Source organism: Vigna angularis, chromosome 7, assembly GCF_016808095.1.
Source record: "Vigna angularis cultivar LongXiaoDou No.4 chromosome 7, ASM1680809v1, whole genome shotgun sequence".
NCBI classification, from domain to species: Eukaryota; Viridiplantae; Streptophyta; class Magnoliopsida; order Fabales; family Fabaceae; genus Vigna; species Vigna angularis.
Window position 1 is genome coordinate 11,811,210 of NC_068976.1, and position 60,948 is coordinate 11,872,157.

The 60,948-nt window shown below is 32.4% G+C and overlaps 5 protein-coding genes across 7 annotated transcripts; 3 read left to right on the forward strand and 2 right to left on the reverse strand.

The window, feature by feature from the left end:
• The first annotated feature begins 10,742 nt into the window (after positions 1-10,742).
• LOC108336425 (uncharacterized) lies at positions 10,743-12,145 on the forward strand. Its single transcript, XM_017572874.2, has one exon. It carries the CDS (start codon positions 10,917-10,919, stop codon positions 11,925-11,927), a length of 1,011 nt encoding a protein of 336 aa, XP_017428363.1. The 5' UTR covers positions 10,743-10,916; the 3' UTR covers positions 11,928-12,145.
• An 8,537-nt stretch (positions 12,146-20,682) lies between these two features.
• On the reverse strand, positions 20,683-23,050 carry LOC108336317 (deSI-like protein At4g17486). The gene is made up of 3 exons (XM_017572730.2): positions 22,595-23,050; positions 21,785-22,072; positions 20,683-21,234 (listed from the first exon to the last, which is right to left on the reverse strand). Exons 1-3 carry the CDS (start codon positions 22,731-22,733, stop codon positions 21,014-21,016), a joined length of 648 nt encoding a protein of 215 aa, XP_017428219.1. The 5' UTR covers positions 22,734-23,050; the 3' UTR covers positions 20,683-21,013.
• A 6,373-nt stretch (positions 23,051-29,423) lies between these two features.
• Positions 29,424-35,121, forward strand: LOC108337317 (uncharacterized protein At2g39795, mitochondrial). 3 transcript variants are annotated; one of them, XM_017573814.2, is made up of 4 exons: positions 29,424-29,695; positions 29,804-30,132; positions 30,630-30,793; positions 34,791-35,121. In XM_017573814.2, the coding sequence occupies exons 1-3, from the start codon at positions 29,483-29,485 to the stop codon at positions 30,787-30,789; spliced, it is 702 nt and encodes a 233-aa protein (XP_017429303.1). In that variant the 5' UTR covers positions 29,424-29,482; the 3' UTR covers positions 30,790-30,793; positions 34,791-35,121. The 3 variants fall into 3 exon arrangements, with proteins under 3 accessions (XP_017429303.1, XP_017429302.1, XP_017429301.1); XM_017573813.2 differs by lacking the exon at positions 34,791-35,121 and adding an exon at positions 33,261-33,718; XM_017573812.2 differs by lacking the exon at positions 34,791-35,121 and adding an exon at positions 32,170-32,624 and having other exon boundaries at positions 29,425-29,695.
• An 8,523-nt stretch (positions 35,122-43,644) lies between these two features.
• On the forward strand, positions 43,645-44,825 carry LOC108336976 (uncharacterized). Its single transcript, XM_052880630.1, has 2 exons — positions 43,645-44,218; positions 44,653-44,825. The coding sequence occupies exons 1-2, from the start codon at positions 43,645-43,647 to the stop codon at positions 44,823-44,825; spliced, it is 747 nt and encodes a 248-aa protein (XP_052736590.1).
• Positions 44,826-58,835: 14,010 nt separating this feature from the next.
• Positions 58,836-60,291, reverse strand: LOC108337476 (zinc finger protein 1). The gene has a single exon (XM_017574008.2). The coding sequence runs from the start codon at positions 60,063-60,065 to the stop codon at positions 59,175-59,177; it is 891 nt and encodes a 296-aa protein (XP_017429497.1). The 5' UTR covers positions 60,066-60,291; the 3' UTR covers positions 58,836-59,174.
• Between the last annotated feature and the right edge of the window lie 657 nt (positions 60,292-60,948).

Consider the following 60,948-nt stretch of genomic DNA (forward strand, 5'->3'; position numbering starts at 1 on the left):
ATGTTATTATGTCTAATTATGTTAATTCTTTTATCTCTTATTTCTAATAAAAAATTAATTAACTAAAAAGTAACTTTTTGACTTCTAATCAAAGTTTAACCTTTAATCAAAGTAACTTCACAATTAAAATTAAAAACCATTAGATTCATAATATAATCTCTCCCAATATTATATTCTAAATAATCTAATATCTTCAAGATATAATTGATTGTTATGGAGATATAAAAATATTTAAGAAGATCTTGCTAGATTCAAAATGATTTGAGAAATATTATCTTTTGATATTTACTATTATAATTAAATGATATAATTATTTAAAAATATCAAACAAAATATATAAAGATATATTTTTCCCAAATTGTCTTTTATCATAAAAATTTATCAACCATCAAAACTCTTTTTGTAGAAAAAATTAAGAAAATCGAAAGGTCCAATTTTTGTTGCTCGACGTCTCTTCTTAACTTAGTCAAATTTCTTTACTTTTTCATATTTTTTCTTACCTTCTTCATGAAATACTTGGCTTGGATTTTTATGGTATGTACTATTTTCTATTCTTGTATTTATCTTTAAAGTTTCATGAATCTTTAATCAATTTATTTCTACACCTCCATGAGTTCAACTTAATTATAATTGCACTAAAATATCTTAAAATATTCAAATAACATTTATGCAACTAAAAAACTATTTTTAACATGATTTTATATCTCATGTTAAATAAACTCAATTATAAAAAATTCTAATTAAAATTAAAGCACAAAAACCAATTAACAATCAAAGATTAAAGACTAAATAAATACATAAATATGCACTCTTCTCCATGATATCATTTCATGTACCTACAAACCATTACACCAATGTATTTATCCATTTCTCATATAAGATCTCATCACATTCCACCATGACATATATTCACATGCATCTCATTAAAACACAAATGCACACACATAAAACATACACTATCACCATACTTCATCATAGATCAATAATAAAACACCAATATAAGAAGAAAAAGTCACAAAAAAATATTATGCTTAAGTGTTGTATCTTTTACCATTAAATGAAAGCTTATTGTTTGAGAAACTTCTTTCCACTTAAACGATATTAGTTCCAAAGTGGGAACGCCCAGGATTTTATATGACAAGGTTTGCCCAGTGACATGGGATAGGGCTTAGCGACAACCAAGTCAATAAGTTTTTTAACTTTGGAGTCGTCCAATGAGAATACTCTCGTCTAACAACCACCAAGTTAGTGAACTCCTTGACTTGGACGTCGCCCAACGACCCAACCGTCATCCAACGAGTTTGCATAATGTAAAAAATGAAACCCTATAATTTCATACCATTCCAACCATACAAAATCAATCCAATGCTTCATATTACAAAACAAACTAAATTTGTATTAAATAACATTAATTCAACTCAATTCAACATATTTGCAATACCATCATAAAACATTCAAACTTTCATCACATAGCCTAACATGCAAATAGAGATCCAACCTCTAAATTCATAGCTCAAACTCAATAATTCATCATAGTTATTCATACAATCTCAAAACCACATTTAATTATTGAGCAATTCAAAATAAAGTATCTAAAATTAGCTTCTCTTACCTTTTTTAACAATTATAATTATTCTAAATGTCAAAATACCTCTAATTCCGTAATATACTTTATCTACACATAAAAATATCACAATAATGATCCGACTATATCATTATGATAACTTATTAGTAGAGATTCAAATTGATGACTCTAAAGTCACGTGAAAATACAAAATACTCATATGCAAGAGGAAAATAGATTTGAAAAAAAAAATAAAAAAATAATTTACTCAAATAAAGAAAATGATCACTGATCCTGAAGAGTTTGCCCACAAAAATTATTCCAATAGTCTTAAATCTTCAAAAGATAATAAGAGAATAAGAAAACTTAAAAAAAAAAACTCTAGAAAAATAATTTTAAAAAATTAGTATATTTTGAAGTAATAAAACTTCTTTATAAAATTTTATTTATACTTAAATATTTTAATATTAAAACCAATCTACTTAAATATTTTAAAATTAAACTAATCGAATATTAATATTTTAAAGACCCTCTAAAATATCATTACGTAGGTTTTTTCCTTTCTTATTTTCAAACATCGTGAGGAATTGGGCAAGAGATGATGAGAATTGGAATCAGTGAGTTCAGAATAAAATAATATATCTTAAATTATGTATGCATATGTAATTGCTCCAAAATATGGAACCCATTGGATCGTACGTGAGCTGTATTTAATAAGGCACATATCCAGTGAGAAGAACTGACTGTTATTGTAAAAAATGGAATATTCAATTATAATTATTAGATTATAACAAACAACATAATTATAATTTTATATGAAGGCAAGATAAAAACAAATACTAAACTTTACTGGGTTCAAATTTTGATTCCCTCAATTCTTGAACTGTGATTCTGTTTTTTTTTTCATTTGTTTTGTTCGCAATTTTAAAATCTAAATTTTAAGAAAATCAGTAATTTTGGTTTAATCCTCAATTTTTTATGTTCCCCTCTTTTTTATATATATTATTTCTTAAGGTTAGCATAAATGACTTTTTTAGGTTTAAAATCAAAATAAAATGTGTAAACATTGAGGATTTGTGGTGTAATTTATTTATTTTAAATAAAGTATATATACTTAAAAATGTCATCATCAAGTATATATATATGGATCAATTAATACAATTTAAAAAGTAAGTCCTCAGAAAATTAGTTCGTGGAATAAAAATTGATGAAATTTTTTTTCACAATATGTTTACTTATTTCTTATTTCAATTAATATTCAGTTGATATAATTTTGAATTACTTTTCTACACACTATTATGAGAATATGATCTATTCTCTCTTTTTTTTCTAAATTATATTAATAATTATTGGGTCATTTATATATATATATATATATATATATATATATATATATATATATATATATATATATTAAATGTGTTAAAATTATTATTTTATTAATCTATTTGTTAAAGTAATTTAATTAAGATAAATATATAGTTAAGTACGTATATGTCATGAAAGTTAAATGTATAAAGATTATAAATAATATTTTAATTTGATAAGAGGCTAAATTATAAATATTAAAACTTAAGAAAAATTAACTGATAAAGATTAGGGCTATAGTCTTTATCTAAAAACACATACACATGTTCCTATTAGAGGAAACATAAGGTATTCTACATTTGGAAGATCAAATATACTTTGAACATTATTCTAAATCCTCAATCTACTTCCAATGTACTATTTTATGTGATAATGGGAATTGTTTATTAATTAAGGGTTTAATTGCATATTAATTATTGATATGATTTTGGAGCATAATCCAACTCAAGAATAAGAAATTGTGGCTTTTACTGTTGAATGCACACAAGAATTTAGGGTTTGAAACCCATGAGAGAGATGAAAAGAGATTGAGGTTTCAAAAGACAATTAAACCAAAACAAAATTAAATAAAATAATTTGGATTTTAGAATATAAATAAAAATATATTTTGGTTTTGGTATAAATAAATATTCAAATTTTGGTTCTTGTTTTATTGTTTTATATGATCTATTTGAATTAAGAAATACCAAAGTAAATCTTCTTTGTTCGGGTAGTTCATAAAAAAATTTAAATGTTTATCGTTATGTATATCCATGTCACGGTTGATTAGTCCAAAAAATCTACAATGATAACACGTGATAATTATAAGGTTTTGTTTGTCAATAATAAATCAATCCAAAGATAGGATTATTGTTAGATATGTTTTATTATCAGTGTTTGATTCTTACACTAAGATACTCCTAGCAATTAATATTAGTGTCCAAAGACTTGATATTGATGGTGCATTAGGTGTCTTGATATGAGTCAAACCATTATTTGAATTTATTTATTATTATTTTTATGATGTGAGCTTATTTATATTTCTTATGTTACAATAATTGCTTCAATATCTACTAATCTAAATCTGATTTCGGTCCTCAATGAAAAAAAAATTAAAGACTAGAAAGAGACTATGGAAATTATTCTTGGTTGCATGGATCTTGACCTTGCATTAAGGATTGAAAAACCTCTTCTTCTTAGAGACTCTAGTACCTCTAAAGAGAGGAAATATTAATTGCATGAGTTTGATGATTATTAAGCACGATATTCCAAAGGTCTTTAGGGGTGCTATATATGAAGAAATACCAAGTGCTAAGGAAAAAATAAGTGCACTTCTTCATAGCTTGATTTCCATGGAGTATCATGACAAATGAAATGTTAGAGAATACATCATGAGAATGTTAAACATTGCTTTAAAACTTAAGGCACTAAAGCTTGAGATGTTGGAAAACTTACTCAAACACTTAATTTTGATCTCTCTTCCTTCATAGTTTAGACAATTCAAGCTATCTTATAATCGTCAAAAGGAGAAATAGTCTCTTAATGAGCTCATTTTACATTATGTACAAGAATAAGAGACATTAAAGCAAGAAAAGACTAAAAGTGCTCATTTTGCGAGTACCTCTAAAGACAAAGGTAAGAGGAAGAAAATCATGAATCCCAAGAATGAAGTTTCTATCGGTTCACTATAAAAGAAACAAAAATAGGATGATAAATGTTTTTGTAATAAGGTTAGACATGTCAAGAAGAACTGTACAAAATATCACGCTTGGCGTGCAAAGAAAGATATAGTTATTACTTTGATTTAACCTGAGGTCAATTTAGCTTCAGTACCAAGAAACACTTAGTGGTTAGATTCAAGTGTCACTCATCAGTGTTTCAATTCAAGGTTGTCTAAGCTACCAAAAGCCAATTGATTATGAAAAATAGATATATGTTAGATATGGTAAATTAATGAATGAAAAGGTTATAGGGCATTTTATATTATTATTATGTATTGGTTTTTATTTGGATATGAAAGATACTTTCGTTCATTTAGGCTTAGTTTTGTTCCAATTTCTTATTTGGAAAAATTAGGATATTTTTGTTCATATGGAAATAATGAATTTAGATTATCTTTAAATTCAAATAGTGTTGGAACTAGTTTATTTTTGGCTCATGATAATATATATATATGCTTGATACGATGACTTCTTATAATGAATCCTTAAATACAAAATTGAATGGTATTAAGCATATAATTGACGATACTAACTCATGAGCATTGTGGCATAGATGTCTAGGTATGAACGTGTTCTGATATGGTATAAATAATTGGGATATTAGAAATATATTTAAGCAATCCAAGAATGGGTAATTGGAAAGTAGCAAAAAGAGTGATGAGGTATTTACAAAGAACAAAGGGTTATATGCTCACATACAAAAGGTTGGACCAACTGAAGATTATTGGGTATTCTTACTCAGATTTTGCAAGACGCCAAGATAATTTGATATCCACTTCAGGTTAACTTTTCATGTTAGCTGGTTGTGCAATTTATTGGCAGAGTGCAAAGCAAACCCTTATGGCTTCATCCATTATAGTTGTAGAATTTTTGACAAGTTATGAGGCATCAAATCAAGGAATGTGATTAAGGAATTTTGTCATAGGGATCTACATTGTGAAAGGAATTGAAAGATCACTTAAGCTTAATTGTTACAATAAATATGTTGTATTCTATTCTAACAAAATAAGAACTATAGCAAGTTAGAACACATTGACATCAAGTTTCTGGTTGTTAAAGAAAGGATACAGAGTATAATTTTTTTACATAAAACACCTGTGGACAAACTTCATCATAGCAAATCCTCTAAGGAAGTTCAACCTAAGGTCTTTCATGAGCATGTTGCTCATATGGATGTTTTATAGTTTGATGAATCTTTGGTTTAGTGGGAGTTTGTTACTTTTAGGTGTGTTCTTTTTATGTTCTATGTGTGATTTTATGTATGCATACATTATCTTTTAGACATATTTTGGTTTTATATATATGGTTTTTGTTATTCAGATATTATACATTGTATATTAAGATTCTTATATTGATCTCATTAAGATAAAACAACGACTAGTTGAAAATAGACATGTATAGGTTACCTTCACGAAATTTTCATGCTACACATTTCATGATAAATCCATGTTATTTAATTTTGTTAGCATTAGTGATCATTGACAAGTTTAGTTGCGATTAATGTAATGAAAATTGTTTTGGTTATATGTGTCAGAACCATTAAAAACACACTAAAAACCCCATTTGAATGGAAGATAAATATCGAGCAAGGGGAGCTGGAAATCAGAAAGTGGAAGACAGGTGTGAGCAGTCGAGTGGCCGTTCGCTTTTGGAGGGTAGAAGTAAAACTTAGTTTTTCAAAATTCACGCCACTCTCTACATGCAACCATCTTCTTCAATCTTCTGAAACTCCATTTTTCTCCTCCTTCTCTCTAAAAAGCTCTTACTTCTCTCTACAAAATCTCACTATTTTCTTCTTTCGATCATCAAACAGACCACACCTGAGCATTTCCGGCGTTGAGGACGTTCGTTTGAATCGATCAGTTTCGGGTTCTAAGTTGGTAAGTTCTCTCTTCATTCAGCCGGTTGGTTTCCTGGTACATGCAAACCTAGTTTATGGGTTGCATGAGTCAATCATCTTGTTCTGAGAGTTTCTGGATTTCTGTTTGGTTTAGTTTCTTAAGGCGTGACTGTAGAACGCTAAGGTCTCTGGTAAAGGTGAACCCGTATTCTGAATTGTGAACGTTCGGTCACGCTTAGAGGTAAGGGAAGCTTATATAATTTGATTAAGATTCTTGTTTTGAATGGATGTACGTTCGTTGATTTCTGAATGAATATGAAGTATGATTGTTGATATGTTTTGACTGTATGAAGTGTGAATATTTACTATGATATGGATGTATGAATGTATGAAGATAAATGTTGAGAAATGTATTGATAAGATTATGAATTCTAAGTCTAGAGTTTTATGTGAAAATTGATGTTCGTCACTGAAGATCTTTGACCGTTGGGTTTTCCTGTGGACTCGGTTGGAACTGGATTCTTTCATTTGGAAAGAATTTCAGTTGAGGACCGAGCGTCTTAGTTCTGTAATATATGTATATAAGCGTTCAACCAAGGATATTCGTTCCTTGGTGTTTGATGGTAAATTTAAGTATATCTATATGTATTCGTATATTTCGTTCGTTCGTGAACACTATTTAAATGGTATCTTATTATATTTATCAAGCCTTTCTTCTATAAGTTTAGTAGTGTTCGGTCTTACACCAAACGCTCGTACTAAGTAGTGTTCGATCTTACACCAAGCGCTCGTACTAAGTAAGTGTTCGGTCTTACACCAGGCGCTCGTTCTCGTTTCCGTAATCTATCTTTATAATAAGAGCGTTTGTCCAAACTCCATAGAGTTCGCTCTCTACAGTGCTCAGTCTTCAACTGACATTCGGTTTCCTTGAGGTTTAGCTCATTAAGAAGCTAAGTATTTATTGGCGATCGGTTTCTTCATATGATTCCGTCAAGTACTATTATTTGGTGTGCTACAGTACCTGTCTCAATTGGTTTCGGCCTAGAGTCCTAGTACTCGCCTAGGCTTTACGGTGTTCGGTTTGAACTCTCAAGAGTCAGTTCATTAAATTGGCTCACTTGGTAAACAACATTCGATTATATTAGTCTATGAGAAGTATTATTATATTCGGTCCTTTTCACAACTAGTGAGTAACTCTCTCAATTTGATTATGTTTAAGTTGAAGACATCTTGGTCTCACTCCAAGTGTTCGGTCTTGTTCTGGATTAAAAACTAACATGCATTATTTGGTATCCTAAGGGATCATTGTTCAAATTGGTTCAGTTGAGGTTTTAATAATGAAAGATGATAGAATACGATATGGATGAAATGACTTTGGTTATGGAAGAGTGTTCCGGGGAGGAATATCTCATGATTTGATATTGGAATGGTAAAGTATGAATGTGGGCACGCTAAGCTGGCGGTTCATCCTGATATTCCGTGATTACTCGTTTCTCACGTAGAGAAGGGTAAGTTATGTGTGGGAATGGTAGGAGGTCCTCGTCCTTATGGTTAATTTGGACGGAACAGAGTAACCTCGGGTGGCAGCTGTTGAGCGTATCCCAATTACTACATCACTCGGGTGCAAGAACGTCGTAGCTACACAAAATTCATACAGTCCGGACAGTCAGAGTCTAGTATTAGGCTTTGCATGAAAGAGTTAATGAGTTATCTTGTTTAAATTGATTGAGTGAGATATATGTTGATAATTGAATTAAATTACATAAACTTACCCTATTTCCTGTCTTGTCCGTTTTGTACATTCGGTGGTTGTCCTTCTGTTGCAATGATCATCCGTGTGGATGTGAGCAGAAGAAGAAGCTTTGCTGGAAGAGGCGCTGGAAGAAGAAAGTTTGGTCGAGGTAGAAGTTAAGACCGAACAGTAGAGCCGTTTGGTTAGTAGTTAGTTTCTTTGTGTGATAATCGTTCGGTCATTTGTTGTTTTCTTCTTTTGTATGACCGTTCGGTACAGATTGTATATTTGTACAATTTTAATTTCCTCGTTATCTTGTAAGACCGTTCGGCCATAAGCGTACGTCTCATCTTTTGTAAGACTGATGTGAAATATTATTAATATGTGATTATTCTCTTATATAATTTTTATACTATATTTTTGGAATGTTACAATATGTATTGATGTAATTAGTAGTTTTTTAAATTAAATAATTTTAGTTAATTTTTAATTGATTTTTTTATTTTATATTTTAGAAAAATTAACAAAATTTAAGAGAAAATAGGTCTCTACATACTTGAAATATTCACTAAATTTTATTTATACAAATTGGGTTTACTAAATAAATCATCATTGTTATAAGTAAAAATTAAACAATTATAATATAAAATTATATTTACTTTACTGTGTAAAAAGAAAAAGTCTTCGCAAGATATTTTTCAATTATTTTAATTAATGTCTACTTTATTTCTGCCTACCAAAATTTAATTATTTATCATTAATATTCCAATTTACATCATATTATTTATTTTTATATTCTACACAATTTGAAGGCATTCTTTCAAAAGTACATTATTTTGTCTTCAATCTCAATTCTTTAAAAGTAATTATTTAAAAAGCTCAAAAGTCAATTATTATTTTTTAATCATTTTTATGAATTTCAAGTTACACTTTAACCTTTTCTCCCAAAATCAATGTTTCTTTAAATCCCTTCCACTTTTCAGATTTTATAATTTAATTTTTACATACATTTAAAAAGTCTCTTTAACTAAACAAAATACTATACTATACACTCGATAGAGTATACCCAATAACTAATTTACCCATTTAATTAATATCCAAATTGGTTTAGTTGTCACAATAGTAGTTTTCAATGAATTTGTCACTCTCTTTCATCCTTTTTGGCACAAAATCCATTGCAGTGACTAGACAATAGAGGAAGGTGCTTGTAAATTGATATTTTGATTTCCTTAGTCAAATTTTTTATTCATTTGGCAATACATAACAATGGTGGGGACTCCATTTTTTTCTTTTTTGTGGTCCTTTCAACTCAATTTCACATTTTCCCTCATTCAACCATCTTAATAATCCCTTTCAATGTTGGCAAGGGTCAGAGTCAAACTTCACAAGTCCTACTATTTTGTCATCTTTCACACCAATTTTTCACCTATTGTTTTTAATTCATCTTTTATTAAACCGTGTCTTTTGTTTTATACCAAGCTCTTTTAGATATTCCAACTTTTATATATTCGATAAATTCAAAAGAACAAATAAAAACAAAATGCACAGAACAATAATTTATTTTCAAGATTCTCAACCTCACATTTAGAATAATACTTCACTTAAAGATAACCCTACAAAAATTATATCCTTCAAACTACTTTTGTTATGCAAAAAATTATACCGTACCATGTTATGTTGATATATATATTTATTACTAGTTTACCTAAATTATATGTTATTCATAGTTACTATCATAAAAAAAATATTATGATATTTTAGTAAACAATAGAGTATGCTACATCAATTACTAGCTTAGCTAATGTATAATATGTACGTATATATTCATTAACATATCAACTTATGTGATACACGACAAACTAATATAATCCTCAACACATTTTTCTTCACTTTTAGTTATAGTTTTACTTTTCTTATTAGTATTCCTAATGTTTTTCCCTTTGTCTCCTTATTCCTCTTATATCTTAGATTTTGTTTATATGTTTATAAGATTATTTTTTAATCTTTTTTTATATCAAAATAGTATTATCTCTGTTCCAATAAATTCTTTGACTAATTCATAAGGATGAAAAAAAATCTTTACTTTAATTAATAACATTAATTTTTGTAACTACATATTATTATTTAAAAAAAATTGTCAGCCGAGACAATTAAAAAATCACATGAAATTATTCTCTAATTGAATGAATTTTAGTCCAATGAACTAAAGAAAACCCCTAACAATCACATATATATGTTTTGACTTTTTTGTATTCCAAATTAATTGACACTTTAGAAATTAAAAATTGTAATGCAATAATATTTTAGATTAAAATTAAATATTCTATATAAGATTTAATATACATTGTCCTTAAAATCTATATAGATGAGAAAAAAAATATTGATTTAAAAGATTTAACGGTGAATGACTATAAAAAAAATTGTAAGAACTTTTGATTAAAACAATTAATTAAAAAACGAATTTATATTAAAAAAGACAAACATTTAAAAGGAAAAGAAAAAGGATCTATATATAGTGACATAATATTGTTAAGATTCTTCTCCCCCAAACAACCGAACCAAGCTCCTTAGAAACCCAATTAACTCCCTTTCATACTGCAACCACACACTTTCAAATCACCAAAAACCTAACACCAAACGAATAAACAAAAAAACAAACTGAAAAAAACCTTAAAAACAAAAACACAAACTCAAACCATACTTTCTCATCAAATGTTCTTCTCTTCCCTCTCTTCCTGCTTCCTCTCTTCCAAACCCACCACCCTCCACGACGCCACGCTCTCCACCATCCTCACCACCTTCATCTACCAAACCCAAAACGGCTCCATTTCGCTCACATGGTCACGCTCCATGTTGGGTCGCTCCCTTCACGTCCACCTCCACAACCACTCCTCCTTCCACCTCCACCTCAAACCCTGGAACAAAACCGGTTCCAAGAAACTCTCCCACAACACCCTCTTCCTCTGGAACCTAACCAAAGCCAGGTTCGCCTCCGGACCCGAACCTCTCTCCCGATTCTACCTCGCCCTCCTTGTTGACCAAACCAACCTCACCCTCCTCGTCGGAGACCTCACCCCAAAAACCAAACCCCACAAACCTAACATCAAGACGCAACAAGTTCTCCTTCTCAAACGGGACCACGTCCACGCGGCGTCACACCGCAGCAGGGTGTACCAGACCAAGACCATACTCGGAGGTAAGGTAAGGGAAATCCAAATAGACTGCGACGCTTGCAGTAGCGATGAGGAGAGTCTGAGGTTGGTTTTCTGTGTGGATGAGGAGAAGGTCCTGGAAGTGACGCGGTTGAAGTGGAAGTTCAGAGGGAGCGAGCGTGTGGAGGTGGATGGTGCCCACGTGCAGATCTCGTGGGACGTGCATGATTGGCTTTTCGAAAAGGATAAGGATCACGGTTATAGTAATTACAGCAGTGATGTGAGTGGCAACAGTGATGGTGGTAATGGTAAAAACGAGGGACATGCGGTTTTCATGTTTAAGTTTGAGAATGACGAGGTAGGAGGCGGGAGTGGGAAGGAGGTGGATGTTGGGTGGTCGAGTGGGGAGTGGAAGAATGGAAAGAGTTGGTCGTCTTCTTCGCTGTCGGTTTCTTCTTCTGCTGGGTCTTTTGGAGGGAGTTCCTCTGTCATGGAATGGTCGAGCGTGGAGGAGAACGAATTGGTCGTTCCTTTTGGTTTCTCTTTGGTGGTTTATGCTTGGAGAAAGTAATGGGTTTGATGTTTTTTTCCTTCCTGAGAAAAGGTTCAGGAAAAAAAATATAGAAATTTTATCTTATGAGAGTGTATAGAAGAATATATATGTTGTTTAAATTGGTCATTAAATTTTGAGTTTTTTTTTTATTATTATTATTTGAACTGGTATGAACTATACAAATCTCTCTGCATTAGTGGAAAACTGAGATAAAAAATAAAAAGAGTCTGTATGCATGGAAGAGCATCTGTTGAGAGAGATCGGAGATAAGCTCTTTAGTCAAGAGTTTTATCCTCTAGTTTGGAAAGGTAAATCTGTTGGTAGAGATCAACTCTTTATTTGAGAGTTTGAAGAAAAATCAGTTTTTTTTTACCTCAATAAATTTCAGTACCCGATGAAGATTACTAGTCTGTGATTTTCAGTGGAAAGATGGAAGGTACTCTGAATGTCCAAAGAAGCTCTTGAAGCTATAATGGAAGATGGAAAAAAGGTTGCTGACATGCTAGCGAAACGTTATCGACTGAAATTTATTGCGGTTGCTATTTGACATATTTAACCAAAGATTAGAGTTGTTGGATGAAGGTTTGACACTTTCATTTTTTGAATGTGTTTGAAGTTTGAGTACTAATGACTAACTAGTTAGAAGTTAGAATTTAGGATGTGGGGTTGTCTTTGCACACTAACACATTTGTTTGGTGGATATATAACAAGGGAATGGGAATCTATTGGTGGGTTTGTGTACGTGGTGTAGATCTAACATATTTGTTTAGAGGAAGGACTTGTTATGTTATTATTATGTGGGTGGGTATATGTGTTTGTGATGGAAGCTTTTACTCGTGATGTGCACGCCAAATGTTCGACCAAATGACGGCATGTGAGTTAGGAAATTTTCTTTCTTTGTAGGTGCGTTTGCATTTGGCAGCTCAACAGCGTGTTGCCTAAAGCGACTGGTACAAGCGGCCAATTTGGTTGACCCATTCCAACCAATAATCAATTATATGCAATCCAATGGTTCATATTTGGTTGACGGCACAGAAATTGTGTACTTTTCCTCAAGGGTTAGTATATATCTTTTTTTTTCTTCCTCTAAAGAGTAAAGCTTATGCTTTATATTGTTTTACCCTTTAAAAATTTAAGGCTATTTAAGTTCGTTGTAAAAAAGTAAAAAAATAATTACAAGATTTTACAAATAAGTAGAATATATAGATTCGTGCAAAATTAGATGTTTGATATTTTTAATTGTGTTGTTTTAATATTGTTTTCTACAATTTTTTGGTTGGATTAAAAAAAGGATAATTTAATACAAGAAAATAGAAGGAGAAAAAAATGAACGATCCTGAGAATAATTTTTGTCTAAAATATTAGTTAACTTTTAAAAACCGAATTGTATACATGCTAAAGTATTAAAAGAAAATATTGTTATGTGTGAAAAGTAATTAAAAGAATAGAAATATGAACCTGTTTATACAATAAAGAGTATAAGAAACATACATAATAAAAACATGCTTAGACTAATGAGGAAAATAAGTGAATAGTATTTCTCACTATTGAATTGAAAGGTCAGTTAGATCGTTTCACCATATAGTTCAGGTTTCAACAGACTAATGTTATGTTTCTTTTCAACTACGAAAACAGACGGATTTGCAATTAAAGTTGAAAATTCAATCACATAAAAAGAGACAAGTTTTCTTTTTTTAAAAAAAAAAACTTTCTTCGCACTTATGCAAAGATTTGCGGAGAAACAAGGTAAACGTAATAAAAGATTTACATTATATTTTTATAATAAAATAATATAACATAATAAAAAATGATAAAATAAATTATTATTATTATTATTAAAATAATAGTAATAAATAATAATTATAATTATCCAATTTCATCCCTTAAAATACTTTTTTAATTTATTAAACTCATCACATCACTTACTAGTTTTTGTAGATTTTTATTTTAAATTTCTTTATTTTTCACATTTTTTTCCTAAGTCTCTGTTTGTATTTGAAGATGAATTTCGGAGAATAAATTTGAGGAGAAATAGAATTGAAAGTGTAATTGCTTAGATATATATATATATATATATATATATATATATATATATATATATATATATATATTAAATATATTAAAAAAATATTATTACTTAAAGATAATTAAGTATTATATCTTAAAGATGTTATATAATAAATTATTATATCATAATATTTTGGAGATATTAAATAATAAATTATTATTATAATATCTTAGATATATAAGAAAATATAATAATAAATTATTATATTATAAGATATTAACTATAAATGGTTTAAAAATATTTCATAATATCTGGAAATTATATCATAATATTTTTTAGAGTGTGTACAACCTTAATAATATAGAAAATTAGCAAAAATAAATAATACTAACAAAGCATTTTAAGTTAGTATCTTGTTCCTTGAGTAATGTTCTATCCTACTCTAATTAAATTTATAACTTACCTTCTTCAGGAAAAACAAAAAAATAGACATCTTTGAAACGAAATAATTTAATATATAATTTCAAAAGATAGTACCATATTTAGTTTATATAATTTTAAGAAGGAAAATATGTGTGTTTTAATTCTGAAAAAGTTTTGTGACCCCCTCCCCAAAAATGGAAGTTTAGGTGAGAAAAAGATGAAAATGATAATTTTGAAAAACATGAAGAGAGGGGAACAAAAAGACAGTGCTTGGTAGGAAACAAGAAAAAAAGTGGCCCAATAAGCAAGAGGGTCTCTTGTTTCTACCTTACTGGCCCCAATATGGGCCACGTATCCCTTGCCAATTCAAAAAAAAAATACTTTTCTTTTTTATATCAAATAGTTACTTTATAATTTCTTTTGAAATTTATTTTTCAATATAATATGGTAATTAAAAAAACATAAGCAAGTAATAAAACAGGAAATATCAATTAACTTATAAATTTATTAGAAAATAATCAATCTTCGGAGTTTTGTTTTGATTATTAAAGAAAAAGAAATAAATATAATATACAAAATAAAATAAAAAGTTAAAGAAAGAAGCACCTTTTTAGACCCGAAATTTGATGATAGGATAAAGATGAATATCTATAGGGTTCACTGTTTTATTTTCATGAAAGGGTGAAAATGAGGGAACACTACATGTACATTAACATGTCTTATCGTTGAAAACAAAATAAAAAGATGATATAGTTTTCTTTACAAAATCACTGTCAAATTATATTACAAGATCTAACTTCTTAGATTCGCACCACTTAAAAATATGAAATATCCACATTATCGAAGAGAAACATTGAAACCAAGGAGACATGTAACATCTACATTTTATCGACTCATTAGAGGACAAAATTTTAAATATTATGTTCAAATAATTCTCTTCACCAAACACCATAAAATAAGATAAAATGCTCAATATTACTCATATATAAAAACATATATTCATTGGTTGAAATTAAGAGATATATATATATATATATATATATATATATATATATATATATATATATATATATATATATATATATATATATTATATTTATTAATATTACTTTTGGTTAAAATAAGTTAATTATTTAATTTATTGTTTGTATGAATTATTCTAAAAGAAATTGTACTTATTGTTTTAAAAAATAAACTTTAATTTTATAAAATAAATTGTAAAATAAAATTTTATTTCTATTTACTATCAATTGATTTTATCTCTAAGTCTACTCCATATAAGATTTCAATCACTTTTATATATTATTATTTATTGTGAAATGTTTTATATTTTAAAATCTAATAAATTTTTTTATAAAATGATATATTTTGATATTCACGTCTATGATAGTACATAAACCCTTTAAAAGATAAAAGAATAATACCTATAAAATTTTATCTTTCAGAATAATGTATATATATATATATATATATATATATATATATATATATATATATAATGCTTTGTTATAATTTTATAGAACAGAGTCGAATTATAGCTTCTAAATTTTAACTGAAGGCTGTATTAATAAATAATTCTATTGACCATAGCCTTTAAATTGATAACCACTTTTGGTATTCAAAAGTTTTGCTTTTTCATAAAGTTTTCAGAATGTGGGTTATTCTAATCATAAACTCAAAAGCTTCATAAAATAAATTACATTAACTAAAAAAATTATGGGTTAATTTGAACCACAAAAGTTTTTGTCTGACTTATTTAGATGGTCTAAATGGACTTAAGTTGGTTTGGTTCATAAACTAAGGAGTCAATTAATTTAAAAATAATAATAAAATAATATTATACTTATTTTAATTTTAGTTATATACACCAAAATATTCTATTAATCTAACTAAAAGAATCATGGCCTGTTTTAGGGACAGGATAATAAATTTCTTAGGTGACCCATACACTCTTGTTGTGTGTTACTTTACCATTACATGTGCACACATCATATGAGTGAATAACTTTAAAATAATTTCAGAAAAAGTAGCACAACACTTTTCTTTTTTTGTTGAGATATATTTTAAACCGACAATGTAAACTAGAAAATAACATAAAATTCCATATATTTTTTATTTGATTTGATTGTCGGCAAATGCGATGAGTAACACATGCGTGGTCGACAAGTACCTCTCAGTATCAACCTCAACACTAAAAAATAAAACACTCTTTTACTAACAAATTATGCACTTTGGAACATCCTAATGGATTTTTCCAACAATTCACCCAAACATAAATAAACAATAATTAAAAAGTTCAAGTTAAATAAAAAAGAAAGAGGATTAGTAAACTAATTGTCTTTAAGATTTTGAGTTAATATTGTATTTTTCTGATAATTACCTTTAAAAATTCATTAAAAAAAATTAGGTTACTTTTTCATTTTAAATTTTTTTTCTTATATATCGTTTAATATTTTTAATTTTATTCAATATTAAACTTAAAAGTAAACTTTTTGTTTGTGGAAAAGTTTCGAGTCAGCAGTTGACTGAAACTCGTTTTTGTAATTGATTACAACTATATCACTACAAATGGAGTCTTATCTTTTAATGACGAATGCAAACTGTTTCCAGATAACAAATTATTTAGGTATTTGACTAAAACAGTGCATTATGACATAGTTTTTGGATAAACATTATTGAATTTAGTTTATTTTCTTCTTATTTAGTGTCATGATTTATAGAATTATCAATTGATTTTATGGGTTACAACTTACAAATCTCTATCAAAGAATTTAACCACTTTAATGCATCTTTTATTATGTTCATTTATAAAACTTAAATTTGATAGCTTCACTCAAATCAATTGTTATTTATTTATAAGTTTGCATGTTAAATATTACTTCGAGTAAAACACTTAGTACAGAAAATAACTTTATCTTAGTTTTAGAATAAATAATAAATTTAGTATAACAAATATTGATATTTAGTTTTTAATTTACTAAAAAATTTTCATCAGGTGTATAACAAATGATTAAAAAATAATAAATTTAGTATTACAAATATAAATTTAGTATAACAAAAACCTTAATTCTTTTAATAATTAAAATATTAAATACATGTTTGATCTCTAATAATTATCATTATCAGGTGTACTTATCAGCATTAATATACAATTATCTTTAAAAGAGTCTTTGTTTTTTATTTTTATGAATTTAAAATATTTAGAGGTTTCTTCATAGATAATAATATAATAATATAAATTTCTTTTAATAAATACATGTAATAATTACCAAACTTTAAATACATATTTAATTATTAGTAAAATTCGAATAAAATTATTGAGATTAAAAATTTTGTACTTAAGTTATGATTTTTTTCTTTTATTATACTAAAAATATTGTTTTTATTACTAAACACTAAATATATATTTATAGTTATTGTAATGAAATATTTACCTTTCATTTTATAATATTGAGTTAATTCAATATCAAAATTTTAAGATAAATATTTTTAATAACTTTTTTCCGGAGTTATTCTAACCGTTCAGAGAGATTGAATCTACAAATTTTAAGCGTAATTATTGCAAAAGAGTGGACAAATTCTTATATCAGCAGATTAAAGTATATAATGAAAAATAACCCTTTTCCTTTGTTACGTTTTGATAAGTTAAATTAGAATCAAACCAATCATGATTAGGTTGCTTTTTGACATGATTATAAGTGCTACACCATTAGTTTTTACCATGTCAAATCATAATTCGAGTGAAAAACTTGTAATTTTTTATTTGGCCAAGTTTCAAAAGATCACATGACTTGGTTTTAATGATTAATCACATTAAAAAATAAAATTAAAAGTAAATATTTTATGAAAACTAAGCATGATTAATGTAATTATACAGTCATAACTTACTTCATAATAAATACTTCTTTTTTCTAAATCATAATTTCCTTGAAAGAACCAATAACTTGACATGAAATAAATCTTATGAGAAGCAATAACAAAAAAATTGTACTTGTTAATTGTTGTCGAAGTTAAGTGACGTGTCTAACCCTTTATACTTGTTTCTTGTATACTCTGTCTTCAGCCTCTAACCAATAGGTTCCTTAGTCTGTCCTCCTTAGCAAGGTATATGGGTGTGCATTGTGAGACACCAAAAACAATTTAGATAATACTTAAAAAAATTTACTTTCAAAATCTTTTAGTTGAAATAAGACAGGTTTTCTATAAAATAGTAAATAATTTATGTGTACAACTATAATTAACTATTAACTTGGAAGAAACTAAAATATGTCTGCTTTGATTTATCATCACAAAATCCCTAAACTCTTTCGTATGTGTTTATTGAAATACTTTACCAACATGGACCAAACGATCAAGTTCCTCTGTTATATTATAAATTATAAATTAAATCGTTAGAATTATGTTATAAATGAATATGAAAATATTTGAAAGAAGTTACACCAAACGAATAAGATGTTCATGCATTGATGAATCCCTGAGTAAACTCTCACCCTTTATTCAACAACTAATACTTTCTTTCTAAATCTTTGTCTATTACGCTTCATCATTACTTTTATATTGATTTCTTATGTGTATTTCCTGTCCAATTCATGCATAGAATCAAAATTAGGCAACTTAATGAAAAACTATTAATATGTTTGTTTAACATCAATAATATCCTAAACATAGAACCTTAATTTTGAAGCGTAATGGTTTATATGGCGATAAAGAAAGACAAAATAATTATGAGAACTTTGAGTATTTAAACGAGTGATTCTCTTAAAAATTAAAAAAAAAAAAAGACATAAATGCACAACTTATTCAATGATCCATTTATGTATCTCAAAGTCTCATTCAATTGTGTCTTATACCTATAGGAAGGAATCATGTAGGAGTAAAAAACGTGTGAAGTTTTACTTTTAACAAGGGAAAGAGTTACATATGCATGATGGGAAAGACTTTTAACAAGAAGCTATCAATTAGGGTTTCAACATTTCATGGACCAAATGGGATATTTAGAATATTTTACAAACGTGGATTAGAACTTAAAAACATTAAATCATGCTCTCACCTAATAGGTTTGCATAGTTGGATTCTTACTCGAGAAGAGTAAGAAAGGAATGAATAAAGAAGAAGGTGACATGTGAAGACATGATTTAGAAATGAAAAAGAAAGGAAAAAGGGTTGTTGCTTGTTATGCTTTCACGCAACGTTTAGCATATCATGTCATGCATGTCCAAACAAAGCATGGGAAACCGAATAATACGCTGCTTATCCTTTACACTACTGCCACACTCCCAAATACAACATGCTAATAAATATTCTAATACCTTTCCATTTTCTAGTTTTTCAAGATCATTTCTTGCAATCTTCATGTCAAGTTCTTCTCCCATTATTTTAAAATTCTAAACCCTAAATCCACGTACTCATGTAGCATGTTGGACACTTGAATACTTCTATATATACGAACTCCTTGTTCTTCATATAAATCCCCTTCGTTATGAAATTACTATAGAATCAAGTGTTTTTTTTTAGGATGATAAATGCTTTAATTTTTCATTCAGTGCTTTCTTCAATTAATATATAAGATTAGGAAGAGAATATAGCATTGCCCTTATGCAATCATAGAGAAGATCCAAACTCGTAATATATATAATGGGGTGCCCAACTCATTATTGGTAAGCCATTTATGTCATGCCAACTCATATGTGATTATTCGCAAACTGAACATCATCAAAAGCTAACAGGCACAGAAACCAACCTCAGAGATCATACACACACATCATCTATTTCTCCTCGGATGCCAAGACAAATCCAGCTTTCAAAAATTATACCTGGAACCTAACTTTTAGCTGCATCTATCTCTACTCACTTTTTAAAGGAAAATAGTGTTCTTCATCGGTATACTTTTGGTTAATCGTCATCAAATTTCTTGTACTTTTTTTTACACTTATGAACTTGACCCTCTTAGTGTTCAGAAACATTTGATTTTAGTTGCTAACTTTATAAAACATGATCACTTCATAGAAACACATGATTTTCAAAGTTTGATGACGAAATTTGCTGATGCAGAAGTATAGGGGAATTAACCAAGTTTAGCAGAAAATATAAGAACTAAAAAGACTTCTTTTTTGTCATTTTTGTGAAAAAGAAATTTTCTCACAACAATCGTACAAGTTAGAAGGTCCAATCCATGGCCTAATTTGGATTTGAGTGTTACCAGAAAGCAAAGTTATTATCATATTTCAAGCTATTTTTTGTCTCTTCAACACATATACATCACTGTTGAAAAACATGCAGATTGTGAACCCTGATTAGATTCAGCATCTAAAGCACAAGGTTGATAAATTTGGACTCTCTTAATGCTAGCAAGTGCCTCAAACACACAGCATCTCCTTTTCATTTACTGTATTTTACACATTGAACACATTTCTATGTTCTACTTCTACATCAGCAGTTAACGTAGATAAAATCTCAATAATACGTATCTCAAAAATCTAGATATGAAGACCCTTTTCTGTTCACTGAAGGAAGAATAGACAACGCAACCATTTCCCTTTTTTTTTCATTGCCACACAATTAAAGATATACAGCAGAACAGAAAGATGGAGCAGAAGAAAAAGTTGGTTCTCTGCTCATCTTTGGTTTCTAGCAGCCTATATTTCAGACATCGACGGAGGAACGTTTGGAAGCTTTACTTTACTGTTATGGTTGAGGACGGAGAAGCATTAATTACAGAAGATGGAGGAAGGCAGTGTCTTCGGCTACTAGACAATGGAGGTTTGGGTGAAGCCTCGTACCTGCTGGAATGTGTTCTCACTTTCTTCTTCTCTCCGTCTTGAACCCTGTCTAATGTAACTTGGCGAACCTTTGTTTCATTTAGGCTGGGTGGAAGAACACAGTTGCAGAGAAAACCTTCATATTCAGAAGAAAAACCTACCATTAGAAATCAAGAAAATGCTTCTTTTTCACAACATGCAGCATTGGAACATAAGACATTTGCATCCTCACTTTTGACAAAACAAGTACATACATACTTGCAGAAAAAAAACACTCCTCTCAATCAACTAAACTAAATTTTACATTTGAAGAAATGATCATCAACCCAAAAACAGAAATATAAAACAAACATTAATCTGAAACATAACACTCAAGTTTTAAGTCATAATCATGTATATCTACATGTTGGTTGGTGATGTTTGATATGTGAAAAGCAAAAGGCAAATCCTCTTGTCAAGAGCTTATATTACTTAAATTTTGAAAGAGGATGAAAAGGGTATGTGTCATTGTAGACTCTAGAGGTGAGGTAGCATACTGATCCCTCAAAGCAAGATCTTTTTCTGATAGCAAAAGAATTCAAGACTAAATCTGTGTCACAAATGTTAGAACATCTGGGAAACCTCATGAACACCTGAGTGAAGAATCAACTCATACAAACATGATGAAGAAAGCAAATATCCCTTACCAAGTCTAGCAAGTCGATTCACCCAGCGAGGGGTGGACTTCCCCGTTAGTTTGACACAAACATCATCACAGAAATGGTTGCAATTTTTCTGGATAAGGTGGTAGGTGTTCCCAGAATAGTCTTCAGCCATCCTCTCCATTAACTCACGAACATCTCTCGCTCCCATATCCGTCGATCCAATGAAAATCGATTTCCTGAAGGTGAATCCAGGACAGCGTCTAGGCTCCACTTCAAAAATCCCAGTCGTGTCACGTTCATGAGCTCCAAATCCATATTCAACCCCATGAACTACACAACAACCACAACAACAAAAATTGAAGTCACTAAACCACTCTCCAACTATCCGAAAACCATCACAACAACAGAAAACACACCACCACATGGTATCAGTACATTACAAAACAACAAAAAGAATGAACATTCATCATCAGTGTAGTTTCAGTATTTTCCCCAACTCAAAATCCAGCTGTATCCACCCTTCAATAACAAAATTAACAATTACACTAAAATTGCAGTAAAAGCAGAATTCAACCAACCCGACAAGCTATATATCCTTCGATTAATTTCTCAAAAAGATAGATAAGTTCATTTGCTTAAGATCCTTAATGCAGCTATGAACAATTTTCAAATTAACATTACGCAGCCCATGTTATATTCCATCGAAAAAAATTTAATTTGTATACCAACAAACCAATTCCACGGATCTGAATTAAAAATTGGCAATACCCAGAAACCGAAATTCCGTCCAATCCCTCTGATAGCAAAGGAAACTGAATTGAAAAAAAAAAAAAAGGTAACTGGGTCGGTTACCTTGAACGCCAGAATGGTAAACTCCGAGGCCAAGCCAATAAGCGTAACCGTTAATCGGTGTGAGATCGTAGACGTTAAGGTAAACCGGGTTCGAACCGGGTTTTTTCTTGCGCGGCACAGGAACGAGTTTACACAACATTGTGAATACGATGTTGTTGTTGTGGTTGTTGTTTTGTGTATGGTTATGGTGTGGGGTGGGATGGGAAATGCAGAGAAAAATCAAGGGCAAAATGGGAAGAGGAAAAAATAGTGGCCCTTGAAATTTTCTCTGGTTCTGGTGATCCTAAATGGTGTTGGTGCTTCTCGTTATCATGAGTGATTGTTTTCTTTTTCCCTTCGCTTTCGGAACACGAAGAAGGAGATGATGATGATGATGATGAAGAAGAAGAATGAGAAAAAGAGAATCTTGCAGTGTGTGATTTGGTTCTCTTTCTCCGCTTTTATTCATTTTCTCGTCGCATTATTTAATGTTTCAGAAAAAAGCTAATCATCACGAGTGAACCTTCTTGTTACAAGATTTCTTAGTAAACTATAATGAAATTTTATTCAAACACAATTATTTAAAGTTTCTTCTTTTATTTAAAAAGAAATGTATAAATACAAAATTAATTAAAAAATATTCAGAAATAAGAAAATAATTTGTGAAAAATACATCAATATTTTACTAATTTTAGAAAGGACATTTAAATAAATTTAAAAATCTGACAATTAAAATGAAGCCAAAAAAGTAGGGTTTTTTATTTAAGATATTTATTGTCTTAAGATTTATACGGGTATGTTTTGCTTTTTCACATGATGCATGAATCTTTCACTTTATTTGTGTAGTAATATCCCAGTTTAGTAAGCTAATTATTTTGAGTATTTAAGATTCAAGAACAGTACTGAATAGATTTTTCAAACTATCTAGCATTTAAAAATATATTTTTTTATTGACGAATTCTTTTTGCTTTTTTTCTTTTATGTGATGCATGAATCTTTCACGTGACTTATTTATTTGTGTTTGAGTTTAGTAACATTGTTATTTGGAGTATTTAATGTTCGAGAATTGTATTGGTTAAATCTTTGAAAATTTTGAAATTCGAAAAGGGAAAAAACATATTTTTAATCACCTTACAATATTTTAATTAATAGATAATAATGTTGCAAGTTCTTATTTGCTTATCTGAGCATGGGGTGAAATTGCTAACCATTATTATCTTGGTGTATATTTAGGAGGAAAAAGTTATATGATTATTTAACAAATTCAAAGATAATTTTTTTCTACCGAAAAAACAACTTATAAAATATATTTTTTAATAAATTTAATGTCACTATCTGAATGAATTATATTTCATTATTTTAAATTAGGTAAAATTATCTTACATATAAAATTATCAACATACAGTTTCTTCCAACAACAAAAATCACCAAAAATAATGTATATGACAGATAAATAGATTTTTTTTTAAAAAAAGTATATATATATACATATATATATATATATATATATATCAATAGTCTTAGTTTGAGAGGGACCATTCCTATATACTTTGAAATTTAATAAATATAAATATAAATATAAATATATATTATTAGTGCCAATTAATAAAAATATTAAAATAAACTTATATTTAATTAATATTTATTAACCTCTTTAATTATTATAAACATAATTTTTAATTAATATTTATTAACCTCTTTAAATTATTCTGAATAAATTAATAATTATTTTGAACATAATTAATTTGTATTATTTTTATAATTATGATAATTACTAATATTGATTGACCATATAGGTCATACATGGCCACAATATTTATAGAAAAATGGTGTACAGATTTGACTTGTTTTGACCATAAACAAAAGACATGATTGAGTGACGACACTCTCGCACGTTAAAGAAACATTTAGCCTCTCTTACAAATAATTATACTAATTTTTATTGTTCGGTTTTTATTTTTACGTTATCCTTACTTTGTTCCAGATAAATAATATTAATAATACTAATTGTTTTGGGTTTATTATATTATTAAATAATATATCCTTATAGATATTTATTATGTCATGGTAGTTAATATCACATAATCATTTTTATTACCATTTTCTTTTGGTTAAGTAATCTATTATATATCATTCACTGTTTATATAATTATCAACAGAGAATTTGATATTACCACTTAAAAAAATAATTAAATAGCAATTAAATTTAGAGACAAAAACAAATTAATTATTATATTGATTAACTTAATATTATTTTATAAACAAAAGAATATTTGTATTTAAAATAGTTTTTAATATTAATAAAATATTGTTATTGGTTTGTGAATTTGAATCTAAATTAGTTTATGATTTTAGTTATCAATGTTTTAGTTACTGAATATCAATAGTAAATAGCAATAAATTTGGTAGTTTATGAGACATATCAATTATAATTTTTTATTAATAATAGAGAATATAATAAATATTAATAATTTTTATTTTATAAAATTATGTCTATTTGTCAATATAATAATTAATTATATTTTAATTTTAGATTTGATTACTATTTAGTTATTATTATTTTTGTAATATAGCCTTTGATTCAATATATATGGTTAAGAATTGGACTATAATATACCTAGTATTAGTTACATCTAATAAAATCATGTCATTAATTATTCTATAACTTGCTGAAAATCCATTAAAACCTTCTCAACAATTTATATAGTGATAGATATTCATGAATACTGCAAGTATATTTTTTTTATTAAAGTTCTTATTTTTAAATAAATTTATTTTCTAAAACATAAATTTAAGAAAAGCTTTTGTCTTCAAAATATATTTAAAATGAAATTACATCTCAAAATACTAATACAAATGAAACTAGTCTCTACTAAATCTATATAAATTATACAGTAAAATATAAATTTAAATAAAATTAGTAGCCGGAAACAATTTTAATTTCACAAACCTAAATAATAAGAACACATATGTAAATTCCATTTTTAATAGTAAAATACTACTAAAATAAATATTACATATTACATATGATAATGGAACTATTATAAGAAAACAAACTTATAAAAGACAAGATCTACACCTGTAGAATCATTTGACTTTCCAACTGTTTCACCCTCACCTCTCGCTAGAACAATTGTAAAGAATGTCTCCTTAAGCTCACACCATTAAGGTGATCATCACAAAAGATAAAACATACACAAAGATAGACAACATAAAAGTAAGGGTAAGCTAGAATACAAATAATTAATGATATATAAAAATATTTAAACATTATACACATGATACACATTTCACACCAAACGACCAAACACTTTATGCATGACAACACTTTGACTTTCGGACTTAGAATGAGTGTCGAGCTATGGCGGTATGCACATGTGGCTTTTACTCTTTGCAAAGCCATTGCCAACAGGTTTCACCCCACCACACTCACAAGGTTAGTCTATTCCATGCCTTGAATCATATTGGAAGCATCCAAGACTAAGACCTCCTATTACTCTCACCACATGTGTCAAACCTCTCTATTTGAAAATGTATGACCATTAGAGTGTCAGGAAAACCCTTAAGACTGAGCTACCTGCATTCATTCTAACAACACTTGAACCACACTAAGAAGTTCCACCTTGGAACTCAACTCACAACTTTGAATCCACTTGATAATTTATACACATTTCCTTTCACTTTTCCATAGTATACCAATACATGAAACTATTGATCATACATTAAAAAACTAGAAACATCCTTATAAGTCATCAGAAATCACACAATAACACAAATTTTCTTCATAGCAACTTGATACCCATACTAGTAAAGGAAAACAACTTGGAAAATCTCACTAACAGCTCTGAAAGGGTCCACATCCCCCAAAACGACTTAAAGAAAGTCCAAAACTGATATCCAGAACCCTGAATTTGAAATTTCCAAAATTTGAAAAACCTAAAACTAGTGCAGTGGCGCTAGCACCCAGATGTTGACACTCAGTGCCCTGACCCCTAGAATGGAGTGCTCAATGCTTTGTTTGGGCGCTCAAGCGCTACCAACAGATTTTAACTCTTTTTGAATTGTTTCTCCCACTTACCCCACAACTTCTAAAGACCTTTAGGACCCTCCAAAACTTGAGAAAACTCTAACAACACTGCTGTAAATCAAATTGACCCATTAAAACCCAAATTCACTCCTATAAGCTACCCAAACTCAATTATATACTTTCTTACCCTTATATTAGTTTACCAATTGCATAACCAAGTCTAAATATACTGCTTAGCACACTTCAGCACCTCAAATGACTCTTATCCATTCTATTTCAAATTCTCACTATGTAAAACCTCAAAATTGACCAAAAGTGCCTAAGAACTCACTCTAAGTTGACTCTAACAGTTCTAGACCATATTTCTCTCATTTAAATCCTTAGGAAAATCATAATAGTTCTCATAACAACCTCTTAATTGCCCAAACTAGTCCCACTTCTTACATTTAATTCTCACGACTCAAACCCACCTTTTTACACTAAACAACTTCAAAACTTCAACAATGAACCCTCTTCTTTGCTCCAAATCAGATTTCACTCAAAGGACACTTCTAACAAGTCCAAAATGACCACATAATAGTACCAAACCAGTTACTCCATCACTCCAACACCTACTTCTAAAATTCACCCATCAAAACCCCTATTTTTGACCTTAAAACCTAAGTAATTGATCCTTCTTTACTCCAAACACTTTGAATTCATTTTCTAACACCAAAACAACTTCATTACACACAATCAAAACAATTTTAAGCATCACAAACACACCATTCCAAATATACCAACATCATACTATCAAAATCATCAATTAAACATAACTATCATACTCAAACATAACAATTCTCAAATATAATTTTTATTCATAGAGATACGAAAATCTATAATACAAGTACAAACTAAAACAAAGGTTCTAGCTTCCCTTACTTCACAAGAAACTGCTCAACTCTAAGAGCGTCCCATCGAGTGCTTGAAACACAAGGAATTTTTAGATGAACCTACGAAACACTGAACTGAAAACAGACAAAGTCCTTAAGACTTTAGATTAACCAAGAATGAGTAGAAGAAACAAAATCACACATGCAACGACATTTGATTCTTCCAAAAATAGATTAGGAACAAAAAAAGAAAAAGAAATTGAAACTTAGTTGCTCTATTGAAGAAATTGATCGAGTAGAAATGTAGACCTTCTTGCCGTGGTCGATTAGGTACCTTCTGATCGTCAAAGAGATGACTCAGGAGTTAGAACTCTTAGAGAGAAGATAAAAAACTGGAGAAAATTTGTTTCTAGAAAAATAATACGTTTTAAAATAATAAAACTTATTTTTCTGGGGTTATGCAACATAGATCAATAAATCAAACTCTACAAAATTCAATTATTGATGTATTCTTTATAAGAAAAATTTATTTTGACCATTAATTCAAAAAGAAAAATGTAAATAAAAATTACTAGCAATGGACAAGGAGATGATTAAAATACATATATCTATTATATATATATATATATATATATATATATTTTTTTTTTTGATAAAGGTACCTTTTTTTTATCCACTTTGAATTTTATATGTATATATTGATGAATGTATATTTTTCTAATCCCTAAATACATCTCTCATTATCCCAATTAGAAGGTCAAAGAATCAGTTACTTTTACATATCCTTCAACGATGCCAAAATGAATCACTCTTACGTTGGATTTGTTTGTAGTCATTTACTGTTATTCGATGGATGGAAAACGAGCTTTTTAGCCGTTTGTTTCCATTTATGGTCGTTCATGTTAAAGGAATATCCCGATGTTATCAATAATTAATTTTTATTAGAAATTTGATTGATATTTTCAGTGAAGTCTCTCCCTCTAAGTAATTGCCTTTATCCACAACAATCAAAACCCAAATTTTTCCTACAAATTTTAAGTATTAATATTATAACTACAGAATTTACTATTTTTTTTTATGAAAAAGTGATTTTCTTACAGTTATTAGCATTAATGATATTTTGCGCCTTTGAAGTTTCTTTCACGCAATAGAATTTAATAAGTATTTATTTTTCATTTGACTAATTTATAAAGCACTTGTTATGATTAATTTATTCGAATTGATTTATTATGATGCTTTGAATTGATTAAAAGGGACTTTTTTCACTTCATTTCTTCATAATTTTTGGGTAACTCTCGTTCATATTTATTTCGAAAAGGCTTTCTGAAATTTTATTTTTGAAAGCCCAATAAGTAAGGCCCATTAAAATATTTGATGAGGGCAGTTGCTTCCTGCACCACTCCTTCTTTGAGAGCAATAAAGCCAGCCCAACACTCTTTATTATAGTCTAGTGGGTGTTTCTTTCCGCAACCCTTAACTTTCACATGCATTCCAATAAGGGTATTTGAAAGACCAAAATATCCCTTATTTTTCTACACCCACATATCTTCAAGCTCTTGAAACTGCCACAAATGACTTCTTACGGTTCCTTCTTTGGAGAATTTCGTAATTTGGAGGAGTTATATTTTTCCTTTAAAAAAATTAAATTATGTAATACGGAATACTATATTAATTGTGTGATGAAATATGTTTTTTAGTTGCAGATTGCATAATCTGAGCGGTTTCTTGATTGATCCAGACAAAACTTTAAATTAAAGGGCAAACTAGAGATTTTATTATTTAAGGGTGTGCAGAAGAAAAGCATTGGGTGCAAAGAAAAACGGTATGATATTACTTTTAGTACAATAAATGTAACGGCCCAAAATGCTAACAGAAGAAGTTGCAAGGCAAAAGAAGAAAACGCCGTGAAACGATGTCGTATAGCAATCAGCATAGAATTTAAAACCCTTCGAAGTAAACTTTAAAACCCTTTACCATTTTCCATCTTCAGCGATTTCGAAATCCGAATCAATGGCTTCTTCTCTCGTTCGAACGCTTCAAAGAGTTTGTACATTGAAACGGAACCCGAGAGCGTTAACCGCACTCGCCGCCACCGCGCCTTGTGGAGCCAGAACCTACGGCGCAGAGCCAGAACCACTGACCAAATCGCCCTTCGATTCCAACATCATTCGAATACTCCGAAACGAAATCGAATACCAACACGAATACGCGCCACCACACCAGGTTAACAAATTTCCAAATAACCATACACTAATTTTATTCCATTCTATCCCTTTAATGAATCGATGTTTTCGTTAGAATTAATGTTTTTAATCCTTGCAATGTTTGCAGCCTGATACTAAATTCAATTCGTTTACGGTTGAAGATAGACGTAGCGAGCAAGTGGTTACGATTAAAGGGAAGTTTGGGGAATGTGAGGATATTATAATTGAGGCAACGATGTTTGATGGGTGTGAACATGTTCCTGCGTATGGGGATGATAGTTCTGGTGTGAATGTGCGTCTTCACCTTAGTTTAATTGTGGATATATCGAAGGGGGAAGGTGAAAATGACTTAGAATTCGTGTGTTCAGCATGGCCTGACTCTTTGAATGTTGAGAAAGTTTTCGTGTTAAGGCGCGGTCGAATGGCGGCTAGGCCTTACATTGGACCTGATTTCAGGTTTGGAAAATGGCATTTACCGTTTTGTTTTCGTTCATTGGTTCATTGGCCACATGTTTCATGTTTACCAAGGTTATAAATTGCGGTCGCTGTTGCAGTTTCGTTGTGATTAGTGTGATATTGTATGAAGTTGGTGACCAATTTGGCTGATGCGGTTGATGACTCCAATACCTGTGGTGTCGCAGCTTGAATTGACTGTCTTTTGAAACTTTGATGTTTACATTTCCATGTTCCTAAGTTGTCTGTCATGATTATGATTTTGTCACGATTCTTAATGTTGAAAATTGTGGACAAATTAGGTTGATGTTACGGTATGGTTGCTCAGACCCCAAAAGCCTTGAGGTTGCGGCTGTGGGCCTTTTTTAAATTCTTGGTTGGTGATGCCAGCTTGAATTGACGAGGAAAATTTTTGTGTGAAAGAGCTATATTTGAAGTTACTTGTTATCGTGAAGTTGGATTGCTTGTCTTTCTCATGTGTTTTATTTTTCTTGTTTCAGGGACCTGAGTGCTAAGGTTCAGGAGAAGTTTTACGAGTACTTGGACGAAAGGGGTGTGAATGATGAGCTTGCGGTTTTCTTGCATGAATACATGATGAACAAGGATAGGATTGAGCTTCTGCGGTGGATGGATAGTCTCAAATCTTTTGTGGAAAGATAGATAGGTAAGATTGGCATTTTCCAGCTAGGAATTGTTGTGAATATTAAGTTTTGACATTGGCATTTGGTATCAATTTATTTATTTAATTCAAATGCATTAAGAATGTTTCACATTAGGAGGCAAGGATAGGAAATAATGGAGGTTCTGTTTCCTTTTTGTGGTTATATGATGAATGAATGATGACCGATTGAGAGTTGAACTTCAAGGGTGATGGATTGTTTCAAGTCTTTTGAAAAGTAGTTTGGGAAATCTAGCTAACTAATAGTTTATGTAAACATTTCTAGTCTTGATACTGTAGAAATTAACTTCTGTAAAATTTCGTTTGATTTGTAGTGTTTGCATCATTTTCCTTATTTTCTAAAATCATGCAAGACAACCTTAAGCAATATTGACCAGCAATATGAGTCTTATATGTGCATTGTCTTTTTTTTTTTCATTTTTTTGGAGATTTTAGTGGAAGAAATTTAGAAAATTATCAGAACATTTAGTAACAGATTAAATCGTTAAATTGTTTTTTAAGAAGAGCAGTGGTTGTAATGATGATGCTTAATACACTGTAAATTGATGTCACAAACGTAGAGCTTTCGTTGGATGTGATTTTATGAGTAAGATAAGATCTAAAATTAATGTTTCCTACCCTCAGAAGTGTTAACCAGTTTGTCTATTTCGTATCGCCCTTGCATTTATGTTCGGAATTCATAATCTGTTTTTCATTTTTGTTGTGCTTTGTTTGATGATAGACAGATGGTCACAAGATGACATATCTTTTAGGTTTTGCACATTTTTGTATTTGTTTGTGCACATGTGGGGCATAAAATAAAGGATGCTTTTCTTAGTTTGCTAATTTTCGAAATGAAGGATGATTTATTGGTGAAATTGTATTTGCTCCATGTCTTGGGCCATGATTTTCATATCTAAAACGGTGAGAACGTCTATTGTTAAATGTGAGTTGGTCTGAAGCTGAATCATGTCGTATGATGGAGTGTGGTTTAACCCAAGTTTTTCATGAATGAGATGTGTCTACATTTTAAGTAGCGCTTTCCATATATGATGCTATTAGAAACATAAAGCAGATAGTGCTTTCCCTAAGGACACTACTAAAAAAAGGACACATTGTCTGAATCAAGAAACTAGATAGCGCTTGTTTTAAAGCAAGTGTTATGTCTATATATGTATTATTTTTTGACAATAGTTCAAGCATAGCACTTTTCGGAGAAAGCATATGAGTGCTTAAACTTGGATAATGCTTTTCTAAATGCTTCTAAAGACTATTTTCTTCTAAACCTTTTTTTTTTCTCGGAAGCACTGTCTTGAACGTGTTATCTGAATACATTTCTGTTATATTGTTTTTTACATCTTGTTTATTCATCTGGTAAACAGGGAACGTTCATCAACTTCATTATCTTCAATTTCACAATCAACTATTGATTCTTTAGCTTTTATTGCTCGGGGTGAGCACATATTGAGGGGAGAGTTTTAAGGAAAGCTACGGTCAAGAAAAGGAAAAAGTATTCTCCTTTTATTTTAGGCCCACTTATTTAATTAACATCAGTGGCTATAAAAGCCATTTCTTCTGTTGTTTTATGCATCTTGTAGAAAACCAAAACAAGGAGTTTTGAGGGAGAACCTCACTTGTGTGTGAGAGTAAATCTTCTTTGTTGAACCAAAATCAAGTCAGGTTCTCTCTCTAAGGCTATGTTCAGAGGGTGGATTTGGGAGAAAGGAAGTGGGTGGATTTGGGAGAAAGGAAGTGGATGGATTTGGAAGGATTTAATGAGTTGATTGTTATTTTTTTGGGAGATTTGAAGATGAGTAAATATAGATTTAAAAGTAAAGTTTATGAAAATTAGTGTAGGATTTGACCGGTATGACAAATAAAAAAATGATTTAATTAGTAGAAATTAAAGATTATCAAAATGTTCTTAGTAGTAAAAGTATTATAAAATGATAATTGTTAATAATATATATAATTGTAAAAATTATTATAACGAGAAAAAAAATTAAAAATTATTTTTAAAATGAAAACAAATTGTATTTAAGTAAGGTGAAATAATTATTTTTAAAATATAATATTTGTGAATATAATTTACTGTTAAGAAGTATGATTATTTTGTTATTGAAATGAAATTGAATATTCATGATGAAACAAATAATTAATTGAAGTTACAATATTAAATGACTTAAACAATGTTCGAACATAATAATGTGTAGCTATATTTATCATAATTTATAATGAATTTCCTTTGGTTAGGTATGTAAAAAACTTATTCAAATGATATTGTATTGACATTTTTATTAGACATTTTGCTTGAGATGATTTGTTGGTTATCCACGAAAGTTAGTGTGTTGATTGTGATCTTAATTTTTTTGGTTATTAGTGATTAAATTCGGCTATATGTACAATATTGTTGGAAAGTATTAACTTGGCGAAATTGAATTTATGTTGAAAATAACCGTTGACTCCATATCAGATATCACTTTAAAGAATTTACACCCAAAAGATCATAGAATCCACACGAACTCTTTAATCATCGCCATTCATTCTTGAGAAATGTCATTGAAAGGACATTTGGTGTGTGGAAAAAAGAGATTCCCTATCATTGCCAGTGGAATTGAACTACATTATGGGTTGGATACAATGACACATTATATTAGCTTGTTGTAGCCTACAAAACTTTCTTTGTGTCGTGGATAACAATGACTCATTACTTGATGAGGTTGATAATGAACTAAATGAAAGGGAAGACCAAACAACATCAGCTCAAGTTCGTGAAGAAGATTATAAGTTTGTTAGTAGTATTATGGATTCCATAACAGATGAGATATGACGAGATTATCAAAACTTGTAGTTTTTGTAATTTATTGTGTTATTTGACTATGTTATTTGTAATAATAAGAAATTGGTTATATGATTATTTAATCTTAATTTGTTAAGGTTTTGTTTATGAAATGTGTTTAAAATTAATAGAGGTAAGGGAGTCATGACCGAGACCTTTGGCGGGACAAAGGAGTTCATCAAATGGATTGAATGGACGCATAACTTCTTAATGCCATGCTTGATGAATTGTGTTTGGGGAATAAGGTTAGCGGTAGTTGGACAATCTAAGCATATAATAATATTTTTTATAATCTTCATTCATTTGGTATCTTCAGAGTGAGGTGAACAAGAAAAAAAATAAATTGAAACCTATTGATAGGTTGAATGTTGCTCATCTCATGTATGAGGGTCATAAATTGTCCATCGTAAATATATCAGATGACTTTCCCTATGACCATGAGATGACATTGGGGTCAGACCAAAAATGCATAGTCAACGTGTTAAAACAGTTGGTAGTTTAAAGGCTTAATTACCTACTTAGTCCCCATGTTAGGAGGTAATTTTCTGTTTAGTACCCGGTTTTAAAAATGTAGGCATTTGATACCTATGTTTTGAAATTTGTATCAATTCAATCCTATCCAATTAACGGCGTTATAATTGATGCGAGAAATTAAGGACGTTAATTATAGCCTGGGTGGAATAGCTATCAAATGTTTGAATGCATCTTCATTAACGTCCTTAATTTCTCGCATCAATTATAACGCCGTTAACTGGATAGGATTGAATTGATACAAATTTCAAAACATAGGTACCAAATGCCTACATTTTTAAAACCGGGTACTAAACAGAAAATTACCTCCTAACATGGGGACTAAGTAGGTAATTAAGCCTAGTTTAAACAATAATAATAAACTTTTTGCAAAATGGTTGCACAAAGATATCTTTATGTTATAGGTGCTTAAAAATAATATATCTATTAATTGGTCTCATCATATCATGTAACATATGCATAAATGTAAGGTCGGTGACAAACCTTTACCATACAATGTCTTGATCATCCAAATCATGCAATACATTCGAGTATATCTTGACGGTGATGCCAACACTTAAATTGGGACCAAAAAACATTTTTCTACTAATTCTTGAAAGAGGTTGAATATTGTTAACGTCAATGGTGTTGCAGAATGACGTCGGTGATGATGAAGAGGAAGAACAACCACAACATCAAAGTCCTCAACACGAGGACCCTGTGCAACATCCTCCTTATCCTTCAAATCCTCATATGATTACTCAAATGTGAGAGGGGTACAAGACTTGCCATACAAAATGCAGGATATAGAACAAATGCAGGGGTGTGTTCAGCATATTGAAGATAACTTGACCAACTTATCCTTGGACATGAACCAAGAATTCGCTAACCTCAATCTTAATGTTAACTTAATTATGCACCAATTAGATGATTAAGTTCTATTATATTCAATGATTGTATTACATGACATTATGAATTCCCTTTATCATATTACATTAACTTATGTCTTTGATTTGTTACATTAGATCAATTTCAATTCTATTTGTTTTCACAACAGTTATCATACTTTTATTTATTGTGAATGTCACTGTAATGAACTACAAATTAAATGAGTTCTCGAATAATTGATGAATTGGAAAAAGAAAATACTAAAACAAAAAGACTGTGTCAGAGCTTCAAAATGTGCGACTAATAGCCACAATTCATTCATATAATCATATCTCAGAAGAAATTGGTAACTTATTAAGGACTATGAACATTCAAGACGATAACTTATTCAAATGGTGTTTCGAATTTTTGTCTCCACATCCATCCCATACAAGACGTTTAATAGGAATGCCAATGCAATATCATTTGAATTAGTTGGTTACATACATAACCAAAGGAAATTCATTATAAACTATGATAAATATGGTTGTATCTTATTATGTTTTGATATTTTTTATGTGATGTAATATTGTAACTTTAATTTATTATTGGTTTCATCATGAATATTTAATTTTTTTGATAACATAAAAATCATACCCCTTGCTTGTAAATTGTGAGGACCTGAAAAATAGAGTTAAAAGAGCAAAAATGTGCATTAAGTTAATGAAACCAGACTTTAAATAGATTTTTCAAACATCCTGGTCCATTAGCTTGAGCATTCTATCTCTCTCTAAAAACTTAGTTTTCAGATTTTCTCTACCTTCTCTCTACCACACCTCTGCCTTCTCTCTACCATTTCTCTTCACTGAGCGAGTGGATTTCCGATTAGGTGGCGCCCAAATGTCCGCAACGTAGAGGGCTTCACAACGGACTGATTCATTTTGGGTTCTAGGCTGGTAAGTCCTTACATGCAGTTTCTTCTCCGTTCTAAAACATAGCACATGAAATCTTTGCTGGTTGCATGTGTCTTGTGCTTTGCTCTTTATCATTTTCCACTCAATCCTAGTTCTAAGAGTTGTTTCCATCACCGTTTCGATGGTTGTAGGGCACTGTTTAGGTTCTTCGCCGAGTAGGGTACTGTGGAAGCGGTGTTGTGAGCTGGGGTATTCAACTCCAAAGTAAGGGGAGCTAGAATACTTCTTTATAATTAGTTGCATGTATGTGTATATACTGAGTTATGTATTAATTCTGCTGTTTGGGTTGTATGTTAAGTTCTGAGTAGATGAAATTATATGTATTGGTATGTTCATTTGTGAATCTGTGAACTGATGCTTGTGAATTGATTTAAACGTGTTGTGTAACTTCAATTGAGGATGTTAGATGAGTATATTCCGAGACAACAGCTGTTATGTTGAAAGTAAAGAGGATTGGTAGTGTTTTAGGTTATTATAGAGGAAGTGAGGTAATGATTTTGAGAGTTAGAGGTCAGGGGCTATTGTGGTCTGTTGGGACAGTCTTAACAAGTATATTGTGACTTGTTTGAGTCATCAAAGTGGTCCAAATAAGTGCAAAGTGTTAGAATTGGGTTTAGGGTCCTCAAGTGGTGATAATTGATGTTGAGGAGTAAAAGTTGAGTTGTAATCACCTTAAAATTGTATTAGAAGGGTTTAGGAACATCTAGACAAGTTTAATTAGGTAATTAGGGGTGTTAGAAATTGGAGAAAAGGCATAGAAATGATAAGGGGGTGTGTGAGTGCATAATTCTACAGAATTTGCGTTCTGCAGATGGTGTAGAATCGTTATGCGAATTGTCTCGCATAGCGAGTCCCTGCAAAGGGTGCTCTTTGTTTGAGTCATTCGCTGTGCGAATGACTGAAGGGTGCTGCTCTCTGTCTGGTGATTCACATAGTGAATCTGGTCGCTATGCGACTGGTGGTGACCTGGAGTCATTGCCAGTTTAATTCGAAAGGCGAATTGGGCGCAAAGCGAGAGTTTTAAGGGGGTTGGTCTTTGTTTGAGCTCTCGCATAGCGACTAGGGTGCGCTATGCAAGAGGCATGAGGTATGGCACCTCTGTGAGTTAATTCGCCATGCAAATAGTGCGCACTATGCGAAACACTCTTAGTATCGTTGTGCGAAGGGGTGTGCTGTGCGAGACGTTCAGGGTTTTGTTCTCTATCTTCTCTTTTGTATTGTTTCACATAGAGTTGAATGTTGTATGGTTTGTGAAGTATGTGTTGGAGCAGATGGTATTGTATGATGGGATTCAAACATGTTGTATATTGTTAAAGTGAAAGTGTATGTGATTCAAAGTATGTGGTTTTAAAAGTATGGTTGATGGACGTATATTCCATGGATCTCAAAGGGAGGTTACATGGTGGTGCCCTATGTTATTGGACGTAATTCCATGATCTTCAAGGAGAAGATCCATGATGGTGCCCTTGGTGTGTTTTAGAATGATTTACATGGAAGCTCAGTCTTGGGGGTTATCCTGAAACTACAATGGTCAATCATTCTCAAGTAGAGAGGATTGAACCATGTCGTGAGTAGTAGCAGGAGGTCCTAGTCTTGGGTGCTTCCAGTATGGCCCAAGGTGAGTGATAATGGACTAACCTCGTGAGTGTGGTAGGGTGAAACCCATTGGCAATGACTTTGCAAAGCAGTAGAGGCCACCACGAGTGCATGACCCGCCATAGCTCGACAATCATTCTAAGTCCGGACGAGTCAAGTTTAAAGTGTAACAAGGTGTGTTAAGTGACCCAGTATATATGAATTAAACTTGCATGTTGGGTGTGATTGTTATAACATGATTTTGTTATATCTAGCTCACCCTTCTGCTTGTGTTTGTCTTTTGTTTGTGTGTGTTTTCTGTTGCAATGATCATCCATTTGTATGTGAGCAGAGGTGGATGAGGTGCTTTTGGAACAGGGCTTGGAGGGAGATGACACCGCTGCTTAGCCTAGTTAGGATCCATAGGCTTCTGTTTATTTTGAAATACTCTATTGTGTTAAAGTTTTAAATTACAACTAAATTTGCTTATCTACAAATCTTCTTCTAACTGTTCTATTATATTAAAAATGTGGACTACTACATTAAAGTGAACATAGCCTTTATCGTTTAAAGTGAACATAGCCTTTATCCTCAATCCAAGCAAGATGCGAGGATTCAAAATCTGTGCATTCCGCTTCGTTACTCGCTTTTAAATCAACAAAAACGAAATCACTTCTCACGAATTACCGTGAACAAGACTATCCATGCAAAGGAAAACAACGTAAATTTCATGTTTTGGTTTTTACAAAAGATATATAAAAACAGAAATTGGCTTTTATAGTCAATGATGCTAATTAAATTAATGGGCTTAAAATAAAGGAGACTTTATTAATTTTATTATCTCTTCTCCACTAAAGAAGGACATCACATCTCACACGATGAGATGTGATTTGTGTGATCAACTCATGAAAGCGTAGCCCAAGATATTCTATCAAGATTATATGCCTTTGAGTGTGTAAAATTTACATTGTGCTTTGTATGAAAGATGTTTTACTGTATTTACTTTGGAAAATGCAGAGCGTTTTCATCATTCAGGCCTTTTGCCATGTTGGTTGGACCCCTTTTAAGCAATATGGACAAACTACTGTTGAATGCAATAATAAATGGTTAAATGACCAATTTACATTGTCAATTTAGCCCTTGAAAGAATGAAATCCTGATTTTAGTCCTTGAATATATAAAAGGTCCTGCAATTATACTTTGTTGTTATCCGGAATTATTTTATCATTAAGCTATTATATTTGATATTAACTTGAAATTTTACATATTCAGCGGCTAAATTGGAGTTTTTTTATTCTTTCAAGAACTAGATAAAAAGTGTCTTACACATTCAATTCAATGATTTACCCAACAAACGATGGAACACCAATGTTTTTTTGGAGAAATTTCAGACCATTTGAACAATCCAGCTTCACCATAACCTGTAATAAAAGTGACCAATTTCTTGTCTTTTCTTTTAATCTAAATCCATACTTTTCTTTAATTTATTCTTTCTTTTTTCTCTTTCATTTTAACCAAACAACTTTAACTTTTTACTTTTCGTCTATTTTTCTTCCCATTTTCTTAATTTCTTTTCTTTTGTTTCAACCAAAGAAAGCTTTGGATGGGTGTTTGATTTGGCAAAGGAGTTTGAAGTACATTGGTAAGAAAAGACAGCTAATCCACTTCAGTATGGTTGAAATTGAATAGATTAGCCATTGTTTTAGCTTTAATGTTCTGGAATCTTTTTATCTGTATTTGTACCCTTATTATATCATTACAAGAAATGTTAAAATTACCGGCGGGTATTTACCGAAGGCCTAAAGGTCATCGGTAATTTTTTTTAATCGAAGGATCTTCCGAAAGATGTGGGCCGCCGGTAAAGGGCTCAAGAAATTGGGTTAAAGGGTTTAGTTTCCTCTTCGAATGAAACATTCCGTGAGCGTTTCCTCTTCTCTTCTTCCTTTTCCCCCATTTTCTTACTCTCATTCCCAACAACACCGTTTCCAAATACACAATCCTCCCCCAGCTTCCAAAGCTTTATGCATTTCCGAATGTCCACCGCACCGGCGCAGCCTCCGGTGAAGTCCCAGCCTCTGCACAAGTTCGTCCTTCCCTTCTTGAAATGGGGAGCCAGCGGCAAGAACCACCACACCAACGCAGCGCATCACCACCGCTGCCGCCGCCCCTCCTCCCACCCCTCTGATCACGCCTCCGAACCTGATTCCGACCTCGACTCCCGCCCCCACCGCCTTGGATCTAGGACCAATCGCAACTGATTCGCACTCGAGATCGGAACTGGTCCTTCACGGAACCACGCCAACAACAGCGCGGGAGAGTTTCACGACCCCGTTTCGAACCACGGCGAGAACCCCGCTCCGAAGTCCCTCCGGCTACTGGAGATGTCGCGACCAAGCGGCGTTCGTGGTGGTTTGTGGCGGTGCGTTGGACGTTCTTCTTCTTTCCCCTTTCCCTCTTTTCTCGTTCTGGACAGCGAGCGTTTTCTTTTCCTCTTCTCCTTCACGATTCTGATTAAGGATTTATGCAGATGGGGCGTAGATGCCCTTCTCGCGGTGCAGTGTGGTGCGAGTGACAGCGGCGGAGGTTCCTTCTCTTTGTTTTGATTTGCGACGCAAGGAGGAAATTTTCTTCTCCTCCTTTTTTTCTGACTTTCGATTTGGGTTCTATTTCGATAGAGTTTTCGTTTCAAATTGATGTGGGAAATCCTTGGTTCTTCTGAATTCAAAACTTGAGTTGGGATTCTTCTGCTTGCTGCAATTTAATGGCCAATTTGAAATCACGTTCCAAGCCAATAAGGGTGCGGCTCCCACTTCCAAAGAGAAAGAAGATTCCCCATTTTTGTGTACTGGTTGCTGTGCTTGGTTCATTCACGTGGTCCCCTCCATTATGCTTCACGGCCACATTCATTTTTCATAAGCAAAAATTGAAGGCGTTTATACTTTTTTTTTCAGCTATTTGGTCATTACCGAAGGCTTTTGTCCTTCGGTAATTACCGAAGGCTTTTGGCCCTCGGTAATTACCGAAGGGCAAAAGCCCTCGGTAAATGTTAGCGACAAGGGATTTACCGAGGGCTCTTTGACCGTCGATAAGCCTTCGGTAATTACCTTTTACCGACGGTTTTGGGTTGTTTCCGAGGGCTTCTGGCCTTCGGTAATGCCCTTCTTTTTTGTAGTGTATATAAAGTATTTTATGTGTAGATTAATCTCATATATGACCTAAGAAAATGTCCACTTCTAAATAATCTTAGCCTCTTTATCTAAGGTATTTATAACCTAAAATATAACTTCAAAATATTTGACGTGCTTTTGAAGAAAATGCCTAGAAGGTGGTGAAATGTACAAAGACAGCCTTTCATCTATAAGTGCATTGCAAGAACACATCTCAACTGAAGAAAAAAGCTAACAAACAGAACGTGTCGATTGAAGAGTAGCATAGTGATTGGTGCCTAATGGTTTTCTCAATTATGGAAGTTGTTTATGAATTGGACTCTTGCGTTGAAAACCCAAATGTCAACCTTACGAACCAATCATTGCAAGTCTAAATGGGAGACCATGAATAATGCCTTTTCAGAAGTCAACATGAGAGTGAGAAGTGCGTTTAAGATAATCTGCATTGTGAAGTTATTATTGTTGAATATTAAAGAGAGTAATTGAATAATCACTGTAAAGAGAGAAATTAATTATTGTTGATTCAATATTTAAGAGATAGTCATCTTATTTGTTAAGAAAAAAGAAAGGGTTGAATCCAACAAGAAGTGAATAAGATGAACAGAAAGATTTAAAATCCTGAAGCTATTATCAATGCTCTTTAGGACAATGATAAGTTATAAGTAAAACTTATTATTAAAAAGAGTTGATATCTTACTTTCTCAGCTAATACATAGATGTGAAATTTTGAGAAATGCATTAATGTAGCTCTGCTATGCTATGTTATAGGTGGAACCTGTTTTGAAGAACACAAATGCGTAACAGAAAATATTTAGGAGCAGATATAAAACAATGATTGTCATGGTGAAATAATTAAACCAAATGCTTTTAGTAAAGTCCTCATTTTCTGCAAGGCACAACCTAATTTCAAAAGTATCATTCAAGATTCTTGTAACCATTAATAGAAATATACTTTTTTTCCATTTTCTGTAGAGTGGAAAAAAATTTAATATTTGGTTGTATGATCACTATAAATTCATATGTATTTTCTCTATGTATATCATTTTTATTTGGCGATTTATCTGTACAATATTTATAATTTTTTTTAAAAATAGAACATGTCTTTTAAGACGTTTTGACAATATCGCATGAGAGATATCATACATAATAGTTCGTGGTTAAATAATACACCCTTTTTATATTTATAAATAAAATTTTAATTACTTTTACTTTGTTCATTGATAATTTTTTTTTTATAAAATACCAGTGAAATTAGTACATGTGTATCAACCTTTTTATTATAATAAAATTATTATTATTATTATTATAAATATAAACTTAAGTATAAATAATTTTTATAATTTTATTTTAAGTATTTTTTATTTATTTTGTAGGTAATTTTTTAATTAAAAAACAGTTAAGTTTAAAAAAACAATCAAATAAAAAAAGCCGTTAAAATTAAATAAATAATCACTTAACAGTAATGTTGATAAAATAATTATTTTAATTTTACAAAATATTTAAAAGATAAAATTGGAAAACAAATAGAAAAAATAATGTTAAATTGCAAGTGTAATAAGTTTAAGGTTTTAAATAGACCATGATACCAAATTTAGTTCATAAAAGCATCTCAATCATTTAACTTTCTAAATTCTCAATCTTTGTGAAAAAATATGAATTTTATTGAACAATTATTTATCTAGTTTTCATTCTCTGTTTATTGTATTGAACAATGAAAATTGGTAGGTAGACTCCAAATTACCTTCCAAACACATAATAATTATAGTGTTGATATATACAAAGCTAATGTGTTTACATTTCTTAGGTTGTATTGGGAATAAATATCCTTTACTGTCTAAAAGACAGTATACTACTGTATTTTACGGTTATTAGGTGGTTATGTTTAGTTTTACAGAAGCTTTATAAATAGAGCTTCTCTGTTTCAGTTCTGAGATGAGAAGAAACACACTGTAATATTTAGATACTTCAATATAATAAAAGACAGAGTTTTTCTTACCTCTTTCACTGTCGTCTCCATTTTTGCCTTCTTCACCACTATCAGCAGCTCTCTCCACCGTCGCCAGACAGTCCCCGACATCGCTGGCCTTGCATCGCCTGAGGAGAAACTTCTCGAGGCTCTGCCCTCTCTCCTCTCACGCTGGATTCTCGGTGTGTGTGTGTGTGCCACTTTGGATACCACATCATTTGCAAAATATCGGGCCGTCATGGATTGGGCCGCACGCTTCTTAAGTGCACAGTGCTGGGCCATTTATAAAATGGTATCAAAGCAGGTCTAGTACCTGCTCTGCTTCCGTTGCCTCTGATCTTGGTATCTTCTTGGACTGGTTCTTGCGTTTCTTTCATCATGGATCAAACGGACCAATCCTCCAATTCATCCAGTTCCTACTATTTGCACCCAGGCGAATCTTCCAATCCATCCAGCCCCTATTATCTACATCCAGGTGAGAACCCGGGTCTCACACTGATTACACAGATTTTAAATGATAACAACTACTCTTCTTGGAGCAGAAGTATGAAGAGAGCTTTGCTTTCCAAGAATAAGATAAAATTCATTGATGGGTCTATAAAGAAACCCTAGAAAACTGACACATTGTTTGATGCATGGGAGAGATGCAATGTGATGATTCTATCTTGGATAACAAAGACTCTCTCTCCACAGATTGCTGAAAGCGTTATATACATTGAAGAAGCCAAAGAATTATGGGATGAGCTAAAAGAAAGATTCTATAAGGGTGATTACTTCAAGATTTCTGATTTACTTCAAGAAATACACTCTATTAGACAGGGAGAGAGAGGAGTAAGCCAGTTCTTTACTGATCTAAAAATTCTATGGGAGGAGTTGGAGTCTCTAAGACCCTACCCACTTGTACGTGTAAAATCCCATGCAGTTGTGATCTGTCAAGAGTCTCCTTGAAGTATAGAGAAATGGAGCATGTGATATGCTTTTTAAAGGGGTTAAATGATTCTTACAACACTGTTAAAACGCAGATCCTTTTGATGGACCCTCTTCCAAATATTAATCGGGTTTTCTCCCTCATTATGCAACAAGAGAGACAAGAGAAGCACAACTCTGTTGATACCAAAGTCCTGGCAAATGTGACTGACAAAAGCAGTCAATGGAAAGGCCAAGGAAGGGGTTCTGGATTTTGTGGTCAAGGAAGAGGAAGAGGTAGAAATCCTAACTATGGTAAACAATGCTCATATTGTAACAAAATGAACCACACTATAGATGAGTGCTACTCTAAGCATGGGTATCCTCCTTGGTATAAAAAGGGTGACAACAACCAAGATAAAAAGGCTGACTGGAATTCTGTCAATGCATGCCAGAACAAGATTGAATCGGAAGGAACTCAAAGCACACAGCAAACTGTTAATGGTAATATTTTCAATTCTTTCACAGTTGAACAGATGCAAAAGCTTCTCCGAATGATGGATAAAATCGATGAGCCTACCCACAAAGTCAATCAAGTTCAAAGGAATGAAACTGAGAATAGAGAAGGTAATCTTTCCTGGATAATAGACACTGGTGCCACAGATCATGTGACACATGATAAGACAAACTTTGTCACTTTTTACAAAATTAGACCTATCTTTGTTAAATTACCAAACAACATTATTCTCACTGCTGAACATGCAGGAACAGTGCAGTTTTCCAAAAATTTTATCATTTTTAATGTCCTTTATATTCCTGAATTTTGTTTCAATTTAATTTCTGTCCAAAGTCTTATTAATGATTTGGACTGCAGCCTAACCTTTACCTCTAAGACTTGTCAGATAAAGGAGAACCATACATTGAAGATGATTGGATGTGCTAACTCTTGGAAGGGACTCTATTATCTACAAGCTTTTCCTAAACCTGACCAAAGATATATATTGCTAAGACTACTTTCTCTTTTAAGAACGTTGATGTAAATTTGTGGCACTGTAGGTTAGGTCATCCTGGAGACAGGGTTCTAAAACAGATTTGTAAGAAGTTTCCTTATGTTAAAATTGACACTAACATTGTTTGTGATACTTGCCACTTTGCTAAGCAGCGAAAATTGTCTTTTGCTAAGAGTGTTTCTGTTACTGCTGAATCTTTTGAAATTGTGCATTGTGATATATAGGGCCCTCTTAGTACTGTCTCGGTCCATGGTCATAGATATTTTCTCACCATAGTAGATGACTATAGTAGACACACATGGGTTTTTCTAATGAATAATAAGGGTCAAACTAGAGATTTATTACAAAATTTTGTTGTTAAGATTAAAAACCAGTTTAACAAAATGATTAAAACTATCAGATCTGATAATGGTCCTGAATTTAATTGTGTGGATTTCTATAACTTGCATGGGATCAATCATCAGAGGAGTTGTGTTGAGACCCCTGAACAAAATTCTGTTGTTGAAAGAAAGCATCAACATATACTAAATGTTACCTGTGGTCTTCTTTTTCAAGCTAATATTCCTAATGCTTATTGGTCTTATGCTGTTGGTCATGTTGTTTACCTAATAAATAGATTACCTATTATCACTCTTAACAACAAAACTCCTCATGACCTTCTCTACAATCTGCCCCCCACATATTTAAACCTCAAAACCTTTGGATGCTTGTGTTTTGCCTCAACTCTTGCAAACAACAGAAGTAAGCTTGACCCTAGAGCTAGAAAAGGAGTTTTCCTAGGATACAAAAGTGGTGTGAAAGGCTATATTGTGCTTGACATAAATACCAAGGAACTCATCATAAGCAGAAATGTTGTCTTCCATGAAGACATTTTCCCTTACAAAAATCTGCAAGCGAACAGAGAAGACAGTGATGCCGAAGAAGACAGAGCTGACATCCTCAGTGAACTTCTAAAGGATCACTATACCACTGACGCTGACAGACAGGCTGGGTTAGATGCTACTGACCCAGAAGAGGTCCAACCGTCCTCTGATGATGGAAACAACAGTGACAATACAGAAAACAACCAAGAGAATCACAGATGCAGAAGATCTGACAGACCCAAAAAGACTCCTGAATACTTGAAGGATTATGTTCATCAGGTCAATCAATCCTTGTTTATAAAGAATTGTTTTAAAACCCCATACCCGATTTCTGATCTCTTGTGATGTGATAATTTTTCAGACAAACATTTAAGATACACCTTAGCTGTCACTGGAAATAAGGAACCCATATCTTACAGTGGGGCAAAAGGCATGAATGAATGGGTAGAGGCAATGCAAAGAGAAATCAAAGCCCTGCAAGACAATGACACTTGGGTTTTGACTTCACTACCTCCAGGAAAAACTGCTATAGGATGTAAATGGGTGTACAAAACAAAATATAAGGCTGATGGAAGCATTGAAAGGTACAAAGTCCGTTTGGTGGCAAAAGGTTACACACAGCAGGAGGGCATAGATTACCTTGACACCTTTTCCCCTGTGGCTAAACTCACCACAGTTAGGTTACTCATTGCCCTAACTGCTTCAAACAACTAGTTCCTACACCAACTAGATGTTGACAATGCCTTCCTACATGGAGATCTCAATGAGGAAGTCTACATGGAGACACCCCCAGGTCTGAATGTCTATAATAGGGGACATGTTTGCAAACTAACTAAATCATTATATGGTTTGAAACAGGCCAGTAGGCAATGGTTTGAGAAACTCTCTTCTTTTCTTGTAAATGCTAATTACACTCAATCTAAGTCTGATCATTCATTGTTCATTAGAAGAACACCTACAAGTTTCACTGCTCTACTTGTATATGTAGATGATATTGTGCTAACAGGAAACTCTATGATGGAAATCAATTGCATAAAGGAGCTCTTACACAATAGGTTTCGAATAAAGAATCTTGGAGAGCTCAAATACTTCCTAGGACTGGAAGTGGCCAGATCTAAAAGAGGTATCCACCTATGTCAAAGGAAATATGCTTTGGACATACTGGAGGAGACAGGAATGTTGGGGTGCAAACCTTCGTCTACTCCCTTCCTAAGTGACACAAGCTCACTATACAAGTTTGACAGCTACCTGGATGATCCAGGCCCTTATAGAAGGCTAATAGGGAAGTTGCTATATCTTACAAATACCAGACCCAATTTATGTTTCTCAGTTAATTTGCTTAGCCAATTCGTACAATCACCTACTGATCATCATTATTGTGCTATTCAACACATCCTCAGGTACATCAAATCCAAGCCATCTGAGGGGTTTTTTTTCGCTGCTGATTCTCCTATGCAACTAAAAGCCTTTAGTGATTCAGACTGGGCGACGTGTCCCAACACCAGAAGATCCACAACAGGGTTCTGTGTTTTCCTTGGATCTTCTCTTATCTCCTAGAAGTCTAAGAAGCAGAGAACTGTTTCCAGATCCTCCACTGAAGCTGAGTATAGAGCTCTTGCAGCCACTGTATGTGAAATACAGTGGCTCAGTTATCTCCTAAAGGACCTTCAGGTAGAAGAGTCAAGAATTCCAGCCTTGTACTGCGACAACAAGTCTGCAAGGCACATAGCTCATAACCAGAGCTTTCACGAACGGACCAAGCATATTGAGCTTGACTGCCACGTTGTCCGTGAGAAAGTCCAGGAACGTCTTCTAAATCTCCTTCCTGTGCGATCCGACGAGCAGTTGGCCGACATCTTCACCAAATTCCCCCATCGCGTCAGATTCAGGTCAATTGTTCCCAAGCTTGGACTGATAACGATACACCGTCCAGCTTGAGGGGAGGCTATTGGGAATAAATATCCCTTACTGTCTAAAAGACAATATACTACTGTATTTTACGGTTATTAGGTGGTTATGTTTAGTTTTACAGAAGCTCTATAAATAGAGCTTCTTTGTTTCAGTTCTGAGATGAGAAGAAACACACTGTAATATTCAAATACTTCAATATAATAAAAGACAGAGTTTTTCTTACCTCTCTCACTGTCGTCTCCATTTTTGCCTTCTTCACCACTGTCAGCAGCTCTCTCCACCGTCGCCGGACAGTCCCCGACATCGCTGGCCTTGCATCGCTTGAGGAGAAACTTCTCAAGGCTCTGCCCTCTCTCCTCTCACGCTGGATTCTCGGTGTGTGTGTGTGTGTGCCACTTTGGATACCACATCGTTTGCAAAATATCGGACCGTCATGGATTGGGTCGCACGCTTCTTAAATGCACAGTGCTGGGCCATTTATAAAAGGTTGGCCAATTAGAGGGGCATAAGTTTATTTTTTAGTTGTTTTGTAGTCTAGTACTGGGATTCTTGGTGGTTGAATTTGTTCGGGTAGTCTATAATACAGAGGACATGAACAAGCTCATTTAAATTATTTATTTAAGGGATAATACTAAAGAGAAAATTTCTTGACAAGCGTAAACAAACTCTTTTACAAACTTCAAATTTGTACTATTTTGTTCCTTTTATTCTTCCTCATTCTACTAACATTTTGCATGTTCTTTAACCGGAAAAATTTTCTACTAGACTCTCACATGTCAGATTGAAACAAAGATCATGACCTCCTAATGATGCATCACAAGCAAATATCGATGATGATGACATCATTAGGACACACTGCTGGGTAGATGTCGTCGTAAAAAAATAAAGGACGATTATGAGACAGGACAACTTGCTTCCCATTACACTGCTAGAAGAGGTACATTGAAGCGCCAACCATCTACATCTATCAATGGTGACTATGGTTATGATGAATGTCAATTTCAAATGTTTAAACACATTAAATTTTCATTTAGAAGGTAATATAAAAAAATATATTTTTTATTCCGTTTAATCCTTAATTTTTGTTACTTTTGTTTTACTAAAACTTTTTTATTATCTCTTAATAGTTTGATTACTTTATATTTGAAAAGTTTTTCCTAAATTTTTAATATATATTTTCATCTTATCACATAATTAATTATACATTTGTTTTCTTTTGTTAAATTTCATTGAATTTTGTATCATTATTTTTTTAAGACGCACATTTAATCATTTTTATTTTTTTAAATATTTTTATTTATTATTTCTTTTCAATATTTTTGATACTGTTTTTGATTATTTTTATATAATTAATTTTATTTTTTAACTCATTTTATAATTATCACTAAAATTGTATAAAGACATTTTATTTAGGCTTAATAGCCTCTTTTGTCTTCAGTTTTGCTCGATTATGTCAATTTGGTTCCTGGTTTTAAAAAAGTGTCAACTTGGTCCTCATTTAGTAAATTTTGCGTCAACTTCGTCCCTTCCGTTAAATAGAAACAAACGGAGTTAAGGATTGATGATCTGGCAGAAAACGTGTTATTTTGTAGATATATTTATGCTGGCGTGTGGAATGAGTGCAAAGATGGAACTTAGGAGTGCACTGGGTATTTTCTAGGCCAAGCCCAAACCCTCTTTTCTCTAGGGTTTCTTTTTATCTTTTTCAAAAATGAAGGTCTCATCTCCACCTTCATCAGCGACAGCTCTGTCCTCCGCATGACCAACGCCGCTGTGCCTCCCTTTAGCCATCCAATACTTTCGCCGGCGGCACCGATCGTCGCCAGAGACACCTCAACCACGCTCAAGAACAAAACCAGCGTCGTCCAACAACCACAGTGAATCACATCACCTCTATTGACGCACCACCGCGAGCAATCTTGGACAACCGAAAATTCCTTCGTTCTTCCATCAACCACCCAAATCGCGACAATAGAGAGAACCCGAGAAAGTTCATCTTCTCGCCTCCATGTACGAAACCCAAATCGCGCCTCTACCTTGCGAGTTTCGTCCATTCTGAAACCACCAGATTCATCACGAGTTCAGTACTTCTCCTTCGAAACCTGCAAGGAAACGCAACCATCCCCAAAACCCCAATTGAAAAGAGCCCCAAATTGCAGAACCCTAATCATGTAGAAACCATCCCCACCGCGAGCATCCTCATCGTGCATCAACATCGTGTCTCCTCAAACCTGCAAAGCAAGAGAACCAAACCAGAACAACCATGGATAAATCGCAACACAGCTTTGCGCAACCCACTGAATTGGGCATTGTGAGGGTGGTGGGGCAAAACGACAGGATGGATTCGGGGTCTCTTGAAATTCTGGAAATTAGGGTTGGCGGAGGCATAAGAAAGAGGGGTTGGGGGGGGGGGGGGGGTTGGGGGTGGTGATAGGGTGGGGGAGGCAAAGCGGGGCAGAAGGGGAAGTGAGAGAGGGAGCAAGTGGGGCAGATATTCGGTGGAGGAGTGGGACGCCATTGTCGATTATCCATTGCTAACTGCAACACTCTTTTTTGAAAGAAGAAGAAGAATATTTGATCTGAGGAGTGGGAAGTCATTGCCAACTGTCACATTAATTATAATTAAAAGTAATTAAAAGAAAAACATTAATCCAAATTAATTATAATTAAAGGAAATACTAAACACGTCACCACACATACAATTTAAAAATGCCACGTTTCAGCCAGATCATCAATCCTTAACTCCGTTTGTTTCTATTTAACGGAAGGGACGAAGTTGATGCAAAATTTACTAAATGAGGACCAAGTTGACACTTTTTTAAAACCAATGACTAAATTGACATAATCGAGCAAAACTTGGGACAAAAGAGGCTATTAAGCCTTTTATTTACTATAATAATGTCATTGTTTTTATTACCATCCAACATAAATTGAAATTAAAAAAATGAAAGATTTATGCAAAATTTCAATTAGTATTACTTTAATATTTGTTCTTTGTGTGATTTGGTTAAAAGAATTTATTATCATTTTTATTAATAAATATTTAATTAGAATTTGGATAAAAGAAGTAAAGAGACATTTAAAATATTTTTGATGTTAATATTATCTTCTTTTTTTGTTTTAATTTTTTTTAGATATCTTTTAATTTTTTCAACTTTATTTCATCAATGTTTGCAAACTTTATAAATAGGTTAAATCACTTTCGTAGTCTTTGTTTATGTTGGATTTTCTTAGATATGTCTCACTTTTTTCAATTGGGTCTCTAAAAGTGAAAAATTGAAGCAATCGGCTCCCTGAAATACGTGGCCATCATGTTAGATTGGCATATACAAAGCAAGTTATGTTGAATATATAATTAAAAAATAAAAAAGAGTTTCTGAGAATTGAAACCCAAATTAGGGTTCATCTTCAATATGCCGAACATCTGAGAATTGAGACGAACATCACAAGAAGATGGTGAAATTCAGTACACTATATGCCGAATCCAGTATACTCACAAAAATCTCACATGCAGAGGGACTCAAAACACATCAAAATTATGACTCAAAGGTGATTATTGATCAAAATCACAAATTCTGCATTGGATAAAGAACCCACCAGAGAATAGTGAAGGAAAGGGATAAGAAAAGTCACCCAATTCCTAAAATTAGTGGGGATGAAGAATTGAAGTACCCAGAACTCCAAAGAGGAAACTTTATTTAATGAGGTTCAATCATATGTCGTCACGGTGAGGGAGAAAGAGACATCAGATCTTCCTAGATTTATTATTGGTCGTTGTGCGTTGTAAACTTTGTACTATTATATTATTGTTGCAGAATTTAGGATGAAGAAGAATGGAACAGTGGACAAAACCTGCAACCTTCGGCGAACCCTAACTCTGTTTTCATTTTCTTCTTCTTGTTGTTGTGGCGGAGGTGGGTCGTCCCGATGCTAGTGGTGAGGACAAGGAGGAGGACGATTGCGAGGGCGACGACAACGCCGTTGAGGACGACCAGGGGCGCAGAGTGCTGGATTTTGATTTGGTGAGGTTTTGGCTATAGCGAATGTATTTGACGATGGAGAAGGCGAAGGAAAGGCCCTGTGAGACACTGGACTCTACTCCAATATCGAACTCTATGAATTCGTGATTTGTTGTGTCTTTAATCTCGAACCCAATTTGATTTTGAGAAACCCTAATTTGGTGGTGCTTAATTTCATGTTTCAGAAACTTTTTGGGTTTCATGAACCCTGAGCATCAATCGCTAGAGTTGAAGATGATGAAAGGTAAAGTTGAAGATGATGAACCCTAATTTGGGTTTCAATTCTCAGAAACATTTTTTTTAATTATATATTCCACGTAACCTGAATGTTCCACATCATTTAATGATTCCACCTCTCACTGACACATCATCTGAAAGTTAATCTTATTAACCCAATTTAACGGTAGAGAGCAAATTGTTTCAATTTTTCTCTTTTAGGGACCCAATTAGAATAAAAAGACCTATTTGAAAAAATATAACAGAAATCGAAACTACGAGAGTGGTTTAACCTAATAAATATTTTGATTTTGAAAATATTTTACTATATTTTAAAATTTATATAATTATAAGTTTTTTTTCTAAATATTTGATATTAAAAGAATAAAAACATATTTTGATATTAAATATTTGATAATATTATATTTCTTTTGTCATAATTTTTTAATTTTTTTTAAAAATAATTAATTGATATTATAATAATAAGAAATCCATACAATTATGAATACATGTGTATACGTATTATCCGACAGAGATATAAATGAAATAAAACTATACATTTATTTATTTATTATAGGTATGAGAGTGGAAGATAAATATGAGGTAATAAAAATTATTCGTGCTCCCTTTCGTTGCCCTCCTTACTTCAATCAACTTATTTTCTTAAATTGTGAAGTTAATAAATTATTTTCCGATGTATTAATATAAATTCTTTTATAGTAATAATTCAATACCTATTTTTATTTATAATTTATGTAATATACGTGAATGTACATACGGTAACCCAGCTGTGCATGAGAAAACCAGGTGTTCTGATTCAATTGATCAGACATTTAATTAAAAATTAAAAAAAGAAGTTGTGACTAACAGATAATATAGCGTAAATCAAGCAAGCCTTTTATAAAAGTGTCTTCTTAAATTAATTATTGAAATTCAAAGTTCAAATACACCAATCAAATATGAAAGTATGACAAAATTTTAAATACATTGTGTACCAGCTGTTACAAAATTCTTTTCTTTAATCACTGCTTTCACATTCAAACTTCTTAAAGATACTTCCACATTCTTCCTCAATTCAATATATAATTAAAGGTTTAATACCCAATTTTGTCCTCAGTTTGGTTCGAAAATCTCAATTTAGTCCTTCATTTTAAAAGTGTTTGAAATGAGTCTTCTCTTTCAAAATTTCGAGTCAAATTAGTCCCTTCCGTTAAATATAAGCAGACGGAGTTAATGGAATGATGATCTGACAGTAATTAATGATTAGGTCTCAAAACACAACTGTCTGCGTGCTTACGTGGTATTAAACCTTAAATTTATATATGAAATGGCGAAAACACCCTCACGCCTTCACCTTCACCTCACCTCACATCGTCCACCATCTCCTCTGAAACCCTCCCCTTCGCCGCGATCTCCGCTCCTCCTACCATGGGAAACTGCTGCAGATCCCGGCCGCCGTGGCCCGCGAGGATGTCAAATCGAGCTTCTCCAACGCAGACCACCATGGCAAGCGCAGTTCCGGGGCTGAGGCTGTCAAACAGAAGGCGCCGATCACGGTCCTCGCTGGCGTGCCCAAGGAGAACATCGAGGACTGCTACCTCGTGGACCGCGAGCTCAGCGTGACTTACCTCTGCATCGACCGTGACACGCGCGAGCTGCTCGCTTGCAAAAGCATCTCCAAGCGAGGTTGCTCAGGAAGCTCAGTACGGCTGTCGACGTCGAGGATGTTCGCCGCGACGTAGAAGGACTCCAGATTAATAGGTTCAGTGAAGTTGAAGAGCTTGTATATCTTCGTTGGGTAAATGCATGCTTAAGGTATGAGCTGAAGAATTACCAGGCACCTCCTGGAAAATTATCAACCCGTGATCTAAACACAAGTCTCAGCCCAAAATCACAAGAGAAGGCTAAGCAGATAATGCTAGAATATGCGGGATCAGAGCATGGACAAGGAGATACAGATCTTGATAGCTACTTCTCTCATACCTCTTCACCAGGCAGTGAAGATTTTGACAATACTTCTTCCATTGATAGTTTTATGAGTAAACATAGTAGTGTTAGCAAGAAAACTAGTTTAATCCAAAAGTTGAAGAAATGGGGCAAAAGTAAAGATGACTCAAGTGCTCTTTCATCACCAGCCAGATATCTTTCAGGTGGCTCTCCTAGCAGGATGAATATGAGTAGTAGACCTAGGGATTCCCTGGAATTGTTGATGCAAAGGAATGCTAGTGATTCTGTAGCCATCACTACCTTTGGACCGAATGATCAGGAACCTTCTAATTCTGTTGAAACACTAGCTCTTCCTAGCATAAGAAGAGTTTCATCCTGTGAATCCTTAAACTCTGTTGCATCTTCATTCCAATTGATGTCTAAGACAGTGGTTGGGCATCTGGATGGAAAATATCCTGCATATAAAGACCGCCATAAATTGGCCTCAGAAAGGGAAAAACAAATTAAGGAAAAGGCTGAGAAAGCAAGAGTGCAAAAGTTTGGTGACAATTCAAATTTGAATATGTCCAAGGCTGAAAGAGAGAGGACAGTGTCTTTGCCATCAAAACTCACTCAATTAAAGGAGAAGACACATGTCTGTGGTAGTTCAAATGATCATCTCAGAGAACACCGCCAGCGCGAGATCGTAGAAGCCGCAGCGAGCGCACGTGCCAATGAGGGCAATCCAGCGGCGAACATTTGTTGTGGGAATTTTGTCGAACAGTTTTCGCGCGTGGGAGAGTTGGCTACAGCACACGTAGAAGGTTACGAGGTTAGAAGCAATTACGTTTTCGAACAGTTTTCGTAGCTTTCTCCAGAACTTCCCTCAAGATTTCTCCAACAAATCACCCCCAACTTGCGACAGCCGCAGCAGCGCGCACGCTGCGTTCTCCTTTGCCGTCGCGGTTCCCGTGCTCAGCGCGCGAACCAGCGGCTTAATCGCTCCTGCGGAGGCGATGGCCTCCTTGTTCTCGTCGTAGAGCGAGAGATTCAAAATCGCGGTTTGATTCCTGGAGCTCGAGGTCCGGCGAAGAAATGAGTGAAATCAACGGGGACAGTCGGCGTCCTCGTCGCGGTAGCGGAGGTCGAAGCAGGCGCCGCAGATCTGGCCGCGGTTGAAGAGGGCTTCGCTGAGTGCAGCGGTGGCCATAAACGCAGAAATTGGGTATTAAACCAAAGTGGGGACACCACGTAAGCACGCAAACAATTGCGTCTTGACACCTCACCAAAGACAACTGCCACGTCATCAGCCCACTAACTCCGTTTCCTTCTATTTAACGGAAGGGACTCATTAGACTCAAATAATTACAAGTAAGGATCCATTGCACTCACATTTCTATAAAGGGACTAACTTGAGATTTCCGAACCAAAGTGGGGACAAAATTGGGTATTAAACCATAATTAAAATATATAAAAGTTTTCTCCATAATACAAAGGCGAATAAATGGTCGCATATAAAAGGGTTCAAGTGTACATAATCATATTATTTTATTAGTATAGGATCCCATTTATTTATTTACTCAAGGTCTTCAAATAAACTATATAATATTTTTAAGAAATATCTTACACTGAGATGTTTAATCATTTATACGAGAAATTCTGCTTAAGATATCATACTATTGATTATAAAATTAATATTAAATTATGATATAAATGATTGTAAATATTAATTTACAAGTTGCTGTAATAATTTTAAAATTCAATTAAACTATGCTTTTAAAAATGATATTAAAATATAATAAGTTTTGTGTTATTGATGTTTATTAACTTCATGATTATGATGTTTCATTCTTGTCATGGGTTTTTGGAAAAAAATTACAAAAAAGATACAATATTAATAATACATCAGTTCAATTTACATGATAAAATATTTTATCTGAAATTTTAAAACAATAAAATTATGAATACTTATTTTTATATGATGTTTAAATTTTTTATTTTTAAATATAAAATATAGATTTATATTTAAATTCTCATTACTTTAACATAAAAAGTATATTAAATTTTAAATCAATTAAAAAAAATCAATTTATGTGTATATATATATAAAAACCTTTTTTAAGATTTATTTTTGAATACATTTGCTAAATATTGAAATGAAAAGTATAAAAGAGTGGATTTGAGAGGATGAATTTAAGGGGATTTGAGAGGATTTGAAGATAATTTTTTTTGTCGTTTATTTGAGTGAATTTGGAGGTAAATGAGAGTGAATTTGGAAATAAAATTTGTAAGAATTAGTATAGAATTGTATGGACATGACAAATTAAAAAAAAATTATTTCTAAATTCACTTTTATTTACCTTCAAATTCACTCAAATAAATGACAAAAAAAATTATTTTTAAATCCTCTCAAATCCATCCTCTGAAATCCACCCAAAAGAACAGGACCTAACTGAAAAGTCATTAGAGAGATAATATATACGGAATCCAATTTACAGAATGAATTAACATAATTTGTTTATAGTTTTTAATTTTATAATGTTTGTCTAATATGAATGTGACACGTGTACTATTCTGAACCTATGTAATCCTCGTTTAATAACATTGAGTTTTGTAAATACTAGGGTGAGAAAAGAGGTTGGAATGAGAAAGAGCCGCGTTTGGTAATTATTATTTAAAACGAAAAGCTTTGTCGTTGTTTAAAATATAAAACAGACGAATCTTTCCTAGATTTGAGGCCAGTTAATGAAAGAGACCTAGTACACATGAAGCCATGAAGGACAAAAATGCCTTCGTATGCTGAAGCCAATATAATACATAAAGTCTTATTCTATTTCTCCATGTATGGACAAAGAAACTCTCTACTTTTATTTTCTGCAAATATTTTATCTTCATTCCCAAAGCACCATTCATGCCTTTCTTTATCTACTCACTTTCTCATTCCTCCTTGCATTGCCTTTCTAATACTTTATTTATAGGAATCTTGTATTCTTCTCTCCCGTGATCAGGAACAACCAACTTTGCAAAAACACACTTTTATACATTTCACAATTCTTTAGGCCATTTTCAATCATATTTCACACCTATAGTCCTTTTAACATTCATTTTACCAATGTTCTCAATTTTCTTGCATTTTTTAATCACGCCTCTTGTAAGTAGTAATTGACTCTATAATATATTCATAATTAGAGTCACCCTTTTTACCAAATCTTTTCATACTCATTTTTTTTTCATTCATACCTGAAACATGTAATAATCACATTTATTAATAATAATTAAATTTCCGTAAATCTTATTTATTTTTAACATCTATTTTAATTATTATCCATTAAGTTAGATACTAATCTAACACTAAAACAAATATGTTCAGTAATTAAAAAATATTAAAAATAGTGAATGTCAATTTATATTTAATTAACTTGTATTTACATGTATATTTAATACATGTTATCTGACATATTAGTCATAACATATATTAGGTGTTAATTACCAAATTTAAATATTATTTATCTATCTATTAAATACCAAATTTAAATACTATTTTTTTTACTGGTGACTAATACTATCAAATATTGCTTATTTGCTACCTACTAGGTGTCAAGTATCAAAGTCAAATACCACTTACTTACCACTTATTTAATAGGTGTCGAGTACCAAAGTCAGCTACCGTTTACATGTCACCTACCGGATGTCGACTACTATAGTCAAGTATTGTCTACCAAAACCAAGTGTCTGATTATCAAAACCAAGTGTTGTCTACTAGGATCACCTCGCCTACCGAGAGCCAAGAGAGCCAAGTGTCGTGTATTAAAAGTTATGTGCCGCTTACTAGAACTGCATGCCTCATACAAGAGCTAATGATGAACTACTCAGTCACAAGCCGATTTGTTTGAATGAATCTACCCGACCACAAGCTAGTCTGTTTGAATGACTTTACTCAGCCACGAGATGGTATGTCTGAATGACTCTACTTGGCCATAAGTCAGTTAGTCTGTATGACTCTATCCAGATACAAGCCAACCATTTTGAATGACTCTACCCGGTCAAGAGTCAGTATGTCTGAATGACTCTAACTGGACACAAATTGGTTTGTCTATCAGCTTGTACCTGGCCACAAGTTGGCACTATAAGAACAACAACTAATTGTTTCTACCCATTCACAAGTCGGTCTGCCTGACTGTTTTTACCTGACAATAAGCCAACCTATATATGATTACTTTAATTCGACCACAAATCGACTTGTATGACCACTACCTGACCGCAAGTTGGTCCATTCTAATACCTTTCAATTTATGATCTCTCCTATTACCTTTCAATTTATGGTCTGTCTTACTACCTTTCAATTTATTAATGCTAATGATATATTATTTTGTAGCTTAAGGAATCAAACAACTAATTTATGAGATAAATAAATTATTAAACTCATATAAATCCATAAAGGTGGAACCTATAAACGTCATAATTCTATATTTATAGTATTAATTGTTATATGACATATCTGATTACCTTGAACATCGATAAAGCATCTAGTTTAAAGAGTAAGGAATTTTTGTAAAAAAATTTAAAAAATCTTTCACAAAATATATTCACTCTATATAAGAACATAACACAAATATTTTTATTTATTAAAAAATAACGCCGACTTAACATAGATTATACCGACTCTATTCTTTAAGTTAAAGTTGACTTAATCAATATATACCTTTTATATAATATAAAATATAATTTAAAAATAACTCTGTATTTTATACTCTTAAAATTTAATTTTTAGGTTGGTCAGGTCATCACATCGAACAAACGAATCTAATATGTACTTTTTTAAGAGAGGATTTATTAAGAGAAATAAATAAATGTGATATGAATCCAACAGATAACCATCACTCAAAATTTTGAAGGGAATAAGTTTATGAATTTTTTTATTCAATTATGTCATATTTACTAAATGTAAATATTAAACTTACATTTGAATTTTTAACAGTAACATGGTTGTTTAAAAATGTATAAAATACGTTGCTGATCTGTGCACGTGCTCACAGAGCATGAAGTATCAGTCTTGAATTTGTGATGCTCAACCTATGGAGAAGGTAGCAATATCCCATATCATTTTTCCATTATTTTTCGGATTAAATTTGAAATTGTGATACATGAAAATGCGAATAGTGGTGTCACATACTCAATCCAATCCTCAGACTGATCCACAAGAGTTACAGGATCTTGGAGAAAAAAAAAAAAGAAGCCTTGGTTACATTTACTTTTATAGAGTGACAGAATGGGGGAAAAGTGATGTGGGGAAGAAAAGGACTCATCAACAAACTTTAAAATTTCAACTCAATAAAAACACCTAACTGGAGTTGAATGATTCTCAAGTCATTTACAAGAAAAGAACTTTGATCCTCCCATAAACAAATTTACACAAATGTTATTTCACACTGGGGAAAAAATAAAATTGCCAAAATCTTAACTATACTAATCTTAACTATATATAGATATAAGCCAAGCCAATAATGTTCAGAGTCCTGGTTTGGATCTTGAATTCTGGACAAATTTAACCACCGATCTAGTCACAGGTGTGGCCATGATGTGGTTGCTGAGAGTTCAAAAATCTTGAAGTTTGCAGCTGAAATTGGTAAACTTTGTTTTAGAGCTTGAGGGATAAATCAAGGTGCTTCATTTCTTCTTGATTATTGCTCTTCAAACGAGTTTCAGCACCGGCCACACATCCACCGATTTCCTTATTGGCTGAAGAATTCATCAGGGTGTTAGCCATTTCAAACCTACCAACACTTGTTTGTGATGATGAAAATGCTGATTTTGTTCTGTGAAAATCAGCCACCGGTAGTTTTGCTATTCCAGGTTGTTGGTCAATGACGGGTCTTGACCAACCATGGTGGTGTGCATAAGAGTTTCCAAATCCAGTCACATGATGATGATGATGATGATGATGGTGATGAGAGGGCTTTTGGATCATGGAGTGTGCTTGAATTCCAAGAGGTCCTCCTCTACTATTGGTAGCACCATAAAGGGGTAGGGAAGCCATGCTTGCATAGTGGGTGTTATTATGCAGTAAGGGAAGGCCAAAGGCCATTATCTGTGATCCAAACCTGTGCCCTCTCTTTGCTATTGACCTCTCCCTCTTGTGTGCATTTTGGTGCCCACCAAGTGCTTGTGAACTGTAGAACTTTCTGTGGCAGTAGTTGCAAGAGAAGACTCTTGGCTCAGCAGCATCAGAAGCAAGAGGGACTTCTGAAGAAGAATTGCCACTAATGGATGATGACCCCACATCCAAACAGGTTATGAGATTCAGTTCTAGTGCTTCTGCACTGCAAGAATCATCACCTGAAACATTTAGATCCAATACAGCACCATGCTTTGACTCCTTATTTTCTTCCTCTTCTTCCTCAACAGATACCTGTTTCTTCTCATGTGGATGCTGAAGCGGAGTGCTTGGACTAGGAGGTGCCTCTGCAGCACAAGAGAAGATGCTTCCTCTGTCACAAAAGTATGCCTCCTTCTTGCTTCTTCCTTCCATTGCAGTTTCCAGAGTACTTTCCCACTCCCTTTGTTTGTTTGGTTGGTTAAGGAATTTCAATTACTTGATTCTTCACACTATATGTGGATAAAAGTAGTATATATTGGAGAGAGACACTTGCTTTTTGCTTTTATTTTTTTTATGTCTACACTGTCATGCACACTGGCCAATCCTATTTGGATCATAAATGTTCATACTATATAGCATGATTAATTTTCCATCAATTATGATTTCCCTTTTTATTTTCAATACTCAAAATTTGAAGAAAACCTAGCACGCATCACTTAAATAAAGTAATCTCCGAAAAGAGACAAACTCTTCGTTTTGATTATTATGGATGTCAAATAAACATTACAACATATATACAATGATGTTTTTACATCTATTTAGTATTTTCATATCTCTTTCATCCTATTACTCTTTGTATTTTTTATTATATCATGTTACTTGATACATCTTTCATTTCATTTTATTTTTTGTTTTGTTGTTGTTTTTGTCTTCTTTTCTTCACCTCTTGCACTCAAAAAGGGGTCCACTAACATAATTTTTTTAACCATTATAAAATGGAGTGTTGGTGTTGTTAAAAGATAAAACGAGAAAAGCTAACGTTACAATTTAAACATGTTTGCTATTATTAATTAAAATTTATTATAAGACTAACTAAAAAGAGAAAGGAAAGAATAACATTTCTCTATAGTGGTTGTAGCATCGTTTTTCAGGAGGAAAATTGATAGGTTTTTTCCTTTTTCTGACTTTGTTTGAAAGACCCGTGTACAACCCATGTGGACGGATGCGTAGACTCACATCCAATTGTTCTGTAATTTTAATACAGTAGGCCATGGCCTTCTGTGAAGAAATTATATCTTATGAACTATATGGTTTG

What these genes read in the sequence shown, in the direction of transcription:
- LOC108337317 (XM_017573814.2), top strand. Translation starts at nt 29,483, where the DNA reads ATGGCTTCTTCTCTCGTTCGAACGCTTCAAAGAGTTTGTACATTGAAA. An exon ending in AATACGCGCCACCACACCAG is followed by an intron (nt 29,696 to 29,803) that starts GTTAACAAATTT and finishes CAATGTTTGCAG; the next exon opens with CCTGATACTAAATTCAATTC. An exon ending in TACATTGGACCTGATTTCAG is followed by an intron (nt 30,133 to 30,629) that starts GTTTGGAAAATG and finishes TTCTTGTTTCAG; the next exon opens with GGACCTGAGTGCTAAGGTTC.
- LOC108336425 (XM_017572874.2), top strand. Translation starts at nt 10,917, where the DNA reads ATGTTCTTCTCTTCCCTCTCTTCCTGCTTCCTCTCTTCCAAACCCACC.
- LOC108336317 (XM_017572730.2), bottom strand. Translation starts at nt 22,733, where the DNA reads ATGTTGTGTAAACTCGTTCCTGTGCCGCGCAAGAAAAAACCCGGTTCG. An exon ending in TTACCATTCTGGCGTTCAAG is followed by an intron (nt 22,073 to 22,594) that starts GTAACCGACCCA and finishes GTTGTTGTGTAG; the next exon opens with TTCATGGGGTTGAATATGGA. An exon ending in GAATCGACTTGCTAGACTTG is followed by an intron (nt 21,235 to 21,784) that starts GTAAGGGATATT and finishes CTGAATATGAAG; the next exon opens with GTTTTCTCTGCAACTGTGTT.
- LOC108336976 (XM_052880630.1), top strand. Translation starts at nt 43,645, where the DNA reads ATGGAGCATGTGATATGCTTTTTAAAGGGGTTAAATGATTCTTACAAC. An exon ending in TGAAACTGAGAATAGAGAAG is followed by an intron (nt 44,219 to 44,652) that starts GTAATCTTTCCT and finishes ACTGTAGGTTAG; the next exon opens with GTCATCCTGGAGACAGGGTT.
- LOC108337476 (XM_017574008.2), bottom strand. Translation starts at nt 60,065, where the DNA reads ATGGAAGGAAGAAGCAAGAAGGAGGCATACTTTTGTGACAGAGGAAGC.